This window comes from Platalea leucorodia, assembly GCF_965183815.1.
Source record: "Platalea leucorodia genome assembly, chromosome: 7".
Lineage (NCBI taxonomy): Eukaryota > Metazoa > Chordata > Aves > Pelecaniformes > Threskiornithidae > Platalea > Platalea leucorodia.
The window spans coordinates 60,624,281-60,695,411 of record NC_138829.1 but is presented as its reverse complement, the minus strand read 5'-3'; the positions used below and the strand labels follow the sequence as shown (position 1 = coordinate 60,695,411).

Here is a 71,131-nt window from a genome sequence, read left to right as displayed (position 1 = left end):
TATATTCACTTAATTGATATTGCCACATTCAAATGGCCATTACCAGGAAGTTACTCAGAGTAAAATAACAATGCTAATACCACCTAGGAATTATAGCTCATCCTGTTAGCATAGTATTGTTGCCATGTAATTAGGGATGCAACTGCTGGCTTGATGAGAAAGAGCAATTACAGAATTATTAATGGGTTATAGGCTTCTCTGCAGTGGCTTGGCAGAAGCACAGAAACAGGATTTGGGAGGGCTCCTGGGGTGATCTCCCGCAGCCCTCAGCTCACCGTGGGGCTGGCGCTGGCACAGGGGCAGCCCATCGTGGCGCTGCCTCGCTGGGGCTTGAAACCCCCCAAAGAGGGATCCTCCGGGCAGGTCTCGGCTGCATTCCTAGTGGGAGTAGTCAGGAAAATTAATCATTGTATTGAGCCAAAAAGCAACAAACAAGCACAAAAGTATGTTGCCTGGAAAGCAGCAGATACAGAGCCTCGTTGGTATATCAGGAACCAAATGGCCCCAACGTGCCTGCGGTTCTCCCCTGACACCAGGACTGGTGCCTCCACCTGCCTGCCCAGCACCCGGCCTGAAGCACCAGCAGCACCCAGGCTATGCGCTGGTGTGGGTTGTCAACTCCAGCTGGACTTTAGTGTTGCTGCCAGAAACACCATATTTTTATATCTATTTACAAATTGCCTGGGATCTTAAGTACAACACTAACCTTGACCACCCTCAGGGCAGGTCGGAGTTTTTGCCAGGACAAACATTTCATTCAGTGTTACTGTCCTGTAGCAGCAGGGTTGCTACTTCATGTGCTGCTTGCTTGCAGACCAGAACAAATGTACGGTGTTGCTTGGGGGAGCCTGGCCTTGTACAAAAGCAGCTTTCTAGATTTTTAATAGCTAATGGGAATTAATTTCTGTCATCTGCTGAAGAGGCATCTTTAAAATTCAAAATAATACCCTTGTGATGATGTGCACCTGATGGCCAGTCCCGCTGCAGCCGGACCCGCGAGGGCCAGCTGTGCGCCGCAGGAGCGGGAGTGCTGCTCCGGCAGCTCTTACTTAGCAAAAGCCCTTTGGCCCCGGGCAGGCACAGGCTGCAGCGTGGCTCAGCTGGGCTGCGGGGTCTCCAACGGGATCCAAGCGGCCACTCATGTGCTTAAGCCTCCCTGCAGACATTAATGCACCGCTCGCCCAGGCATCCCGTGGAGTGTAGCGTCAGCCGCAAGCACCGACATCGGCACTGGCATTTCCACTTAGGAAATGTCTTGACAGTCCTGGATGAGGACCAGTAACTCTTGTCATCTCGCGGCCACCAGCTCAGGTCTGGAGCCTGTCCCGCGAGCCAGGCTCCTGCCAGCTTTAGGCAGTCCGTGCCCAGTAATGCCATCTCATGCCTGCCATGGCATCTAAGCTGGAGCTTTATATCCTGCACTGGGTTTGAACCTCTTTTCAATATTGGGTATGAGTAGCAAATCTGAACTATCTGTATTTTGAGCTATTTTCTATTTTGGTGATAAGTTTCAGTGCTTTCTCTACATACAGTATTTTATATAACACAGCTATATATATATAATTTACAGGGTTGGGCTGCCCAGGGCAGTCCCACTGATGTGTTGTAGAAATATTTCACTAAGTATGAAATATATTTGATTACTTTATACGCTATGAGTTTGGTATTTTGGTACTTCTTTCTTTCTGTGCTTATTACTGTGCTAAATGTCCAATTAAATCTAAATAAAGTTACATTGTTATTGCTGTTTATTGGCTTGTACCCTGGATATGTTGGTTATTTGTTTTCGGAGCACTTCTCTGTTGCAAACTGGAGTTCATTTCACTCTTCACCCTGGTGGGGCTCCACAGTGCTTTTGTGATTCTGTTGGGAATTGCTATCGGAGCAGAAGTACAGAGAGCGGCAGTGGAGATGCGTTAACCGGGCAGGCTAAATGGCATGTGGCAGTTGTGGTAAAATGTGAGCATTTGAAATCCCAGCCTTTTGTTGCCACGCATCTCCCTCCCAAAGCAGGCGTGAGATCCTGCTTGTGCTGCTTCAAGTCTTACCCTTTGGAAAGCTGAGTTCGTTTCTGCTGTGTTTGGCTAGCTCGCTGGGGCAATGACAGCCAGTGTAGGGGAATACGAAGGCAACTTTGTAAACTTTACGAAGCTAGGAAAAGAAAGTGGTCAGAGCAAAAGACAGGTGAGGCATGCATGCAATAGCTATGTGACCACAAACAGAAGAGCAGAAGCCTGAGATCAGGGTCTTCCCCAAAGTTTGAATGTGGATTTAGGGGCTTGCTATCTCTGCCCAGGTAGGCTTTAGGCTGCTTCAGCAGTAGTTGATCTCTCTCTTACTGATGAGAAATTATCCTTTTATCCACGCAGAGTCCCACAGCAAAAACCTTTGGTGGAGCAGCAATACTGCAAGCCCAGTAAAAGTGGCTCTCCTCAGCACTGGGCTGCCTTTCTCCAAGCACAGAAAGAAGCCAGACTTTAGCAATAAAGTGGAGAAAATATAAGAAGGATAAATGTACAGGCAAAAATAGCTTTTTGTGCTTCCTGGAGCTGCCACAGGTTTCTAGACTTACTCAGACTATTCCTGACGCTAAAGAGCAGAGTCCTAGCACATGCAAATGAGAAATCAGTGGGCAAAATTTCACCCCTTCCACGCAGAGCGGGACTAGTCCTGGTGCCGGTGGCCTTTCAGAGGTAGCTCCTATGAGCAAGGTGCTCTATAAGACAGGACAGCTGCTATAGGAGGCAGGCGCTCGCCTCAGTCCAGAGGAATTATAGACTATGAGAAGTAACATCAGATCTCTGTATCTACACAAGCACTTGCATGGCCACAGAAGTAAATGGTAAAGCAGCTGAGTGTTGCAGACCAGCTCAGCATGTCCTGGATGCTTGATCCTGCTTATCTCCAGCACAGGCGTGTGCCTATGCACCTTTGGCAACCTCTCCCCAGCGTGGGTTTGCAGGAAGCTGGGGCATGGCCCTGCAACCGAGGGACTTACTGCCTCTTGGCAGGTGGCTGGGGGCAGAGAAGAGGGCAATGCCTGAAATGATCTGGGACGAGAAGGACTCGGGAGATAAAAAGACAGCTGCAAGCAGATGTTATGAGAAGCCCCTGGGGTGGCAGAGGGTTTTGTTGCATGATTTATGTCCCAGCTGGTGAACGCTGTCATGCTGCAAACAAACATCTCGCAGGTGAGGACAAGCACAACTGCCCCCAAGCAGCCTAAGGGAAAGCGAGCCAGCTGCTCCTTGGCAAAAGGGCTCCCCAGCACTATCGCTTGTGCTCATGTAGTCAGCAAAGTGCGGTGGACAAAACACCTTTGCTCCCTCCAATGTCTTGTCTTCATTTTGCTCATGCCTAAAGTGGAGATGAAGCACTCAAAGAGGAAGACATTGACAGAAGCCTTAGCGGGTCCATCGCAGCGCTTCAAAAGCTGGTGGAATGTGCAGGATCTTGAATGGCTCCTGCAATTAAGATGGCCCATGTGATTAAGACGTCCACGTTCACTGAAAACTTCAGACATCTGGACCCCGGATGGAGAGTGGCTGTCATGCTCTCAATTCATGTCTATATTTCATTGTAAGTGATGCACCCGAGGCCACGTGGGCAGGCAGTAGCAGAGGAGAAGCACCCTGGGGCTGCAGAGTGGCGCTCTCCCGGTGACACCACCACCTTCTTCTCCACATCAGTCCAAGCAGCTATGGAGCTGACCATCCAGTTTAACTCTTTCTGGGCTGGCCACTCTGCAGCAGCACTTGCTGCTGATCTGAGTGGAAAGTCAGAGGACATTGCCAGGAGTAGCCTTGCAGCAACATTATTCACATGCATTTTGTACCCTGCTGAGATCCACTGTTTTTTCATTGCCTCTGTCAGCAGAGCAGCTGATTAGACAAGACCCGTTGGGGCGTCTCTCCACAGCTATCTACAGGGTAATCTGTTATCTAATAGTTCTCCAGGGAGGTCCTTTTTATGGGCTTTTCTATTACTGTTTTTCTGATGATAATGTGATGCTCAACATGTTGTGAAAACAAATCTGATTCGTATGTCTCAGAAGCAAATAACTAGATGACTTATTTCGATATAAACATACATTTTAGGGCCGTACATTGTTTGGTTTATTTTATGGGGCAAACATCAGTTGAGGTCTGTATTGCTTTATCACCTGCTTGCTTAATAGATGGAGGTGAGGTATTGGGTTTCCATCAATTGAAAGTCTGCTCCTTTTCATAAGATAAGGTTTCTCTTTTTTCCCTTTTTCATGGGCTGTGCACCACTGGGGCTAGCTCAGCCATGTGCTGGTCTCCTCCTCCTCCACCTCCTTGTTAACAACCACATCGCTGATGAAAGGCTACAGACTCCGGAGATGACACTGTAGGTATCAGTGACATTTCACTAGAGATGGCATTGCTGAAAAGGCAATTGATTTAATGATTTTGTTACTAGAGTGGCGCTGCCACCACTTCCCCGGGATGAGACTTCATCACTCTAGAAGTGGGTGTGAAGACAGTCAACAACCTAAAAATACCGGGAGTTCAGGAATAACAGGAAGCCACAACAGCGGGAGAACTAGCCGGGGGGACGCTGCAGGGACTTTCTCTGTTTCTTTTTTTGAATGCGGCAGGATCGATGCCTGGGGCTCGTGAGAGAGCGATCGGCACAGTGGCTGCCCCCGCCGTGAGAGACGGTTGGACTTCCCAGAAAAGCATCTCGGCTTGCACAAGGGGAAGAGGTGCAAAGCTACGTGCTCATTAAACGTAAAACCACCCAGTATCCTAGGAACAGGTGGTGTATCTGCAGAAGGTGGGGAGCTCTTAATGCCGCTTCAGCTCTGCGTGTCTCGCCTCTGCTGTCCACGTGTCCCCCCTGGGCAGTGGCAGGGCCAGCACTGATTTACTGCTTACCTCCTTTCACCTCTCTTTCTCAAAGACCAGGAAAAACAACCTCCTCCCTGCAGTGGATGTGGAGACACTGCTACTGCAGGTGAGGAAACCGCTACCACCCCGAGGTGCCTTCGGAGGGTTCACTGCCTGCAGGGCTGGCACAGCCTGCACTGGCCCCATACCCTGCACCGTGATGTCCGGCAGCACCGCACTGTTGTTTGTGGCCAGCTCGGCTGGGCTGGCCCGTGCTGCAGCCGCAGATGCCATGCTGGGGCACAGTGGGCTGCAGTGTCCCCGTGCTCTTGCTGGGCAGCAGGTGACATGGCAGGTGTGGAAACATGGTGCCCTAGCTTGGTGGCAGAAGAAAGGCAGCAGTTGCTTCTCCCAAGGGATGAAGCACTAGGAGAGTGCTCCCAGGAAGACTGGGGTGAGAGACCAGGACCCAGCCAGCTAAAAACTCTCTCTGCTGTAGGGAAATGGTAGGCAGGGCTAAGTACCGCTGTTACCTGCAACCCCATGGTGCACAGCTGGCCACTGCTTTTTCCAGGCATTGCCAGCTGGGGAGCATCTCAATGGCAATGCCGGCAAAGGCAGCATTGAAAAATACTGCTTAAGGGAAAGAGCAATACTGAGACCTAGGTTCTCAATGAGAAAAACAATATATTTTAAAGTGTTGCTATAAACCCCAGTCCTCTGTTCCTCCACAAACAGATCAGATGGAGCAAGGCGAGTGATCAGGCACTTGATGGCTGCAAAACACACTGAGTCATGGAGAACAAGGGCAAACAAGCTCCATCTGAGAAACTCTGCAACACCAGAAGGCACTGGCTATTAATTTTAAAAGAAAAATGTAATTGGGGGTGAATCATTGGTCTTCCCTGGATCACAAATCCAAAAAACACTTCAAAATCCCTGGGTGGAAGACAAAGCCTAGCACGAGTGCATTGCAGCCCAGTGACCTGGTTTCATCCAGGCCAGTAGAGATCAGGACACACAAAAAATGATCAGGACTTTGCCACTACCTTTTCAGATACTGGCAGAGGAGGAGAAAACCCATAATTGGGCAAAATGTGACTTGGAGCTGGCATAACAAAGAAACTGGGTCTCCACAGTGAGATGCCTGAGAATCCAGTGAAGTGGGTCTGCTATGAGTGGTACCCTGGGAAAGGCTGTTTGGCCTCTGGCTCGGCAGGTTTAGAGAGGAAATCTGTGGGTTTTAAGCTCCTTCTACTCACAGAGAGCTCCTCTACTGAAAGCATCGTGATACTTCTTGGTTTAAGCTTCAATGACATTTTTTGGATTGACTTTTCAGGCTAACAGAAGGGGAGAATGGGCTCTTGTTCCTCCAGAAGGAGACGACAGTATATTTTTAAAAACAAATTATGTAGAAGGCTAATTAACTTGGCATTTACAGCTTAGCATTCTCCTAGATAAATTTGCTCCAACTGAGACCACATTTTGTTGCAAGGAAGCTTCTGCCTAGCATCTCTTTCCTCCTGCTGCTTCGTATGCTGTGATATTAAGGTCGCAAGCCATCTTCCAACGTCCTGTTCGGTGCCTTCCAATTAAGTAATGAGTAAAGCGAAGATCCCAGGTACAGTTTAGCTGTGAGGGCTGAGACATCTCTCAGTGGGGCTCCTTATGGTCCTGGTCAATGTTTTAACAGCTAGAAAGAGCATAGTGGGACAGGCTCCTAGATGGAGATGCTGTTGTTTCTGCTCACCGTAGAGAGGAGCTCTGAAAAGGGGGAAGGAGACTATGTAGGTGAGGAACTTACCTCCTCCTCCAGTGCTAAGGCCTTGCTAAATAATTTGCTCTCTGAGCATGTTGTGGTTATGGTTAGCAGGCTGGGGGGGACTGACAGCCCAGATGCATGGGCAGGATGGGGCAGGCAAAAAAAACCTCTTGTCCTTGCTGCTGCAGGCCCCTGCTGTGGTGTGCAGGACATGCTCATCAGCAACCTGTCCAGCCACAGGAGCTCCAAAATCCTGTTTGCTTGTGCTGTGCATGAGCTTCAGGGCTACGTGGCACAACAGGGCAGTGCTTGCTCCACTCAGCAGGGAGGCGCAGCTGAAGAGAGAAAGCCTAAGCTTGTTTCAACAAGGGATGGTAACTTTATGTTGACATTATTTGGGTGTTATTTAACTCCCAGCAAAGTCTTCCCTCTTCTGCCAAGATCATTTTCCACCCCTGGGAGCATCCCCTGCCCTCAGGAGACCATCCAACAGTGTGCTACTTGGAATTTACGCATTATCTAAGTAGTTATCGTAAAGAAGGGAAAATGGGTTCACCTGTATCTGTCCAGAGTGCAACTGAGCACAGTGGCAGCTGAAAAAAACCTACTTGGAGAAAGCACTAACGTAATGAATCACCATAAGTCTGTACGAAGGGGGAGTTAATAGGATGCTCTCATTCAAAAATTGTATTAGAAATGCTGATGGCAATGAGCCCACATCAGTTGCTCTCTCCACACTTCCGCTCTCTGCCATCCCAAATCGAGTTAAGGTGATCCAGATGCACCTCTTATTGCTTTAGGAGAAAAATATGGCTTACTTTTTTCCTGAGAGTCACAGGTAACTAATGCAATACAGGCCAGGCATAGCGAAGGTAAAGCCCCATCCTCAGCGGTGTGAACCGCCACGGTCGCAGTGAGATCAGTGAGCTATCCCCAGGGCCCAGCTTTGGGAGAGAAAGTCTCAGGACTCTGCTTGACAGGATGAAGGGATAAAATGCACCAACCATAAGACTGGTTTGTGGGAGGGCTGCAGATCTGCATGACTACGTGCTCATGTGGAAATGGAAACCTTGAACTTCTTTCACTCTTTTAGATTTTCTTCTCTTAATTTTTAAGCCTGAATGGACACATTTTCAACTAACAAGGTCAGTTATTCACTTTCCCCACTACTCGCACAATACCAAACTATAAACGTAAGTGGTGGTGGTGGTGGCTAAACAAATAAACGAACACAAAAGACACACAAACAAAACCCAAACAAAACATTGAGTTGTTATAAAGCCCAGAAGCTCTAATCAGGGCTCCAGTATATTAAACACAATACAAAGAGAATGGACTCAGTGTCCAGCTTTTGAGGTTGGTGAGTTAAAATTAGGGCAACTTGGCTAGTGAAGAAGATAGGCAGAATGGCAAAAGGAAGGGCTTGAGGTTTTAGTAGAAATAACTGTGTGCTAAAATAATCCATAAGAGACTGGTGTTAATAACCAACTCTCCCCACAGCTCTCCTGCATGGAATATGCTGCCTACTCACAAGCCCATCACAGCTGCATTTATGTGGGTGTAGAAGAAGCCTCCCAGGGAGCATTGCTCAGAGCGGACTGCCTCCAGGTAAGTCCCACTATATAGGAAGAAAAGAAAGGCTATGTATTTAGTAGAATCACCTGCATGTATTTATTGACCTCCCCAGAGATCATGGCTGCTTGGCACCACTGAACCGCAGGCTGGCCCAAACGGCTTTCCAAAAAAGCGCCCCCCTCTGTTTGAAAAAGGCTCCAAATTTTGATCTTTTTCTTGATGCAGCAAAGCTCCTTTCTGCCCTTGAGCCGAGAGAAGCGGATGCTCTCGTCAGGCAGAGGACAACCAGAAAGCACATCTCAGAAGCACATGATGTACTGGGCTCTCTGGAGACTGCTAATGATGTTTGATTAATTTTCATTATCAGTGTGAGCAATCTTTGGGCTCTCTCTGCATCTGTCTTATTTAGAGTTGTCTTTTCTTTCTTAGTTAAATGGCAGCTTCTACAGACAGCGATCTAATTGTTCCTCAGCACCTGCTTGAAGCTGTCCAAGTTAAGGATGGACATTGTGTAATTTGCAGTACACGTGATTTGGTCTTTAAGGCTCAGATCAAATAAAACGGAATAGCAGATTAGCCAGTAATTGAATGAAGTGGAAGGTAATGTGCAGGCTGATGCTGGAGTCACAGAAATGCTTGGGCTGGACAACACTGAATAATGGACCAAATCGAAATATGCATCTTGTGGTCACGAAGTGGCAGGACGAACAGCCTTTCAGCAGATACACTGAGCTCATAACACACAAACTGCTTCCTGTCTACCAGGGCAACAAACCTTTGCAGTGGATTTTATACCGAGTCTTTGCAGTGCTATAAAACTCAGATGCAGCAGCCAGGGCACAATGAGTTCAGATGCTGCTGGTAGGGCAAATACCCAGGACAGGTTATGCGCTGTCACCTATGGGCCTGTCAGCATCCTCCGATGCGATGCAGGGAGCACCTTGTGCTGAGCCCTGTGAGGGTGAACCCGGCTCCCGAGTCAGGGTCATGCAAGCCTTTCGAGTCACGCACAGAGGCACAAGGCGAGGGATGGTCAGAGGACTGTGGTCGGAGGAAGGGTGCATAGGGTCCGGCTTGCTGACGCAGCCACGATGCCCTTTTACAGGCACTCGCCGCTCCAGGACATCAGAGGTGGTAAGTCAGCCCATTGCTCGCACCTCAGAAAACCTGTCCTTGGTATGGCCATGGCCATGCCAGGACAGAGCACTTGCCAGCCCCCAGAGTTGTTCACGTGCTGGAAAGGGGATAACTTTGTCAGCGTTCAGCTGCAAGTTCCTCTCAGTCAGGCAGGCTTGGAGAAGCTCCCTTGTGGGCTCCAGCCCTTCAGTGAGTCCCAGTAAGGATCCCAGCCCTTTCTTGGTTATCAAGCCTAATTTTGATTCCCTCCTATCTGGATGACGACATGTACTCATTGAGGCAAATACTGAGCAACTGGGAGTGGTACAACCAAAAGCCACAAACTGAGCTCTCGGTCTACATATAAAAAGAAAAACAAACTTAGAATCTGTACTGGAAAAAATGTTTTAGAATATTTTTACCTTAAAAAAAAGAATACCATCCTCCAACTCACTATAGCACTGCACTGGACTGGCAGGCAGGAAAACTTAGCTCACTTTCCTTCACTGCCACCCAGCTTCAATGCCCTGAACTCATCTTTATGCGCCACATTTCTCATCTATAAGACAAAAGCATCAGCTCCAAAGACTTCTGCCTGGAGAGCTTCTGGCTTGAGCGATTTGTATTTGGCCCTCGTGGAGGCCTCACTCTTGGGGCACTCCCAGGAGGCATACAGCTTTTGGAGGACGGGCAGGACGAGAACAGCCCCCAACAAAAGCAGATCTTCCTCTCCACAATAATTAGTCCGAGCAACTCCTTGCCTTCTACTACACGAATCAGGAGTTACCTGAAGTGCTGTTATATGTTAATTCACTTCAGCACACATGGAGAATCAGGCGCACTGTACCTAGCACCAATGAAAATAAATACAGTCCCTGGAGCAAAACCAAAAGTCATTCCTGATTACATTACCGAGCAACACTGCGCAGTGTAAAATGGCAAACCAAACTCAGCCATCCTCCCAGTGTTTGGGTGGTGGAGAGGTTAATACTCTCTGCTCTGGCAATCAAAACATCGCTATTTCAAGTAGACCTTTTTTTCCTTGTAAAACACTTTTTATTAATTGAAGGAAGAGGCATTGTCTGGGGTTGAAAGTTGCAGCCTGAGCACGGCTGTCGGATGCGATGAGGCAGCCAGGGAGAAGCTCACAGGGAGCTGCTTTGCAGGGTGTTGTCATGGGAACAGAGCAAGTAGGGCATCCGCCATGCCACGTCTTCCACACGAACTCTGGCAACGCGGTGGCACAAAATCAATGCCGTTCAGCAGCACTAGGAGAGCCAGCTATTAGCTTGTCTCTAGTAGAGATTTAATCTGAATGAAACGCAAAGGCCAGAACCTCCCTTTGTGTGAAAGTGGCGTCACTCCCTCTGATCTGAATGGAGCAAGACTTTACGCCAACCAAGTGAGCACCTAGGCGCAGATGTCAGAGTGAAAAGACTGACATTAAAAACATCTGGTGGAACCACAGTTTCTTCTAAAGAACCCTCTGAAATAAGGTCATGTTAGAAAGCAGTTACTGAGGGCCTTGTTTACTTATATGACTTCACTTGATTTTCACTCTTTGTGCACATTTTAACAGCCTATGAATTTGGCATCCATAATGATTGATGGCAGAAGACAAAGGGTTCAGCCCAGTGTGTACATCACCACAGCGTACAAGCTAAGAATACAAAATACTGCCATAGTGTCAATATTTGTGGTCATCTGAAGTATCTGACTCCCTTTGCACAATGCTGTCTTTGAATGCAACTTAGCTCCTCTGTGCAGGTCTACATATGTGGAATTATTAGAATTTTCTTTGTTTATAAGAAATACCTTGTGTGATACTGTGGTTGCTAAGGATAAGCAATAGTTAAGAATGGTTTCCTGGGTAAAGAAGGATACGGAGATTCCTGCTCTTGCAGGGATGACGTACCTAAAAAAAAGATAATATTGTTAATGTCACACCGCAGAGACCACTGAAAGAAGAATCAAATGCAATAGGTAAGCCAAGATCTGAGAAAGGTTGAAAATGCTAACTGAAAAAAGGTTAAAAGAGCAAAACTCGATTCATTGCCTCCAAGCTTTCATTTTATCTTGCCCAGTTCTGCTGACAAGGTAAAGAGCTCCTAATTAAAGCAGGCATCTGCAGTGTAACCGCATTGCTGCTGCTGACCCAGGCCAGCAAGATGCTGAGTGCATGCTCCTCATTTCCTATCGACACCAAAGTGTGAATGAGGGGGCCCACGTCCATCCAGGGCTCGCTTGACGTGTGCTTTGGAAAAATGACCAAAATAGCAGGCAAGGGAAGAAAATGGAGCCAACGCATGGAGGGGTTCCCAGTTTACTTGTTGAGGTTATTGATTAAAACCCCTCTGCTTAGCAACAAGTTTGAGAAAAGTAACGATAAACTTTACCGCAAAAAGGCCTGTAGTGGTATCGTAATCATAGCCTTGCACGGCCTTTAGCGTATCTCTCACTGGCTATGGTGTTTCCATGCAGGTTGTAGCAAAGATTGGAATGAAATGGATGGCACTGGGTAGGGCATGTTCTGGATTCATAGTGACTTTACTTTTAGTGCTGATCCCTTTGAATACAAAACAGGGAGCGTGGAAATATTAGAGTAATCCCAGCGGATTACTCTGCATGGGGAAGAAACTGTGGGTCCTTTTTGGGCATACTTGCCTCCATGCAAACATGCCTCTGGCAGAAGGTCTCCTGGGGAGAAGAAGAGGGAGTACAAGACAAAGCGGGTGGAGCAGCACCAACCTCGTCTCTCCCACGGGCAGGGCATGCAGGGTGCCTGAAGTCTGCTGGGGTCAGGCCTGGCGGAGGCTGTTAATAAATTTTGGATTAAATAAACAAATGCAGAAGCTGTTCTTCATGCTGCAAGGGATGAAGTCAGAGTTGTGGACTTACTTACAGATTGTGGTTAACCAGCTGAAGCCCCCTTCTCACCTACAAGCTGCTGTTCCTTTTATTTGCAGCACGTCTCCGTTGCTGAAGGAAGGGACATGCACCAGGAATTGCATTGATAAAGCATGACATATGTCACTAATTGAAACCATATGCAGAACACTGCATGCTCCCCATGCATGCGATATGGGAAGCCAGCTGGTACTAACAAAATGCTCCAGTGTGCGAGAGTCCCGACTGACCTTGCATTAACAGAGAGGGACCTTGAACTCATAGCCCGCAGGAAAGTCAGGAGTGGGTTCACTGAGACAGAAAGATAAAATAGATGCAGAGCTTTTTCAGCACTTCCCTCCATTTGCTTCATATCATAAATATCAATACAAATATAGAAATACAGAGGTAAACAGTTTGTCTAGCTTGTCCTTTCCATATGCATATGTTTCTGTTGTGAAAGGCTTTACGTAACTTCTAACAGCAGATGCAAAATAATGCCTCGGTTACGGAAGGAAGCCAACAGCCATTACATTGCATTACTGTAATGTAATGGGTCTCTGAGATGAACTATATTTGGAAAGCTTGCTTTTATTGTAAACCTTGTACCCCATCCACCCCCTCGGCATCGATTTCCCTTTGCATTCTCCAGAGACCAAAGACCACGAGGCCAGAATACCAGCTAGACCTGAACAGAGACACTGGGGTTTTGGCCCAAAAGAGAACTCGAGACAAAACTGTGCTGTTTATTTTAAGGGATGCAGTACCAGTGACAGAACATATTCAAATGGATTCTGATGACTGATCTGCTGAAAGGTGAATTTCTCATTAGCCTAGAACAATTGACATTGTAATTAATTGCTTCCCACACTTGTTTGCTAAGAAAAGGCTGCTGTAATAACAAGTGTTGCCATCATTTTAATTTTTTAAGTGAACATAGGGAATAGACAAAAGACAGTCTGTACTTACTTTGTTTTTATTTTTGTGCAAATGTCACATTGCTGTCATGTTGGCAATGGCTGCAGAAGTGCTGATTCAATCACTTATTTACATAATCCCTTCAGATTTTTATTTTATATCATTGTTGATAATGAAAAGATTTTCTCAGCTGAGAAAAGGAAGGGAAGCAGGCAAGTTCTGAATGTGAATAGGCTGAACTGACATAAAAAGATGGTAATTTGCATTAGTAAGAAATAATCATAATGCAGATGATTAAAATTATGGTAAATACTGTCTACACTACCTGCCCTGAGGAACATCCACCCCGTGACAGTGAATGCCCGTTCAGCTGCAGAGTGCGAAGCAACCCTACACAAATTGTTTGACACAGCACAGTAGAGTCCAATGTTATTACCACTTAGTGCATAAAGTTATTTTACAGGGGAAAGGTTTTAAAATACTCTTATTCGCATGTGAATCAGTGCAGCACAGTAAGGAGGAGCAGAGACACGGCTTAGTGCACTGTTGGCTACAGGGATGATGTGACTTTGGGAAGGCTCCTATGACAGGAAAGGGAAAGCAGAAGCCTGCTCTGCACGTACAGGGCCTGGAAATATAAAGCTCTTTGTAAGCCATTTTTATAAGATGACTGAGCAGAAAAGATACACCCCTGGAGCGGCTCCCCTCCCAACACCTAAGGATGCACTGCCTGTGCTGTGTCCTTCGTTGCAGTCTTGCTTTTTGCTCCCGAAAGCCCAGCTCAGGCTGTGCCCCAATGGCCTGGGGGGTTTGCTGCGCCCCACAGCCCACCCCCTCTGTGGGATGGGACCAGGATTTTGCCCTCCCCAGAGCCTCAGAAGCAGAGCCTTTGAATGATCAAAGGGACTGCCAGCAGCTCTCGGGGGGGACTAGTTGTGTGAGTCTTGATGATGGAGACAAATATGACAGAAGCTACAAAACTGTAAAAAGCTCACTTCTGATTCAACACAGTGCACTGGTATCAAGGCACCAGGTTTAGCTTAGAGAGGCCAGCATGTGGCTGCAACTCTCAAAACAAATCTTGTTATTAAAGCACATTCTATATTATTTTAAAAAAGGAAATTGAATGTGAGAGCTCAGCTCCGTTAACTTGAAGAGGGTTGGTCCAGTAATGACTGAGCTGCATGCCACTAAAGCTCGGACTCCACAGATAAACCTTCCAGAGCTCTTTTGAAGATGAAACTCATCTTCAGCCCTTCTGGAAGATCAGATAGGTAAAGAGCAGCTGTAAATAGGGCTGTTATGGTCAGGGCAATCATTTAATAATTTTTTTCCTTAAAATCACCCTTCCTTTGCATTTTTAAACTTTTTTCCTTGTTGTTTGTTTTATAGCTTTTTTTTTTACTGTGGTTTAACAATATTGCTTCTGATACTAGTGTGCTGACAAATAATTAATTTAAAAAACCACTAAAAAAATCTAAATGTTAAGATAAAAACTTCCAGTACCTTATTTTAATAATTCATCCAGCAGTTTTGCTTACTAAATCACTGGTTACTGTTTTCTAGGGGAAGAATGGACTCATCTTCTAGAAGAAGTATTTTTTACCTCCTGCAGCACTGACAGTGTGTAGCTCACAAGCTTCCGTTTCTTTTTTTGGTGTCCCTGGATTTGAGGAAGCTCCAAGACTGGGTTTGAAGGTCCCAAAGGCTGTTCAGCCATCTAAAAAAAGTGCATTTATTACCTGTGTATAAAAACTCTTTGAGAGTGTTAGAAAATTAGTCTATTAGACTATCTATTAGAAATCTTCTCCTACACTGAGCTCTTCCAAATGCAGTGATGCCTCCGAAACTGCAAGTTATTTACTTCAGGTCAAAACTTGAGTCGTGTTTTTCTAAAGATTCAGCATGTTTTTCAACTCAGCAGTCGATTTGCCCATCGTAGACTATGAGCGTGGGTGGTGAGGAAGACACAGAGCCACCTTCACGCTTCAAAACACTTTCATTGCAGATACAGTCATTAAACAGACAAATTGTTTGGCTAAGGCTGAAACCTGATGTATGCTCATTATACTCTGCTGGCAATTTTCCCTGAATTTTAAATAAAGGTGTTTCGTGTTTCCATAGTAACTCAAGCTTCTTTACTGAGATGCCTGGTGCACTGTTAGTATTACACAACTCACTGTATTAAAACGAAGCGTAATAGCACTATTGAAAAGTATACTGTATCTAAAGGATTATTTTAGTTCCTATGAAATTACAGCCACTTACTGGGGGCTGGGGAAGGCGAGAGGGAATAGAGCAGTTTTTGACGATGTACAGTGTTGCTACTTAGCAGTTTAGGACAGAAAATGGATATAAGAAAGACACAAGGTATAAAAAAGAGGAGAGGGGATAAATGGGCTGAGTCACGCAGGCTGCTGATCCTCCGTGAAGCGTGGCAGAGAAGCTGCAGTGAGGCCGAGCGGTTTCCCCGGCTGGGCTCCAGCCCTCGCTCGGCCCCGGCTCCCACGCAAGGGACAGGCTGGGTCCAGCGCCGGCAGCATCGGCTGGGCGCGGGGGCTCCTACCCGAGTGGGAGAACTTGGAAACCGCCTGACCGGCCAGGTGTGGAGGGGCCGCGGCTGGACACGCTGTGCCTCACCAGCGTCGATCGCCCTCGGAAAGAAGGTGAACGCTGCTCCTGGGGGGCAATAATTCACAACCACGCTGCAAATAAGCAACATTGCTGGATTTTTAGTGACGTTTTCTCAGGGAGACACGTCTGTCCATCTATCTGCCTATAAAATGTATTAAGCTTTATATAAATTGCCCTCCTATGTTCAGGTATGGAAAAAGTGGGCTATCTGCAACTCCAATGTCCCCCTCAGGGTGCGACTTATCGTCGCGGAGCGGGCACTGTGGAAGCGGTCACTGCGTCTCTGGCCTGTGCAAAACGGCCCCTTCGCTTACTGCCGCGCTAACGCAGTCACCGCAACTCCCCGTCGTGTCACCGCGGGGGCCCGCGCGGCTGGGGGTGCCGCGCGCTGCCCACAGCCGCGCGCAGGAGCCGTTGGGCTGCGGGGACAGGCGGTAACGGTCGCCCCGGCCCCGCCGCCGCCGGGCGCTCGCAGCCCCGCGGGCAGCAGGCCCCGCACGGCGGGCGTCTGGCGGAGACGCCGGCGGGGCGGGGAAGCGGATCCCGCCGGGGGCCGGCCGGCGCGCACGGACACGCCCTCTCGCACCGGAACCATCCGGCGGCGGCGCCGCCGTTCCCGGGGGGCCGCCATCGCGGCCGGACGCCGCCTCACGTGAGCCCGGCGGAAGGCGGAAGTGATGGCGGCGGGCGCTGGGGGGCCGGTGAGGCGGCGGTGAGCGGTCGGGGCCCGACATGGCGGCCCGCTGCGGGGCCTGGGCGCGCTTCTGCTCGCTGCTGGCGCTGGCCGCTCTGGCGGGGCTGGGCGCTGAGGCCAAGGTGAGCGGGGCGCGGTGGGGGGGACACGGATCACGGTGGTACTCCCCACCCCCCCTTCCCTGTACCGGGGCCCTCCCCTCCTCCGCCCCGCAGGTCGCTCGGTGCCCCCCGGTCGTTCCACCCCCCCCGCGGCCGCCTCGGCCTGCTTTAGGTGGAGGCCGGAGCCGGTGGTTTCAGCCGGGTGCTGCCCTGCGCCGCTGCGGCCCCCCGGGCTCCCGGAGCGGGCGTTCCCGTGGGGCAGCCGGGAGGAGCAGGGCCCGTCCGCCTGGCGTCGCCAGCTTCTCCGCCAGCCTTAAGCGTGTAGCAATTTATGTAGTTTTGATGTGGTGGTCACGCAAAACGTATTGGCTGAGAAGGCCTTGCTGGGGATGGAGCTGCTGTTTTTGTGGGTGCCGGGGCTGCGGTCGGGGTCTGCCCCGCGTCTCGCCTCATCTTCAGCCCGGCGCTCTGCTTTCCGAGTGAGCTCTTCTCACTGGCCCGCGGTGGCTCCGCCGGCTCCTGCTGCCCTACCTGGGCTGCGTCCGCAGAGACTCTGCGGTTGGCCCTTCTGGGATAGTATTTGGGACTATAATCTTAGCGTCTCTGTGACTGACTGAGAACATTGTGTCTCCTAATAGTAAAAGTCTTTCCCATTGTCAAAGTGCTGGCATGTCTGAATTTTCTTTTTTTTTTATGATAATCAGCTATTTGACTTTTCTATGGTGAGACCAGAAGTGACTTGGTGTATAGTGCAGTCAAGGTTTTCCAACTGACCTATACCCACTTAGTGTTGCTCTGACTGAATTGTTCAGTGTAGAAGTTTATTACCAATACTTCTTAAGACATTCCTTTGTAATGCTGTTAGAAATTGCCTTGAATTTAGAGAAGCCATGTTTATCCTCTGTCACTTCTAATTCGCTTGAATAAATTACTCTGATTTGGATTTGAGAATGCTTTAGTCTGTAACCCTTTGCTGACTGTGTCTGTTCTCTCTATAGGGTTTTTTGTTCTTAGAATCATAGAATCATTTAGGTTGGAAAAAAACCTTTAAGATCGTCAAGCCCACCGCCAAACCATGACCCTAAGCACCACATCTACACGTCTTTTAAATACCTCCAGGGATGGGGACTCAACCACTTGCCTTGTGCGATTTGGGAAAGGAATGAATTATCCTATTTTAATATACCACACAAAGTGATCTCTTCCTGAAATTCCCTTTTGCCAGTAGTGATCTAAATGTTAATTTTGGGTGCTACTTCTTTCTCACTGTCCATAACAGTTAATTCTCCTCAGTTCTTTCTGCAGTGTCTATTGTTGCTTAGGCAAGTGTTAATTTGTTTCTCTAAAACTTGCTTTTACAAGTTTCCAGAATTTTTCACATTTACTTTGCCTTCGTTTGGGATTCCAGTTTTGTACTTTTTTCTCTACCTCACAATATCCTGCTGCTGTTTAAGACAAGAGGACTGTAGGTTGTACTAGTCCCTGTAGTAGTTTTTGCTTACAGAGTTGTTTTTCTTGTGGCCAGGGAGGACAGAATTATCCACAGAGGTTTCTTTGCCAACCTCCATTTGGGGTTAATATTCTTTCATCCGTTTTAAGCTTGTCACTGTGTTATGCAGCTGTCCTCATAAGTTGAATAGTTGCGTATACCAACATCGGTAACTTCTGAATGTGTGTTTTTTCTTTAAAAGAAGAGTGAGCTTAAACTTCAGATTTTTCTCATGAAGAATGTGTTTGCGATCTAAAATAACAGTGTTACTTGACAAATTGCTCTGCTTGGTTAGTAATTTTGAAGGGTTGTTCTTAAACTTGAAGGAAACCCTGAGTAAGACTATTCAAAGATACTTGCAAGTAGTTTGTGTTAAATATTTCATGTATTATGTGAAGAGTGCTTTCTGTATCCTGTTATGCTTACTGATGAGAATTTGTTCTAAGCATGTTGTTTATTTTACAGAATTCTGAGGATGTCCGATGTAAATGTATCTGCCCTCCTTACAAAGACCATTCGGGCAATATTTACAACAAAAATGTTTCACAAAAAGACTGGTGAGTGTGTGTGGCATAAAAAATTATATAATGAGTCTTACTGGTTAAAGACTTGTTCCATAGTGATTATATTGCGTCTCCTATGGTGGTGCCAGGAGAAATTACATCTCTTGCATAACTTACTGAACTTTTCTTTTAAAAGTACTCCAGAATTCAGCTCTAGCAAGGGACCAGGCTTGAAATCCATAGTCTTTGCCCTGTCTTCTGTTTTGGTTTGCTTGCCTGCATGTTTAGTTATTTATTTAGGCTTGGAAGTAGTAGAAGGGAAGAGGGTGTTGTAATTTGAATACAGTGATTTGAAATGGCATAAAGGCAAGGGAGCACGGCCATGGAACTAGGGCTCGGGAGTATTGTCTCCTCTTTCTCTACTCTTGAAATCCATCCTATCATTTAGAGACTATTGTTTCTGGAGATTTCTGTTCCTCAGAATTGCAGCCAGAGAGTGCAGTTACATGACACAACCCGAGCCATCTAACAACACATTTTTTCAGAGCGAGAGAGGGAGGTCTTGCATCTCTGTGCCCCAGCAGCGCGCTCTTTTGTATTGTTTAGGCCAGCTATGGCACTTGTCAGACTCCTCTCCGAGCTGTGGACTGATGTGCATGGCCAGGGATGAGGGGCTGGGGAAGAAAGGGAGATGACAGTGATTTCTTACATTGGCATAGCTCCCTTGTGTAATTTCACCTTGAGTATCCTTGCCTATGTGAATCATACAAATAAAACACCATGTTTTAGAGTTGTGTTGATGTTGGAAGTGCTCAGAGATTCTTGGGTCGACCTATAAAAATGTGACATACTACTTGATGTACTGACTCTTCTTCAGTTACATTAAGAATTTATAAAAGACTTTTCAGTCTGATGAGTAGCAGCGGGTTGGCATCTTGATTATGAAAATTTCATGCCCTTGAGTAGGCCCACAAAAATAATTATAGGAGTAAAATTAGTGATACAGATATGTATAGGGCTGTGCCTTGACTTATTAAATTACTTACAGGAGAACTGTGAGAAACAACACTGTAAATTTCAGTCTAAGCTAATAACAGAAAATGTACTGTCCAATCAAAATTACTATTTTTGTTCCACATGATTAACTTAACAACATTAGTCCTATTATGACAAATTAAGTTGCAGCAATGAAACATACTGGGAGAATTCCAGCTGCAGCAGACATTTCAGAGTGGCAGTGTTACTGGTTTTATTGTTCATTACTGCTCTGCAAATGAAAATGGATTTTTGCAGTGCGTACTGCTTAGTGAGTGCCTTACTAGCAGAAAAGACTCTGTTTCCCTTTAAATCAATATTGGTACTGATTGAAGAAAAAATTATCTTTGAAGGCTTGACTAATTTTATGGTGACAGATACTGATGTATACAGAATCTCAAAAATTATTTTCCTATCTTAAATCTCGTTTTGTTGAGATCATTTCTTAAATGACCATCTGGGAACATTTTATGGCTTTGATCTTCTGTTTGCGATGTCTTCTTGCCACTTCTAAAAGGCTTGATTGCTACCTTATGTGCAATAAAATCCACAAATTTAGTGCCATACTTTAGCTTCCTCATCCGTGCAAGTGACTTGTTATTGAACAGAACTGGCTGATGTGCACCATCCTTTAGGCATTTAGATCAGTTACTCATGAGACAAAGGCCAAATCAATTTTTAGTGTCTTTATGAATTATGTACAGTATAATGACCACTTACTGCTGGCTTGTCCAGACAAAAAATGAAAATTTAATTTTTAATGTTGAACCTGTAATGTGCATCATGATACTCTTATTTAGATGCTTCAGTTGTTTCACTTGGAGCGGTCTGTTCATTGGCTTCAGACTGGCAAACAACGCGTTATGCTAACATCAATATGGGCTGGGGTGCTTTGACACCAATAAAAGTGTTCACCCTTCTGCACACAGGTTTGGAACTATTGCAGGCAACCCCATCCTGATGGACAAGGCGCTCGACAAGCATAGTGGTCCCTAAGCACCTGCAGGGTTAAATAACCCCCTTGGAAAGCATTGGTGTTTGTATTTTGTACTTTGAAAGAATTGGTGTATGGGGGCTGACTGCAGCAGTAGTCATGGATGTGGAAGGAGGGAGGACACCCTGTCTACAAGCTGAATGAACTGGAAATCTGTGCAGAAGCTGCCCTTCTGACTAGCCTAGCTTGCCTTGGAGGAACTGCTTCCTTGGTGCTGTTACTGTGGGCGCAAGGGAGAGGGTGGTAATGTAGAGGCAGTTGAGTGGGAAAAAAAAATGCTGATATTAGTATTTGATATATTCACAGTAACAGACTTGCTACTGTACTTAAGCTGAATACAAGCTTTCTACTATACTTGTGCAGCATATTGATGCAAGCTTTCAATCATATGAACAAAAATTGTGTAGATGATAACTTGCATGTATTTTTGATTTTGTAGCTTGAATGCTGCACTCCTCCACAGAGCAGAATGTAATTTTACTTTCAAATAAATGAGAAAAATAAGCCTTCCACTCCTCTCCAGAGGATGTGACTTGACACTCAATAGTTTTACTTATGAAGAAGAAGCAAAAAGAAAACAGAAGAGATGAGTTGGTGTCTGGCCATGTGTTTGCAGCGTTGTAATCTAGCCCAGTAGGGTGCTGAATCCTAGGCTGCTGCTGTCACTTCAGGTGTTTTGTTTCATGACCTGCTTCTGACTGTGCTAACGTTGAGTTAACCAGGATAAAGGCGAAACATGATTTTTCTTCTGTCAGTGGTCTGCAGGGAGCCTGGGATGTGAACTCTGAACAGCGAACCTGAGTCAGCAAAGAGACCAAAATTACATAAGTTATCAGTGGAAGCAGTTGTCTCATGGCAGCTGGATTTTAGTGCTGTGATATAGAGTGCCCATAAGATCGTCAACCGTGCTTTTTAGCGTGGGACTGACTTGTATTTTGTAATCTTTTAAGTCAAGTTATGCTTTCGCATCCAGGTCCAGTGCAGAAAACCGAATGCTATTTATTCACTATCTTGTTGCTTAGAGAAACAACCCATCTGACTTCTTTTTTTTCTTCAATGCCTGTAACTTGTGATGGCAAGAAAAAAGAACTTCTGTTCATGAACACCAAAGAGAGGTTAATCTTCCTTCAGCTACTGGAAGGATAGAATAAGGCTCTTTTGAGTATGATGAAGAGAGAAGTGTATAGCTGGAATTTACTTTCATCCATGATGTCAGTGTCAAGTGATGCATTCGTGCTGGAATTCAAATCCTTGGACTTGTTATGCTAACAGCTTTAATGCTTTCACTGAGAAATGAAAACATCGTATTGAGTTCTAACAGTCTTAAAACTTGTTTAGCAGCTTGTCAATAGCTGAATTTCTTGTTTAAGTAAAATAACTGTGGAGTAGTGATTTTATTTATTTATTTATTGAATCTCGGATACCTATAATTTAGAATGGCTGAACTTAAGCAAAGGTGGCTTCTCAGCTCATGCAGCTGGGGTCTGCATGCATAGTGGAACAGGTAAGCTAAAACCAGCTCAAAACTGACTGAGCAGTTTCTGTCTGTCTCCAGTGATTGTCTTCATGTGGTTGAGCCTATGCCTGTCCCTGGACCTGATGTAGAAGCATACTGTTTACGTTGTGAATGCAAATATGAAGAGAGAAGCTCTGTCACAATTAAGGTAAACAATGTAATTCTGTTGGCATATATTAAATGCTTCAACTGATTGGTAAATATGTCTGTTGTCTTTTAGAGAAATACTCTTTTTAAAGGGAAAACTTTTCTAAAACAGCTTAAGATTTAACTTTTTTCATTATAGTTGTTCACAATTTATCTTGAGTAGTAACAATAGCATCAAGATATAGCTGAAGGAGCAGGCTTGAGATCTTTTATTGAAGATCTCCACTTTAGAGATCAAGTTTTATACTTTGGTGAAATTCTGAGTGTTCTAGGGCATTTTGTCAAGCTTTGGACTTTGTTTTTGTTATTATTTTAGAGGGACTCTCATTATTCAGCTGTCTTACTTGCTTACTTTAAATTTTCCTTATACGTTGGCAAGCTAAAACGCAAAATTGTCCATGTTTGCTCTAATATTTCTGTGTTCTTTGCATTCTTATCCTATTGGAGCCATTGAGCCCTAGGCTGGGTTGAATAGATTGTGCAGTGCATCTTTTCTTCTTTTATAACACAGGCACCTTTTTTTGGTCTTTTAGAAGTTTGGTATTTCTTTTTGCCTTCCCATTTTTCTTAGTGACTGTTTGAATGCAGATCTATGCCAGAGAATGGAGACCATGCAGGAACCCCCAAATTTGTCACCTGTTTAACGGCCAAACTGAATAGTTGTCTTGGTTGAGGTGAGGTTTATAACACTGAGTAGGTTTAAGAGGCATAGCATAAGATTTTTAGCAAGGGCTCACTAAGAGAAACTGTTTCAAGCTAACAGCTGTCTGCCTCAAACCCTTGTTCATGGATTTTAAGTCATCTGGTGACACTACCGAAGATCGACAGGCTCATCACAAACTTTGCATGTGCTCTTCTTTTGGTCCTTGCTGCCTGCTGAGAGATTGTGGGGGGAATGTCACAATTCTGGCATAAACTGTGCTTGCATTGTGTAGGTTACAATCATCATATACCTGTCTATTTTGGGCCTACTTCTTCTGTACATGGTGTACCTTACACTGGTGGAACCTATCCTGAAGAGACGTCTCTTTGGACATTCACAGCTCATACAAAGTGATGAAGACATTGGGGTGAGTTCACCAGAGTGTCTGTGTACTTGGGTTAACATAAAGATTGGGATGGTTAGTTGTTATATAACTATTTGGGATGAGCAGCTATTTTTGCCAGTAAATGCTTTTCCTGAAGGGAAAGGAAAACCAAGCTGTGTGATGACTTCTGTGAAGCCACTCTTTCATTTTTCACTGGCTTAGAAAGTAGTAAGACGAGGACTGCTTCAGTTATCCCAGCTCTAGACACAGATTATTTTCTCAGAGAAGAAACAGAGTAGGAACAGAGGTAAGCATATATAGGAGGTACAACTTTGTAAGTGTTAATGATCCATACAGTGTTGCTAGTGATCATATTTATGCAAATTGCTTGCTGCTTAGATTTCTCTCTACAAAAAGAAAGTAGAGGGGTTGCATCTTCTATAGCTCCGGTTTGAATTTGTTGATGCTAAAAATTCAAGAAGAAATTATTATAATGAAGAAAAATAGTGATTGATGCTGAAATAATTTCTAGTATTACAGCTAGAAACCAGAGTGTGACAGTATATTCCAACAGATTAGAACAGCCTTTTTTGGGAGGAAAAGGGGAGTAGTCTATTAGTGACTCGGTTTCCTGTCATTACTGGCCTTCCCAATCTCCAGCATGGTGTTTTTGACTTCTAATAAAGATGGAACAAAATTGTCTTCATTACCATTACAAGAAGGGAAAGTAAGCCCTAATGAAACTTTGTATTGGAAAGAGTGAGATGCTTCAGTACCTGATTAGTGTGGATAAGGAATACTGGTTGGTGGGAGTAGGTCATCTGGGTATTGAAGGGGGACTTAGAATAGTATAAAAATATGGACTATGGCTTTGCATCTGATGAATTTGTGTGCATCTGAACCTGATGAATCTGCATGCCTGGGAGAAGTATTGCCATAAAGTACTGTGAGGAAAGTTTTCTAAAATGGCAGCTGGGTTGGTGGTAAGCTGTCAGGGTTGAACCACACAAACTGATAAAACAATTCTGAAGTGTCAGCACCAATGTACTTTCTATATTGAGCCCTCAAGCAGTACTGCTTTTACTGATGAAGTATGCTTCAGGTGTGGCATAGCCTTAGAAAGAATTTCTGAAACCAAACCCAGAGTATGAAATGGGAAGATTGCCGTCTGCTTAACCTGAGACTTTCACCAGACACAAATGCTTTATTACCGTTGAAGTAAACTGGAGCTAGCCAAAAAGACTTACAGTATTTATTAGTGTCTTACAATAGAATCATTAAGAATATTTTCGTCATTCCTTCAAATAAATAGGAAGTTAATAGCAGGAGATAAATAACTTTGTTCTTGGTGAAACAAAATTATGATGGCAACGCTTTTTAAAAATCTGTTTAAGAGCGCTGTAATTCTGACTGCCTGTTGCTTCGGTGGCTCCGTAGATCTGAAGGTATCAAAACCGGTAAATGCTATGCTCTGTTATGCTGTGTATCTGCAGATTTTAATGTGAGTTGCACTCAGTTTCTCCAGGTTGGTTTTTTTGTTTTGTTTTGGAGTGACAACTGTCATTGCTAGTAAACTGAGGAAAAGCATATTCTTTAGTTCTACCATTTTTTCATCAACAGTGGCCTCATCAGCCATCTTGACTTAAAAAGGTGATTTTTTTCTGCAGAGGCGGATATTAAGTATTCAAAATCAAGCATTTTCCTAGATAATAGCTTTTATCAGCTGTGCCTTTTTATTTACCTTGATTTCACAATAAAAATATGTGTTTGTTACCCAAGTTTGAGCTAACATTGTCTGGAGTAATGGTTCTTTGGACAGAGGTATACTATTGCTGTTATGTCCTACTGTTTCTGTGCTTCCTTGTGTATTACATGGAGACGTATTCCAAATGTCTTTGTATTGACATCTTAAGATTTTTCCCAGTCACTTCTAGGAGGTTTTTTTTTTTTTTTGGAAAGGAGGGATTTGAATGGCCCTTTTCCTATCTCCATTCTTATAGTAAATTGGGCAGATTCCTACTTGAATTAAATGAACTTGTGCTGTATGCTATACCTCAGACAAATCCTTTTTATTTTATGCTTCAGATAAATTATATTAATACCTCCAAATCTGGGTTAGAATCTTCTGATTGTAGGTGGAAGACGTGAAGTAAGTCCCATGGCAGAGCTCAGGTTAACTGCAGAATGAATTTACCTTAAAATCTGGATCCATCTTAACCAATGTCATGTTTTGCTGTAACTGGTACTGTGACCATTACCTGTGCTTGTGGAGTCACTAGTGCTTGTATCTGCAGTAGTGCTCGGAACAAAAAGCACTTCAGGTCCTTGCTTAGTTCATGTTGCTCCTTTCCTGTTTATCCTCCTTGTGTGACACTGAGTGTGAAATAATTTAAGGTCCCTCATCATTTATCGCCATCCTTGCCTTCCCTCTTGCAAGTTCTTGTGGTATTGATCCTTGTCATGCTTTGGCAATACCGCATGCATCGATTTTGTTGCTGAATTTAAAGCTAGTATGTTTGCTCTTTCTCGTTGCCCATTGATGGCAGTGGCAACTGATGAATGTAAGCCACTTGCATAGACCTCTTTCCTCTTAAATTCTTTTTTTCCCTTGTTGTCTACATAGAAATTGACAGTAACTAGCCTTTGAGCTGAGATTGTTGTTTATCAGGAAAGCCAGTACCATCTACCTTGTCCTGTGCTCTCCCTTCCACCATCTATTTTATGGTAGAAATGTGTTGCTGTTGTGATTTTGTTTCCTTGTGAATAAAGTGATTTGTCACCAGTTAACTGCCCGTTCTAGGTATATCCACCTGCATAATTTTTCGTGGTGAGAGTATAGCTCTTTGGGTCAGGGATTGTCTCTTGTTCTCTATGAGCATATTTCTTAGCCCGGTGAGGCTCGTGTGTGTGTGGCTTTGGGACTTGTAGGCATCACTTCAAGGGGTATCGTTAATGATAATCTCTGTGCTACTAAGAATTATCATTGAGCTACTCTACACAGTCATGTCACAAATAAAGTATCCATTAATGTAAATGTCTTCAAAAGTGTTCTGGGGGAAAAAAAAAGAATATGAAGTGTAGACATAAAAAAAAAAGACAGTTATTTAATACAGGACATAATTACGTTATTTTTTCATTATGCATTTTATATATGATGCTTTCTGACAGCTTTAGCAACATGACTTTGTCAAAAACAGTTTGATACCCAAATAAGAAGTTCAGTTCCAACTCTTATTGTTTATACCTTGATTATGTTTACTAGAAAAAAATAAACCTTTGCAGGTACTGTTAGAAAACAGACAGAGTAAATATTAAACAAGCACTCAGTTGTTGTTGAGCTGTCACTTAAACAGCTGTATTGACACTGTGCTTTTAGACAGCTCAGTACAATGGGGTTAGTTTGGTAAACATCAGAGTGTGTTGGTTTTATGTAGAAGCTGTGTGTGAACATCCTGAACTGCCTGACGGTAAATGGCCAAGAGCTGGCAGAGAATTGACTCTTTAATTCAGTTTTAAAATGAAGTGCAATACACGACAATAACAGGAGGCTCCCAGCGCCTGGGTCTGTTCTAGGCTTCTGTCCCACCAGCTGCTAATGGATGCAAGACTGTAGTTCTGATCTTGCAGCTCACCATGATGTCTCTGGGCAGCAGATGATTGTTTGACAGTACAATGAAGTTTGGTCTATTTGGGGAACCTGTGGAAGTTACTTTGAATGAGAAATTGAAGTACAGTTCTAACTATTCGAAAACTTGCTTAGTCATTATTACTGACCAGCTCGTTGAAACAGCTTGTTTACCTTAAAAACAAAACAAAACAAAAAACCAAAAAAAACCAAACAAAAAAACCCTCACATCCTTTGGAATGTAACAACAAAAAAGACTAATGTAATTGCTCAGTGGAGCTATTGAGATCTAACTAATGATTTTTGCCATTCCAGGATCACCAGCCTTTTGCAAACGCACACGATGTGCTGGCTCGTTCTCGGAGCCGCGCCAATGTATTGAACAAAGTGGAGTATGCCCAGCAGCGTTGGAAGTTACAGGTCCAAGAGCAACGCAAATCTGTCTTTGACCGTCATGTTGTGCTGAGTTAATTGTGTCTCAGTAAAATAACTCCAGGGAAGTAAAGTGGACTAATTGAAAGAGCTGACTTATGTCTTCCTGATCCTGCCAGTTCAGAAGGGTTTTCTTGAACGGTTCATTATTGATTTAAAAAAAATAAAGAAAAAAGTATTTGAACTTTGAAGGAATGTACTGGAGTGGAAGCAATTTAAAAAGATTAGTTAACCAAAAGCTAAAATCTTTACATTTTCAAATGGCTTTTACTAACAAAACTGAAAAGAAGAGAAACCCTAAGGTATCTTGGGTTGCCACTGTGGTACCTTATTTACAGTTGTGACTTTATGGTGGTTTTTAACTATACATTTCTCTCTACTATTTATGTGGTTAAAAAGTACCTGGAAACACAGTAATTACTTACAACTCACTAATCACTTTATGTAAAGACCTTTTGTAAATATACTTGGATTTTCTGCTGACTAATGCTAGGTACTGGAAATCTAAATCTTGCAGTGTAGTTTTCGTATCAGAGAATGAAATCCTAATTGGCTGTATTCATTGTTTGGTTTCTTGCACTCGTACTTTCAAGATGCTTTTATGTCAAGTGATGTTTGCAGATTTAAGGCAAAACTTAAACAGACACTGACTCTTTGAGCTGCATACTTAAAGTACTGTGATGTAGATAAACTCAGATGCAGTGCGTATCAAGACAGTGTTGGCATTTTGTTCTATTTTGCTTTAATAGCTTAATATATTGTATGTATGTGATATCTCTTAAAAAAATATTTTCCCTTTCTTTTCATGGGTAAAGTCTCAGGAGTTAGTATATGATGAAATATTTATTATAAAAATCTTTCTGCATTTGTCTGGATTGATGGTGTAAGGCACATACTTTCTCTAGCACCTGTCATCTTGGGAGTTAGGTGTATTTTTTTATCTGTGATTCTGTACTCATCTCTCTTAAGAGGTACACAGTTGCTAGATGACTGATTTTCATATATCCCCTTTGGAATGTAACAATTAAAGATAAAACTGATTTTTGAAAAATGGATGTGCTTTATCTGTATGTCATCATTTTTCTCCCTCATTACCCTGCATGTAAATTCCATCTATAAAAGCACTTCTCTGAAAATGCTTTTGAGTAGCAATATGCACTTGTTCAGTGCTTAGATAAAGGAAAGAAAGGCTCACCAAATTGCTAATTGAAAAAAGTTTTTAATCCCTGACTCAAATTTAGCTATGCATATGTAGTTACATTATTGTCTCATACAGTTTTGAGTTCCAGTGTGGAAGGAAGTGGTCCATGGAACAGGACTCTATGTTGCCGGGTGCAGTTTTGGCTTGCTTAGCCCACAGCCTGGGGAACAGAGTAGCATGGGAAATAAACTGTACCTGTACACATAGCTCTGCCGCATCAGGGGTGGAAACATGGTTGCCCCATAACAACATTTGCACTGGCTGCAGCTCTTTTGCAGATACAGAGCTTCATTCTCTTGTCAGTCCTGTAGTCTTCCAAAACCTGAGTTAATCTGGAAGGAATTATAATGGGTGGCTAATTGGTGGAGGCACAGGATTTTTTCTTCAAATTAAAAAAAAAAAGCACAAGGTGGATTGACAGAACAACAACAACAAAAAAAATCCAGAATTGGGTTCAGTTACTGTGTTCAACATCCCTCCCTGATGAGTCAATAACCGGTTATGACAGTGATGTACCTCAGGTATGCTAAAGAAAAAATAATGTAACTTGTCTGTTGAATAGATGCCTTTCTACCAGTTCTAGTAGATGCTCTACCTCTTGGCTGCCTTTCTGATGAGGCCTGAAGCTGGTGTGGGGAGGAGGATGCAGAATACAGCATTGTTGTGGCCCCACACAAGGACAGCAGAAGCAGAATGCTTTCTTTGATGGCTGACAGTCCCAAGAAGACAAGACTGGATGTATGTAGCTCTGCTGGTAGTAGATCAAGTGTTGCTAATCTTACAGTGTCTTCTGAAAGTTTTTAGCTAAACTGGTTTGGTTTGGGATTTTTTGTGTGGTTTTACCTTGATCGATAGAAGGGCCAAATAGTGAGATAATCTAAAGTGTCAAGGTAATCCTGTAAAATGTGGGGGTTTTGAAGTTAGGTGTCCTCTTTCCTTGCACCTGTACAATTGGACAGCTATGTACTGATATACGTAACACATATATACCTATATATATTTGACTATACAGACTGATTGCTCCATACTGTGTTTCTAAGTTTAAGCAAAACTTTGAAGTGTTTGTCTTGCTACTCATTGCTCACTGTTTTCAAATCTTGTCTACCTTCATAAATGCTTTATTAGAGAGTTTTATATGGTGCTGTACTTCTTAACACTAAGGGAATTTCCCAAAATTACAGGTGTAATGAAGATTAAATTTGAGGGTATTAAGCTAATGTGTGTCCTCACCTCTAATCTGGAGACAAATTAATCACAAGTTTCTTCTAAATAAATACTGATTTTCTGTGTTTAAAATGAAGTTATGAAAATTAGTTTGCTTATGCCTTGATGGCAAATATTTAACTAAATTCTAGCTGATTGTTATATTTAGACATTAAAGTACGAAATACCAATAAATGAAAATACTGCTTTAGTAAACTGTAACAGAATACGTACAGGAAGTAAACAAAGTACCTTCCTGATTACTTTTTCAGGTAATCTGGTTGTGTTCAATACAGTTTTAAAATTTCTGGCCCTTAATGCCAAGTTTTGTTGCCATCATAGCTGTGGTGTGGGTGGAAAAGCCAAACCAGAAATGAGCAGATCTAACTGTAAGCTACTTTGCATGTTGTCAATTGACTATAAATTGCAGCAGTCATTGACTCAGCGGAACAAGCTACATAATTCAGGTAAGAGACTTGCGTATTGCTGTATCTAGCAACAGATCTTCACTGAATATCAGTGTTTTTGTAAATCACTTCTGCCAGCTATTCAGTAACAGTGCTTCCGTAGCTTTTTAATGAATTGTGTTTAATATGATATCTTATTAAATAAGGTGTAAGAAAAATGGAACATTAACTTCTTTTTTTAATATCATTTGGATATTTTCAGGTATTATTCATCAGTCTTAAAATAGCACGTCTTGTTTCCTTGGATTTTACTTTCATCTGAAGATTGGTGAGTCTCTAGTCTGAAAGGAAAACGATCCTAATACTTGCATTTTGCACTTTGTGCAGGTACTAAGGCTGCAGATAACTGGTTTAGGTAATGCTAATATGCAGCAGAAGTGTCAGTACTAAGCAACAAATACTGCAAGTATCTCTTCTTGCGGAGTTGTGTTGGTTTTGGTTTCTTGCTCTATAGCGATGTTTTGCTATAAAGTTTTTTTTGCTGTGTAACAGACTTTTTTCCTCAGACAATGTTTTTACGTTGTTAGGAGTAGAAAGTTTTTAGACAATAACCGAACCTGTGTAAGCAGAAAAGGGAAAGATGACTCTACTATTTTCATTTTATAACAAGTATATATATTCACCTCTGATTTTCTACATGTATATTAATGTAAAATGGATGTGCATTCATGCTTTCAGCCTACCTACAGAAGTACCTGTTTAAGATGTGTGTGACTTTCTCTCTTGTATAACAGCATGCTATAAATGAATTCTAAGATTTCTGTTGTGAGATCTGTGTGCATTAGAAAAAGGAACAACACTGAATACAGAGGCATCTTGATAGAATATGTTGTGAGGATAGGTTCATATTGAGTAAAAAGTCTTTCTGTGTTAAACGTGGCAGGTATGAAGTCATTAGAAAATGTTAAAATATCCCCATATCCTTGTGAAGGAATAAGGGGATCCCATTTATGTTATGGAACAATGGTCGGAACATATAAAGCTTTGGAAGGTTTTTGTGAGTATGGAATCTAGATGTTTCTAGTAACCTAGTTTAATGTTCAGGTTTGGTTTCCATTTTAGAGGGTGTAATATAACCTAAGTGTTTTAGACAGCAATGTATAGATGTGGAAGTGGATGGTGAGTAAGTGCATTTTGGATAGATTCTATGTAGGCAAGAATTGCTTGCCATCCATGAGGATGGATCACAGTAATTCTTTAAAAATTAGCTAGTTATTGAAAATTTATTTTTAAGTAGCTATTCGGTAACAATCGTTACAGTTATGCTGATATGTAGCTGTTTGAATAATGATATTGGGAAGGCACTATAATGTAGCTTCCTATAAAACTGCAAGATTATCTTTCTAATAAATATATAAGGGTGATTTGTGTAGTTACGCCTGCTGTAATGCTGCTCTGAAGAGAGGGTATGTGATTTTAGTAGGCCAGTCTGAGTTACAGGTTTCTAGCAGTGCCCCAACAACTGTGTGCAGTCCCTTCATAGTAAAATAATTTATAATTGGAACAATATTATGAGGACACGCATTTTTTCTTTAATAAATTGATTATTTCATAATCCTCTATCAGTAGGATTGTATTTATTGTTTTGTATCTGTGTTTAATCTGTAGGTGAGTGCAGAAGGAGCATGAGGACGCAAGGAGATGGGAGGTTTAGCAGAAATTCATCCTCTAAACTTTTTGTAAAACTTTTTATGTAGAATGGATGTAAGACCTGACAGACATAAAACTAAGATTGACTTCCATTCCCTGCACAAGTTTTCCATCTAATTAAGACAGTATTGTGAATGAGACATCAAATGAATAGAGAGAAAAAATAATTTGTCTTTGAAGGCTTTTTGGTATGGATAGGGAGTGTGTTACTGGAATTGTAGGTTTAATTTTTTTGAGGGAGGAGAAGGGGGTGGAGACAATGCCTCAGATGTTGCCCTGCTTTGTTTATTGCCTGTGGAGACGTTAAGTTCTGGTGGATTTGGAGCAAGCTGGACCTACGTGGAGTACATAAAGGTAGATTATCTTCATTTCTAAAGCTGAGGTAAAAGGAGACTGCTGTTTGCTTTAGGAAGCTTTAGTGGCTTTATTTTCTTAAAATCTGTTGTGAATTATTTTAATTAGTGTTGCTGACTTGCACTTTCTTGTATTTTCAAATGGGACATTGTCTGCTCTATGTAACGATCTTCCAACACCATTCTGAAATGTCACAAATGCATTAAAAGTCTCTTCTGGAAAATGCCAGTAATGCCAAGTGTTGGTAAGTCCAGGTGAGTTTTTTCTACTGTGCAGTATGAGTTGTTTAAACTATTATGTAATTATGCATTTCCAGGTTAAATGCAGAACCTGATGGATGGCAAAAGCTACCGTAACCTCATGGACAAGTTGTCCATCTGTACTGAGTCTCAGCGCATACAGCTGGCCAGGCCTTTCTGTGCTGACCCAGTGGTCACGTTTCACCTGTACCCAGAAACACCAAACCAGGTCACTTGCTCTGAAGATTTGTCGTTCCTTCCTTTCATGTCTGAGCATCTCATCACGGAGAACTTCTGCAGTGAGCCCTGCACCTTTCCCTACCAAGTGCCCCATTCCAATTACCGCAGAAGTGAGTACTCCTATGGGCCAGCTTTCATCAGAAAGAGGAATGAAAGGGAAAGACAGAGGGTTAAATGTGTCAATGAAGGCTATGCTAAACTGAGGCATCACCTACCTAAGGAATACTTGGAGAAACGGCTCAGCAAAGTAGAGACGCTCCGTGCTGCAATAAAATACATTAGCTACCTACAGTCTGTTCTGTACAGTGATTCTGTGGTGGCAGAAAAAAATGTCGTGGAGCCAAGCCAAGCACCAAAAGCAATTAACAAACAAAACCAGTTTTTGAAGACGATCTAAACCGTTCCAAACCAAGCAAAAGTTATCCTGTCTGGGAACCTAGTAGCCACTATATTGTTAATGACATTCACGTTCCTGGCATATCTTAGGAGCAGATCATAGTGCGCGTCAGTATCAGCCCACAGAAAAGAGTTTTGATTTTGCAGATTGTAACTACTCTTAGATACGAAAAAGACAACTGGGGAAATCTCATCTGAATGGCCTAAGTTAGTTAATTCACGGAAATTGGAAAACATTTCTAAAATTGTCACCAAACCAAAAATGTAATACCTATACGTGTGAAGTAACTGTATGTATCATCACAACCTGCATGCTTTAAAATAAAATCTTTCCACTGATGGGACTGAGATTCCTCTCATTTTCTGTAATGTTACTGGTTTATTCTCACGTGCACTTTCTTAAAAGATTTTTGATCTAATTACCAGTGTTTCTCTTAGAAGGCCTTTTTAAAGGTTCTCAGGAATGGTGTTAGATGCCAACAGAAAGGATAACTTAGTTTAAAAAGAGGAAAATAAAAAGAGGAGGGTAGCAGCTCTCTGAAGCACGGTTACTGAACATAGGAAGAGCATAAAGTCTTGCAAGTGCTGTTCCATCCTTTTCTTATTAATGAATATTTTAATCCCATTAAAAACTGTTGACTTAGCCTAATTTCTGTCAAAAATTGGATTCTTCTTCAGCTGTCACTGCCCTTAAAAATGACTAGAACTGCTCACACAATACACAGTATAAAGAGGGTTGGCAAGGTCTTGCCCTTGGGGGGGGGGGGGGGGGGAGGAAATCCTGCAACAGAAATTTTTTGGGACTTTCACTAATAATGGTTGACGTCTGGGATGGTCTTCCCCAACCTCCCAGTCTGTTCCTCTGTACTATTGATGGTTTCAGCTAAGTGGTATAGAATAGATTTATGTGAAGATGGTGAAGAGAGTTTAGCTCATAACTGGCAAAGTGTTCTTAACATTTGCTGTATGTAAGAGAATTGTATTATTTATATTAAACGACAAGTATGTTGACAGCATGAGAGCAGGTAGCCTGTGGGTGCAACAGAATGTACAGAAAATGGTTACAGACTTCCGAAGTGCTGTGTCCTTGTCCCTAATCACAATCATCTCCTCTGTTACCTTATTTTTATAGCAGTGAATTGAAAAATGCCTACAAAATGCAATTTAGTATTCCTCCCACCCCCCCCCAAAAAGAGTTAACAATTGTTAAGGAGAAAAGGAAGATTAGGGATCACAGCAGAGATTAACAGGTAGATTTCTGCATTGTATTCTGGCATGTTTTTGATATGCACTTCGCAGGGTAGAATTCATTAATCCTTCCCCTTTGTTATGAAAAAGGAAGGTTTGTAAAGTGATTTGACCTCAGTTTTTCTCAACTTCAACCTTTCTGTCCGCATTCAAACCAACTTATTTGTTACACCCTGTGGTGGTGGGCTTTTTTTTTCTAAACCTGACCTGTAGCTTCGTAGGATGCTATTTTTTGCCCTGCAATAGCAGGCAGAAAGCCTAGAGGACACTGCGCCCTCTTATCCCTCCTCTACCCCTGCAGTCTTTCAGTGCAATATCTAGATCAACACGGAGCTGAAAATTGAGTGGATACACGGCAGACAAACGGTACTCTCTGTAGTCATGTTCCACTGGTTTTTAACTGGTAAGGTCAGAGTGTCTGATCCTGGTAGTAACGACTGTGGCAACCTCCGTAGCAACTAGGAAACACTGGCAGCAAATGGCTTCCTGCGTCAAACAGGCAAAAGGGAAAGATTTCTGCATCGGGGCTAAATCCAAATCAACTAGATGTAGTGTTATCAATAGCTGGTAAGTAAAACTCTGCTGTGTCAAAGTACTTGGAGTTATCCAGAAATAAAAATCTCATGAAGTGTTGCACACTTGCCTTTGTCAGTGCCCTGTTTTATACAGAAATAGGGGACCTGGCTCCCAGCAGTAACAGCACTGAATGGGTTTAAAATGTCCTTTAATGTAGAATTGATAGTTGCATTTCTTTGCAAAGTATTAACCAATTCCATCTTGTTTTGGTTTATAATAGGGGAGTTTGTATAGTTGTGAAACAAGTGAATATATTGTGTTGATTTGCTGACTTAAAGACACATTTTGCAGCAGTTAATCCACTCTTGCTAGCTTTGGTGTGCTAGTTTTCTGAAATTATGTATATCTGGGAGTCCTCATGCAAAGCACTCCCAGATCATCTCTCTTAGATGAGAGACAAAATACCATCTAAACATAATATGAATGCTTAAACTGTATTTTGTAAAGTAAATTAGGCACTTAAAATTTCTATGTTGTTGAATTTCCATGCAAATTTTAGCCTAAGCATGCTAGACATTTCTAAGCAATATAAAAAAAAGAAAAAGGAATGGAAACTTGTCTACTACATCTTGTCAGATTACCAGAGATAGCATCACATCATCAATCTTACCGTGACAGCCTCTGAATAGTTATCACTTGTCAAATCTGAGCATCTCATTCTTTCTCATGGCAAGCCATAATCCTACTGTTATAAAACATGACAGGGCAGCTGAAAGATCAAAATATTTCCTCTTAATACATCACTACAAATAAAACAAGTAACAGGCAACTGTAATCTAACATCACGTTCAAAAACTGTCACGTTTACTCAGCTTGTCAACTTCAGCTGTAGTTTCTGTCTCAGCTTGTAAAACAGGGAAGGTTTGGCTGGGACTGTGTACAAGAAAGCTTTAAAGGAGAGTGTAGGTATAAGAAAAGAGCTGAATGTTACAGGAGGAAACAAAAGTTGGAGGGAGGTGAAAGCTACTGCTTTCCTGGGACTTTCATGGCATTTCTGGTTTCCTTGGGTGTTTCTGTCCCTCCACCAGGTCGGGATTTGGGTGACTGAAGATCACTGAAGTCACTGATAGGGGTTCATCTGACTAAATGCCAGTCTGGATATTTTGAATTCATTCTTTTTAAATAAAAATAAACAATTAATAAAAGCTACTGAGTTCTCAAGGTACACTGGAAAGCATTTGCTTGTGTTGGAAAATGCCAATACATTGTCTCTTTTTCTACCAACAAACAGATCACGACCGAGTCCTGCAGGTAGCTGCTTTTGCAAGAATGGCTCGTTCGGAAGGGTTCCTGCCTACGGGCCACAGGTATTGCAGTGCAATGCCAGCTCTGGACAAGTTCTCGTGCTCCAGTGTCATACCTACTGTCAGCCCCTGCTGTAGGAGCTCTGTTGTAGTGCATCCCGCCTGGATCGCCGAGCCCCTCACCCCCCAGAGGTAAAATCAAGTTCTTGTTTGAGTCTGTGATTTGTTCTTTTTCGTGATACCTAATAGGATAAAACAGGCTGGTCTGTCAGATTAATAAATTAGCAGCTTGAACATCATTTGAGCTTTTCCCTCCCCTGCACTGGCAGTTTTTTAGATGGTATTAACTAAAGTGATTTGCTACCCTGGAGATTATGAAAACCAAAGCCTGAGTAAACCTCCTATCAAAGAAACATTCCTTTAATATTATTTGGATAAATAAAAGCATCTTGCGTTAGCAGCCATCTTCTGTGAAGTGTTTCTAATGCTTTGTGACAGGGGATTATTTTTCCTGTTTTGAACTTGAACCTGTCATCAAACAGCAGCTTTGCTGTTTACTTTTCTACTTTTCTGTTGTTCCCTGAATGCCCCAGTGTAAACCATCAGCTACGGCGCTCTCGAGTGCACCTACGCTGCGCTGTGTGCTGGAGATGGATCCTTTCTCCTGATCTTAAGGGTTGCGTTGGCTTGCCGTGTAAACAGCAAAGGGGCTAGTGCAGGTAGTGCTGGGCCAGGATTCCAGGGCATTCCTGGCTTACTTCCTCTAAACCCAAAACCAAAGAAATCTGGGTAAAACCAGGCACTGATGTTTTTTTCCTGAGAGCAAAGAATTGTCCCAGCACAAGCAAGTTTTCTGTTTCTTCCCACAGACTTTGGCCTGTGGGAGTGCTACAAAATGAGGTGGAGTGATCCAGTTCTTAAATCTTACGAGATTTGTTTTTTTTCATGACCTACAGAAGCTGTTTCTCCCAGTGCTGACCCATTTTCTTTTCTTCAAGGTGCCAATGGATTAGCCACTGCCTCCCCTCCCCTGGCCCAGCATGGAAGAGGCTGAGCGCTTTGGGGAGATCAGTGGGCTTAGACAGCAATGTCCCTGTGCTGGTGAGAGGGGAACAAGATGGATTTTATTACCGCGGTACAGTAAAAGAGGAGATAGAGGTGAGTGACGGTTGCTGTGCGGTAGTCGTGGGTATGTGTAACAGGGTGTCCAGTCTTCCAGCAGTCCTCGCACACCACCTGAGTTCACTGTTGCAGTTTTGATTTCAGCTGGTGCATGAATTAGAGAACAGATCACCAGGACAGCAGATGCTCATGGTTATGTCGATTCATAAAGCTCCCGATGTGCCTGATTCCAGGCTGCCCACACCTCCTGCGGCCTGGCATGCCGGGTGAGCCTCTTGCATGCAGCACAGCCTCAGGCACCAATAAGCTAATAATGATCAGATCCTTGCTCTGCTCAGCCTCCTTTACTGAGTCCATTTCTAGGAGTGAGCAGGTGTGTTTCGGGGGTCGTCCTCTTGTGCAGAAGATGGGTGCCCCCCAAGCTCCCAGTTCCTGGTGAGAGCAGTGGTGTTGTGCACCTTGCAAGAGCAGGCCCTCTGCTTCTGCTGGCGCTGGGCACTGAGCCAGGCTCAGGCAGCGTGAGTGCTGTTGTGAGCAGCGTACCGGCTGCTGTTGTGTGTAGACACATAACCATCAATAGCACAGGAAAAGCGTTAGTGTTTTATGTACACACTTCCAGCTTGAGTCAGCTACAGACCAATGGCTCGGTGTCTTTTCAGAAATGTTAGTGAAAGCTTTAATTCATTAGTTTGTTAGCACTTCAAACTTAACAGAAAAAAGAACCTATTATTTCTCAAGAACAGGGAAGTACCTTGCTTCATTGTTGATGGAAAGCCTCTTGACAGGCCTTGATTTAAAAGAAAATACAAATTCCCAACAATCCCCCCAAGAAGCAGAGTTAGTGTTGTCTGTAAGGAGGAAGGACTTGGACGTGGCTGAAGAACAGGTCTGAACAGCTTCAGTGTCCCTTGTTATCTGGTGCAGGTGGCGTGGTTTGTGAAATCCACTTGCACTGTATCTATAGCTTTTTTTCTTGGGGAAGAAAATACGGGTCCTAGCAGCAGTGAATCTGTACATGTGCTTCACTCAGCCTGCTTTCTGGTGAGCCTCACGAAGGTTTTTCTGGCTGTCTCAATGCTGGACTAACACCGCACACTATTTAGTGACTGTTCAGGCTTGCTTGGTGTTTTGACCTAGCCACATAGCCACAGAATGGCCTCCTGGCAAAGGTTACGTGACCTGACACATTAGGGACTTTTTTTCAGAGGAACTATTATTTTGGTCCTGGTAACAGAGTGAAAGAGGCATGTTCCTGGTAGAGTTTGCCAAACCACTTGTGTCACATGGAAGGCATCCAGTGCGTGTGCAAAAAACAGCAAAGGATGACATCCTGGAATATGTGAACAGGATGAAGCACTCCTTACTCCCTGGAGACAAAGTCCTGGCACCCTGGGAGCCAGATATGGCCAGGTACGGCCCAGGAACCGTCCTCACAGGCATCGAGACAAGGGACCCCTTACGAGGTAAGAAAGATGCTGGCCTCTTCTTCCTTGCCCTGTTCCAGGACATAAGTGAGACTGTCAGGGTAAACTCTTGTCGTGATGCTACTGCCAGAGAACTACCAGTGCGCAGACTACAGTTTAGTGTTGCTTAAAACTTGCAGTAGCTGATGGGACTTGCTGATTGATACCTGTGTGTAACCTCACCAGGAAGTTGTGACCCATAAAAATATTATCTTCCATGTCCGCAGATGTGCTCTTTCCCATCTGCTTGGGCAAGGCTGTGTCTGCCATGTTGAAGGACGGTGGCCTGTTCATGAGGGATACAAGTGAGACAGCCCTCAGGAAGCACCCATCCATGCTTGAGTGTTCACGTTTGTACCGAATGGTACATCTGGGGGTGATCTTATCACCCAAATGCAGGAGATTTCAACAGACCATTCATTTTTCCCATGTCTGACAGTCAAGCTCCACTGACTTATCAAAATGCTATTCTTAGAGCATTCCTGCTAACTTTGGCAGTAACAACAAAAGTTACTCAGTCAATGTTTTCTTGTTCATCTGATGACAAATTGGGAGGAATGATGCTGACAGGCCTGTTGTCACACCGTCGGTGCCCTAGCTGCCCACTCCGCCCTCCATGACGTTATGCTGAGGTGTTACAGAGAGCGGTGATAGCTGATCCTACCGCTTGACAGGAGCAGAAAGTGCATAAAGCTGCGAAGCCCGAGATCTGTATGTGTGCGCTGCCTGGGCAGGCCAGCTGCTTATAGCTGCTTACCTTTTCTCTCAACAGCCTCAGAAGACGAAGAAATTATGGTCCAGTTCTGGAATGACAAGAAAGTGAAACTCCCGCAAGGTGTGGCTCTGTGGATCCCTCCTAGCCTGTGGGAGAGGATTGTAGAGATGATTCACATGCCCTTCACCAGCAGGGTGAAGCCCAGAGAAAGTCCGGACACTAACTCTTGTATTTTTTCCTGTAGTCCTAAAACAGCCCTGATTCCTGTTTGTGCTGTACATAGCCTTGCCAAGCACTGCTTGCCCTGCTTGCCCTGCTGGCCACATTTCCACTATCACTGTGATGGTATATGCTGTTCGTCAGCATGTGTAAGGTGCATCTGCTGCTCCTGTCCCCATGTTGATGCCTGGTGGCCTCTTCCATCCAGGTCTCTGGTCTTTCTTTCTGAAGAGTCAGAGTCCAGCAGCGAGCCCGCTCCATGCCTTCTACAACTGAAAGGCCCAAAACAAGAAGCAGCAGCAGCTGTGGGAGCGTCTTCCCCTTCTTCTGATTCCGAGTGGGACCTGGAGCCATTTCCCACTAAGAGTACTGTGGTGGACAGTGCTGTTAACACAGGTCCCAGCTGTCTTGAGAAGCCCAGGCTAAAGGATTCTGCAAGACCCGAGTGGAAATACTGGAAAAGAAGCCACCACAAGTCCCGCCCCAGTAATTCAGGTACCTTTTAACACACCCACAGGGAACCAGCAGCCAGAGGGGAAAAAAACCAAAAGTGTTATGGGCCCCCTTCGTCTGGGCACTCACTTTGCCTGTAGTTTATATACTTTAAATTTGCATATCAGTCTCTGATACAATACTTCCCCCTCCCCAATGTTTCTGCTGCCTCATCTTGCATGCTAGCTCTTCTTGTGGCAATTCATCCAATGAAAAACTACCAGAAAAATGGATTTCATTTGGAAGCATAGATATCCCTCTCTGAATTTTGTTCCCCATCATTTTCCTGTGCTTTTTATGATGCTAACATCTTTATTAACCTTCGTAGCTAGTTCATGCAGAATAACCGCAAAGAATTCCTTTCAGGCTTAAAGTACATTTTCCTCTCTTCTGAAATGAATATTTCTCCATTTTAGTTCTGCTTTCACTCTTAAATACAATTTTGCTCCTTCCCAGGACTCGGCAGTTGCAGCAGCACATGTACAAAGGGCAAGCCGGAATCCAAAGCCATCTCCGCTGGGGACATGTCCCGTGTTGCCCCGACTAACAGGAGTGCAATGTTTGAAACCATTGAGCAGTCTCCCAGGGGGCAACTCACAATGAAAGAAATCTTAAGAGACCAAGATTTCAAGCTGTCATTGGGGGTAAGGTAATCTGTATTAATACTATATTTATGTAAGCATGCGATTTGCTTGAATGGAAGAAATATTCCTGTTAATGGTCTGGAAGTTGGCTAGAAAAATACATTGTTTCTAAGTTAACTGCTTGCTAAGGCCATCCACCATTCTTGTGATAGGTAGGAAACTTCTCCACTAATTAAAATAAAACAAAAATCCCCAAACCCTAAGGAAGGGCTGAAGCTACTTCATAAAATGGAAAAGATTATGCCAGTAACTGTGTGAGCATTCAGTAATGCAGATTTCAATTCAGAAACCTGCCCATTGACATCACCCCAATGATGTCCTATGGAAATACGGACCTACAGGAGTGGCCCCGGAAATGTACAGATGTGACTGTCAGCAGCAATAAAACACAAGAAAAGATTCAATCTGGAAAGGTGCTGGGCTCTGCCAGTCAAACTCTGATAGTCACGATCTCTATCTCTGAAAGATAAAAGCACATTTTTTTAGTCAACAGTCTTTACGGAGTATCTTCTCTTGCTCCCTCACAAGAAGCAAGCAGTTTAAACAGCAGATCCCTACCCTGAAGCTAGGGGATACAGAGTAAGCAAACTGTGTCACAGCTAAGAACAAGGACAACACCCTGATTTTTAGGCCTGGTTTCTGTTGGCCATGGTGCCCTCCTGCTTTAGAAAAACTTGGAAAAAGCATCAGAAAAACATGAATGCCAAAAAAAGCAAGCATGGAAAAGAGGAAGAAAAAGCTTGCAGAAAGAAGGGGAAGATGAAAGAGAATGGCAGGATGAACAGAGACACCGCTCTGCACAAGAGCATCAGGGATACAATTAATAAATTGTATTATAAAAATCAGAAATCAAATATTAGCTCCTCTGTATCTTCCTGCTCTTGCTACTGTGAGCTGACTGCAGAGTAAAACTTTGAATGTGCTAAACTTGCGTGATTTTCTTTAGGAGAAAATTAATCTGTTAATGACATGTCTTAGTGAACAAAGAAGATACTGGAATATATCTTGTATTCTCACAATCATATGCATTCATTTGAAGAAGATGCCTACCAACTTACTAACTGTATGGTTCCTACTTTTTTATTTAAATAATCATAATTACACACCTTTGTAACTGATTTCCTAGGAATTTGTAGGCCAGTATGGAGTTCCAGGCAGACATGCTCTATGTTAGCAAGTCTCACAGCTGTGCGCTGAAGTGACATGCTTTGCCTGTTGGTAAAACTAAGAAGAAACCAGAGTGGTTTCATTCTAGCCCCAAACCGGCAGCATGAATCACAGTAGTGGATGCAATGTGGTAATGCAGAGTATAATGACATACTTTTATTCATGTAAGATAGCCCTTAGTGTTTTTAAACCCGGAAAATACATTGCTACTCCTTGAGACAGCTGAAGCAGTTTCATCATGTAATACAGACTGCATCAGAAGTAACTTGCAACAAACAAGCGAAGCTGGAGAGCAGGCTTCCCAGGGGTGCTCTCTGTGGGGCTAATGCCCTCCCACCGTAGTCACCAAAAATCCTCCGAACTTCTAAAGGAGCAAAGTTTTTGGTCAAAGCCTAACAGCTTCTGAAAATCCTTTGGTCTTATTGTACACTTATGTGTTTCAGCAGTAAAAGCACAGAAATGATACCATTATTAAAGCTACATGAGGCAGAGGTACCCATCTTAGAGCCAGGAAAGCAGCAGTTACAAAGACACTGATGCTTTTTTTAGACTAGACTTCCAAGGGATTTGTTTTCTGTCCTCCAGGAAGAAGGTTTTGCAGCATCAGAAAAACAAAGATATAAAACAGGAAGAAAGAAAAGAGAGTCAGATGATGAACGTAAAGCGACTTGCATAGGAGATGACAAACTTGACGATACAGACCATGTCAGAAGAGGAGCTCACTTGCAACAAAGCAGAGAGAACCATGATCAACCGGAATTCAATAAATGTACAATCGATGAAGGTCAGGAGCTGAAATTTCAGGTAAACTGCTTATACTATATCAGTGTTACATTTATTAAGCAAATCAAGTTCTGATTTAGGTACTGTCTCTGTAGAATATCTTTATGGATAACTATAATTTTAGTAACTGAAAATCTCTATTTCCACCCACATCGAATTTCAGTATCCTTATTCTTTACTCCAAGGTGTTATATTAAATTCCTAATTCTTTGGCCTTGACTTTACAATTCTGGAGAGATCAGGTAAACTAGTATGAGCACTAAAAGCCTGAACAGATGCACAGCAAGGGTCTAATAAACCTCCAATTTGTCTACAGTTCTCTGGAGTCAGCCAGAGGAATTCAGCATAGCTATTTCTTTTTTGTAGAAAGCCAGAAGGAATGGAGAAACAATACAAGCTGACAGCTGAAAATATTTTTTTCAGGATTAAAGCAGAAGAGAAAGTAGCTAGAGGGTAAAGGACCTGCTACGGTACATACAAACAACAAAATGCTTAGAGATCCAGCATTCAAGTCACTGAATTTTATATTCCCATGAAAATTAGCTGAAACCTTAATACCATCAGCTATGTAAAGATTACAGATATATATAGGTCACGTCACTAATTCTAACTGTGGAATCTGATCCTTCAGGAGAGTTAAGCATCCAGGGAGTCTCGTTAGTGGGACTGCTCATGTTTAAAGCGCATGAACTTGGCCATAAGCTGCAGTGTGCAGTTGCTCAGCAATACATTTCCCCCTCCAGGAAAGAGGAGACAATTCAGGGTACCCTACTGCCTACTGAAAAAGGCAGCTAACTGGTCTTTAGCCTAGGTAAGAGCCTGCAAAAGACAGGACTTGAAGTGTCAATAGTTTATGTGCCTATACTGAACATCTGACACATATTCAAGCACCTTCCTGAGTTGGGGTCCTAGATAGTGAAATTCATTTGCAGTTTACTTCTTTCTCAGAATAATAAAAGTACAGATAGGAGAGATGCGGTGTGAGCCAGCTGCTCTAAAATCAGTGCCAGCCCATAGAAGCTAATGTACATCCATATTCATACCACATGGATCACGCTTTCTGTGGTCAAGAATGTGACATGGACATTCTGTCTGAGGATAATATAAAAGAAGCTGTCATCACAAAGATTAAATTATGTATTTTATTCCACTGATTGTATCTTCAATTGTTTAAAGCATAAGAACTTGGAATTACACAGTCACATAATTGGATTTAAGGCACACAATGTACAAATATTTATCAAATCAGTGTACAAAGTGGGCTTCATATAATTGCATTAAGTAGAAAACAAATATACAGGCCGTAAAAATGGAGTCCCAAAGAGGAGGATACTATTAAAGTGCTAACAAGAGAAAGATATACATAGTTCATTACATGCATTAAAACAGCCTCGTATTTTATTCCTGTGATTGCCAAGAAACAACAAACATCATAGAACAAAAGTTAAATCAACACTTTGTCCTGCGTTGACATCCACCACGTGGGTTTGTTGCACCATGTCCTCTGAGGTTGCTGTGACAGAATAGGTGCCAGGAGAAACTTCAATGTAGATGTCTTTGGAAGCTTGTCTGGTCTTTAGGGAGGGAAAAAATAAGTTTCATTACTCTTTAGTCATCTTAGATCTCCCACAAAAATAAGCATTTTGAATTTGGGTAAAAAAAAATTACCTTTCAGCTGCTATATAAACGTACTAAGATTTTTCAAAATATACAGGCAGCATGGACAAAACTGTAAAATGTTTCTGTCGATACAAAAATTAGCAAGTACCATACTCAAAGTATTTCATCTAATGTTTCAATCAAGGGAAATAATCAACATGCTGTAATCTCTGCCTCACATAACTGAAAGTTACCAACCTAAACGGTTTTGAACGTAAACCTGGAAAACATCCATACAACAAGGGTGCTCCTACCAATTTGTACTGTGGTACAGATTCCATGTTTCTCATCTTTTGTGGCTTAGAAGTCCCTGAAACTGATTTGGTGAGGTGTTAAGCTTTGAAAAATAAAAAAAAAAAGTTTTCTCCTTAAGGAACAGGAGTCTTCAGAAAGACTGTATGAGGGCCAAGCGTAACTGGCTAAGCAACTGCCGTGTGCTTTGCTGCATGCTTTTCCTCTGCACAGGGAATGGGTCAGGAGCACAAATAAGGTGAGACTGGAGAACTGGTGGGTTATTGTTGCTGATGCAATTCACAAGAGCCCAAAGTTAATAACAGTGTCTGATGTTCTGTACCAGTCCAAAATATAAAGTAGACTCTTAACTGGTTATGTGCCAGAATGCCACAATCTGGTTTATAATTCATTTATAATTAATTGTGCAAATCTCTGTATGCCCATTCTACTGCCCACCTATACATACAATAGGATTGTTAATGCACCACTGGTTAATCTTCTGTGCCATCACAAAGTCTCCACACCTGATCACAAATTTTAACCAGCTTAATGCAAAATGATAAAGAAATGATACACCTCAACCTAAAAGTATTCTATAAACTTACAGGTTGCTGGCAAGTTTGAGCTTGACTGGGTGCTACAGAGTCTTCAGTCCTCTGGAAAGAAAAAGATACTGTTTTCTAATGGTACAACACACAAGGCAAATTCAACCCCTGAGAAAGGGGATGCTTTATGTCCATGAAATTTTCCCCTCCACAAAAGGATGGATATGACACTGACTGGTGCCACCAGAAGTTACTCTGCCTCCCCCAGAAGGCTCAGATCAGTCCAGGTGTTCATATGCCCATAATGTCAAACCATATACATTAGTGTAAGCAAGTGTCACAGACACTAGATGGATAACAATTGTCCCATGGTGAAGGAAGGAATAACCTTTAATCAAAACCAAAACCACCTACTTACCTCTTCTTCAGAGGACTCCAGCTCTCTTTCCCCTGCTTGCCTGCCATGGTATCTGCAGATGTGTTTTATTTCATGCTCTTTGTGTCTACAGGCTGCCATGAAGCTATAGTACTTCTGGACAACAACAGAAACAGAGAATATTACGTGGAGAAGCATCAAAGTCACGCTCACAACTACTGCAGATTTACAATTAGAAGTGGAACTGCACAGCTACTGACCTTCTGTATTAATTGGCTGGTTTGTTCTTGTGTGAGGATGAAAACAATGCTTGGATATCCACAGGACATCTGCCTTCTGGTACAAAACTCTCAGCCCTGATTTTAGATGCCTGTCTCCCGACACAATCCATAGGGACTCTCTGACACCTCAGAACTGAATTCATGGAAATATCAGAAGGAATGTTCTGGAAATATCTACCTGATCAGGCTCTTCAAGAAAAGCTCTGGTGGAAAAAGGCGTAGCTTATGGGATATATATGCAAGCTAGGAGCTTTGCAACCTAGCCAGTTGTCCTGGTTTCAGCTGGGATAGAGTTCATTTTCTTCCTAGTAGCTGGTTTAGTGCTGTTTTGGATTTAGTATAAGAATAATGTTGATAACACACTGATGTTTTAGTTGTTGCTAAGTAGTGTTTATGCCAAGTCAAGGACTTTTCTGCTTCCCACCCTCTGCCAGGTGCACAAGAAGCTGGGAGGGAGCACAGCCAGGACAGCTGACCCAGACTGGCCAAAGGGCTGTTCCATACCATATGATGTCATGCTCAGGATATAAGCTGTGGGGAATTGGCTGGGGGGCAGCAATTGCTGCTCAGGGACTGGCTGGGCATCGGTTGGTGGGTGGTGAGCAATTGCATCGTGCACCACTTGCTTTGTATATTTTTTTAATTATTATTTTACTTTATTTCAATTATTAAACTGTTCTTATCTCAACCCACAAGTTTTCTTACTCTTCCGATTCTCTCTCCCGTCCCACCGGGGTTGGGGGGGCGTGAGAAAGTGGCTGTGTGGTGCTTAGTTGCTGGCTAGGGTTAAACCACGACACCAGTGAAGACTGGTTCTGCAGGGCATGTGCAGGAGCAGTGCTCTAAAAGCAGAACACGTTAATACTGAAAAATGAGTTGGTGAAGAAGCTGAAGTGTCCTCAAGGCTGGTACCAGTAGCATAGCGGTTTTGAAAATTGTATTTAAATCTACAGCAGCCCTTTTCTGGCTCCACAGTAAAGGAACTTCAGTCTTCCCCACTGCAAATTAAATAGTTGAGTACAGCTCTGCTGCCATCTGTTGTCACCAGAGAACTCCTCCCAGGGTTACCTTTTTGATCACAGGGACCAAAAAGTTCCAAAATATCTATTTTATTTCACTTGTATTTTCCTTGTCTCTGACTGTCAAGACTAAACAAAAATAAGGCCAATAGCAATTCTTATTTCCAAATCTACTGCTGTGCTTTATTCCTTGAGGTTATGCACACATCAACAGATTTGGTTGCTTGTATTGTGGTTTACTGTGGAGCTATGTCCCAAAATACATCAAATACTCTGGCCTATTGCATAGTGTTTCACAGAGCATCTCTGTGTCACAGGAGGTGAGCTGGATTCTTTTACATGACATCACAAGAGCAAAGAAATGAAATCAAACTTTTGGTAAGAAATGTAGGTAAACTTTGGTCCCTTAGTAACTCTAAACAACGCATCTTAAATCACAATTTTAATCGTTTGCATTCAGGTGCCTAAACGGTTCTCTGTGGCTGTGGATTTTCCACTTTGTAAACTACAGCCGTGAACTCGTGGGTCTGAGAATTACACCTCCCCCCCCCCCCCCTTAATGACTCTTCTTCTCTACAGAAGATGACTGAAGTAGTACTATCTTGGCTGGTGCATAAATATGGAAGTCATCCACTGTTTGTTCCAACTCTAATACTCCTAACAGGACATAGGATAAGTCTCTATACACTGTTATATTTTTGTTTCATCTTCTGCAAAACTCTATTCTGCCTGTGCTGTTTTAGGATTAACTGGTTACTGTGTATGTAGTGCTTTGACATGATAAAGATGTTGCTTAAGAGCTAATCATCTGGTGCGTGTTGAACTACTGTTTTCTCTAATTTAATTGAAGACTTAGCCTCTGTTATTAACTCTGCAGACAATGAGCTCCCTGCTGCATTATGATAACAGATCCTGAAGGGCACAGACGATGTAAACTGTGATGGAGTTTTCAGAGACTTTATGCAGTAGTCGGGCTGCAGGGCTGCATTCACAAGGATGAGCTGGCTGGGCATACCCAGAAGAGTAATGACAGCCCGCAGCCAGAGCCAACATGAAAGCAGTGGAGCTGTGCATCTGTACGCCATACCTCTCAATTTCTACATATCACAAATAAAGACACGGTGCTGCTCAGAACTGAGCCCACACTCCTTATCCCGTAGCCACGTTCCAAATCCAGTTTGCTTAAACAATACTGGGGAGGTTAACTCCAAATTTGGAGCGAACGCATGACACAAAGCAATCTCTTTGCTCGAGATTCAAACTCTCCCTTATTTCCGCACACACCGACTCCATCAGCCAGCATGAGCGGTTCACGTTGGTGTGATGCAAACAAAGGGTTACTCTGTTGTAAAGCCGCTCCACAGCAGAGGCGCAGGGGTACCTGGCAGCACTGGAATCAACTCTGTACATTGTGACACAGGACAAGCCTGTGCAGTGGCTAACGCAATGTAATTTGTGACGTCATCTGACATTTCTGTCTCTAACCCTATTGCCTTTCCACCACGAAGTGGAGAAACCCTCTGCTAAAATCTGTACTGGTCTACTGGTACTGTCTATGGAAAATGCCGATAGTGGTGCTTATCGACTAAGGTGCTACCGGTTGTCAGGATAACACTGGTGAAACCTACTATGAAACGTACCACATGATGGCAAATGCCCCAAATTTCTTAATCTAGGCCGGCATCACAGGCTCACCGGCTAAGCTCCTACCATGCAGTGAGCAAAACTGAAGTCTAATTTTTGCAGTTTTAGCAAAAGTAGTGCAAACAGGCCTCTGCCAGGCACGTCATAAACACTCCCCTTTGCACGGGCCTGGGGGTAAAACCTCACCTCACATTCCTTTGTGGCTTGATTCATCAAGTTCACAATTGAAGCGAATGCTGCACTGAGACGTTCTGAATCTTCTTCCTGCAATTAAAGACATCTTTTGTAACTCATAATGGGGTGCTCGCTGCTTAGAGGTAGAAAGTGTCAGGTGATTAAGTAGCAAAACACTGGCTAGCACTGGAGACCGTCTCTGGGGTGAAACGGTCCTGCGCAGCCCACCGCTGTGGCGCTTACTTTTGATGCAGCGTGCGCCCCGGCCTTCCAACGCCCCCCCCACGCACCCCGCAACGCCCGGGCGCTTGCGACACCCAAGGGGTCACCGGACGGAGCGCCGGCCTCGCCCCGCGCCCCGCAAAGCGCCGGCCACCTGTCTGCAAGGGCCCTCCACCGTTTCACGCCGGCTTCGGCTGGGTCAAACGCAGTGGGAAGTAACCAAGCGTGACGCCGTGCTACGTACTTGAAAACGCCTCTAGCTCATTACAGCACGTACGTGGCTCGGTCCCACGCATACATACACACGCGCTAGGCCCCTACGGGGCACGAGCTTTGCTGCCACCATTTAAGGACGCAGCTCCTCGGCGCTTATTTATCGCGCTGCGCTGCACTCCGGCCGGCGCGCCCGCCCCGCCCGCCCGCCCGCGGCACTGACCGGGGCCGAGGCCGGGGCCGGGGCCGGGGCCCCTCCCGCCGGCCGCCGCCGCCGCCGCCCCGCCCGCTCCAGCACGGCGCGCGCCAGCCCCGCCGTCCGCCCCGCGCGCGCCCCCTCCATCCCGCCGCTGCCGCCGCGCGCCGCTCCCCTGCGCACGCGCCGCCCCGCCCCGCCCCGCCCCGCCCCGCCCCCACCCCTCCCCCGCTGCCGTTAGGGGGCGCCACCGCCCCGCCGGTGATGCGCTGCCCCGCCCCGCCCCGCCCCGCCCCGCCCCGCGCCGCCCGGCGGCAGCGAGGCAGAGCCCGCCCGGTCCCGCGGAGCGGCCGGGGGTCCCTGCTCTCCCCTCGCGCCGCCAGCGCTGGGGCCCGCGCCCTGCCCTGAGGTAAAGCCGCCGCCCCCTGGCGCCCAGACAGGCTCTCCGTCGGCTTCCCTCAGCGACGCCGCTCCTGGCGGCGGCGGCCGGTCTGTGAGGCGCCCGGGCGCTGCCCCGCGGCCGGCCCCGCCGAGCGCCAGCGGGGGAGAGCCCAGAGAGGCTGGAGGGTGCCGAGCCCTGGCTCGGCGGGCTTCGCCCCGCGGTCTCTGTAAAGCGGTACTCCCGGGGGTTTTGTTTCAAACTTCTGAGGTAAAAAATAATAATTGCACTAGGGAGTGATGGTTGGCTGAGTGAACAGGTATTTGTAAGAGGGCAGAGCGCCAGGTGAGCAGCCAGGTCGGACTGCCTGCAAACCATCGCTGCATCTGCTCTCCAAAAGAAAGCCCTTTCACTTTGGTTAGTGAAAAGAAAGCACAAAGTGTTTTGGCCTACTGCAAGCAAGATTTGCAAATTTGCTCCCTGGAAGCTGCTGCTGGCCCAGGAGGGTTTTCCAGCGGGGCAGGGCGTACGCTGAGGCCTTCGTCAGCCCCGCCATCACCGCTCGGAGCTACCAAACAGGCTTGGAAAGCGACGGTGGCTACGCGTAAATTAGAGCCACTCTGTGGCTTTGCTAACCTCGCGTGTGCTGAGGTGACGGTAGGAAGGGCAAAATAAGCACAGAAACTTCCTTTAAAGTGCAGTATGGCCAAGGTTAACAAGTAGGCTCTGATTTTTCAAGTCCTTCATTCTTGTTTGTGGAGCTTTGCTAGCTGTAATCTGTTTGGCAAACAAGAAAAATAATTCTCTCCTAGTTTACATTTTATTATCATCTTCCAGTTGCTTAACCAGAGCAGCAGCCAGCTCCTGTAATAAACAAGCCCTTCACAGGCTGCTTGTTCATTAAAACACATTGAAGGCCCCAATTTGCTGTTCAAATACAACTTAGTTTTAGGCTGGGTCTCCTGTAGTCAAAGGAAAATTTAGGCAGTTGCTCAGTTGCTTTGAGGTCTGGGGAACTGAATGCAACATAAACGGGGGAGAAAAATAATACTTGATAAAAGCAATATTGGTATGTTCAAGATGTTTGTTTGATGTGCTGGAGAAGCAGCCAGAATAGACTGCTGCCTGCTTAATTGGAAGTTGAGCGTCTTTCTTTGAACATCATGTCTTGTTATCATCGGTCTCCTGGAGAGGCGGATGGGTTTGCTATCTTGCTGCACTTGTGAAATATACTTGAAAAGGCCCTCCTATGTCGTTTTTGTAACGGGGAAAGAAAATTGTATTCATTTGATATTCCTGCCAGGTACTTGTAGCAGTAGCTTGTTGTTCAGGAGGTAAATTATTCTTTGTGTGTTGAAATTTAAACTCCCACCATTTTTTGATGTTCGGAGACACAGTACTCCTTTTGCAGCTGAGTAAATACATCTGTCCCAAGAAGGCTGACAGCTGAAACAGCTTTTGCTTTGAAACACACATTCACATCGGAATCCAGATGAGAGTTACCCTTACTTCCTGTGCATTCACTCTTTTGAAATATAATGGAGGTTTGTGAAATGCTGGACACTTGCACCAGATTTCCTTGTCGTGTGGGATGATGGATCAGAATATCTCAAGACAGTATCTCTTATTTTGGTGATGAGGTGGAGAAAGCCAAGAATAGTTTATCGTGAGTGCTCTGGGTTCAGAGAAGTATCCTTGTGCAGGACAGCTCATAAGCATTTGCCTAACGCTGAGCACCATTTTGGTTCCATTTCTGTCAATGGAAGGAAAGTAAGCTTAAAGTTCAAGAAATGTGCAATGTTGGAATTTGTATTTCCAGTTACAGAACATGTGTCGCTCTTCTCTTTATTTTTCTTCTGTTTCTATTATCATTTGGTTAATATATTGTGACTTGTTTTATCAATCCTTGCATAATACTTTGAGATTTAGGTGCAGTCTTTGTATTTTGCTGTACTTGTGGTTCTGCTAACAGAACTGCCTCTTTTGTATCGTTCTTAGATCAGGCGTCCTGTGTGGGTTTCTCCTCTCTCACACCGGCAGAAGCACGCGGACAGGCGTGCCAGGGAGATGGCCCGTACGATGCCGTTTGTGGCCTGCGTGGAGTACGTGTGTTTTATCGCTCGTGCCACGCGCAGACCTCCGTCGCCCTCCGGTCCGCGCGTTGCCCAGCGCCCGGGCCTGCGGGGGGGCCCTGGCCTGCGGGGGGGCCCTGGCCGCGGCCTGCCCCGGCGAGGGCACCCGGGGCTCCGCTCCCCAGGCAGCACAGCGTTGCAAAACTGCTGTCGGGAGCTGGTCTGAGCAGGCTGGGTTTGAAGCGAGGTACCCGCGATGAAGTTCAGAGGCATGCCGCTGCCTCCCTCTGCCCCCGCCGTTCTCCACAGGCACTGTTACTCCGGAGCTGCCCCGGGGAGCTGGGGAAGCGCGGCCGCCCGCCGCCCGGGGGCTCGCCCGCCGCCCGGGGGCTCGCCCGTCCCCGGCGCCCTGATGGAAGCCATCTGCTCGGCGGCCGAGCGCAGGAAGCGCGCCGCTCGCTCCCCTCCTTCCTTCCTTTCTTCCCCGCAAGCGGCGAGGAGCCCAGCACTCGTAGTTTTTTAAATAAAAAATAAGCGGTATCGCTCCTCCGGGGTGGAGGGAGGAAGATTGTCAGGCGGGAGGGTCGGTTCTCCCCTCCTCCTCCTCCTCCTCCTCTGCCCATCGCATCTCCCCGCGGACCGGCCCGTCCTGCCCGGCCCCGGCGGGCTGCTCTCCTCCCTCCCGCCTGGCCGGGACCCGGGTTTGGGGCCGGGGAGGGGGGGCGGCGCCCACCCCTCCGTCGGGCCGGGGCCGAGCGCTGCCGGCGGGAGCAGCGGCTCGGCCGCCCGGGGCTGCAGCCCGCGCCGGGCTGCGCTGGGGGAGCAGGTTTCTTTGTTGGCTGCCGGGTGACTGGTTCCCATTAATCTCCCGCACTGGCCGTGGCCGTCTCCACTTCCTGCCTTTGCATACTTCTCTCTCCCTCGATCTCAGTCCCTTCCCTCCCCCTTCCCTCCCCCCTTCCTTTCTCTCCCTCTTCCCAGCTTCTCCAAAAAAGCTACAACCGCCCGGGCTGCGGGACGGGGGCTGCAGGCGTCCGGCGGAGGGAGCGCACCCCTGCGCGCCTCGGTAAGGGCCGGGGAGCCTCGCTGCCGGGTCGGTGGTCCCCTCTGGGGACCCGGGCAGGGGAGCGGGGCTGGGGGGAGAAACGGTAGATCGTGCTCCGGCTCGCCGTCCCTGCGCCCGGAGAGCCGGCCGCCTCCCGGGAGCGGAGCGGGGCGGGCCGGGGATGCGCCGCGGCGGGGGCTCCCCGGGCCCCGCGGCTCCCCGCCCCGCTCCGCGGAGCCCCCGCGGCAACGGAGCCGCCGGCGGCCGTGCCGGTGCGGGCCGCCCCGCGACCCTGGCGGGGGTCCCTGCCCTGCCCGGGGGGAGCGCAGATGGGCGCCGGGTGCTTGCGCACGGGCGGAGCGGCGGGTCGGGGCTCCCGCGCTGGTGCGTCCTGTGCCACCGCCGTGCCTCGCGGGACGTTTCTTCTCGCGTGGGTGGCGAGGGCAGAGGCACCCCGGAGGGACAGAGCCCGGGAGACCACCTCGGCGGGACGGGGTTAACTCTAACCGGGCTGGGGAGCCAGCCCGCCGAGTGCGGGGCTCTGATCTGGAGACGGACGGGGAGCCGTGGCACTTCTTTTCCCTTCCAGCGCCCACTCGCATCGTCGGTCCAGCCGGCTGTAATGCTTGCGTGCGTGTTGAAAAGAGTAGAGGAGCCACCTGGACTCCAGCGGAAGGCTTTAGGATCCCAAGACAGATTTAGCTGAAGAGCTAAGGGAGCTGCTTCAGCAGTTCACTTGGTGGGAAAATCAGATGTACTGCTCTTGGCGTGGTACCAAGCGTTTGCTTTGCTAAGGAGCAGCGGGTCATCGCAATCAAAGAGCAGCAGCTACATATGAGGGAGCCTTCTTATGTTTACTTCAGTTTTATCACTCAGATGTACTTTGAATTTTAGTAATCAAGCTAAATACAGCCGGATGCATAGTATTATTGCATGGAGTATGTCAATAGTAGTGTTTTCTACACTCTTGTTTTACTGTTGCACTGACTTTGGGGAATAGGTTTTCCTTCATTTTTGTTCTGAGTAGTCAGTCTTTAACTTCAGCCAGAGATTGAATAATCCAGTAAAAAGCACCTAAGCACCTAAAGTGATCAAAACTTGTGGAAGATAAAGGATGAAACTGTTAGTTGTAGTCTGATTTCTGATGATGCAGAGTAGGATGAATTGAAGTGAGGTTAATTTGCCTTTGAGACTTGATAATGTTTTGATTATTCATGATTAATATATAGTCAGTAGATGAAAATATTCCATACAGTGGAAGGGTAAGTTAACAGAGTAAAAGTATTTTATGTTTAAGGTGAGATTTGAGAAAATCATGTATGTTTAGGAATGTCAAAATTTAACTTTCATTTTGATGATCAGGTTATGCAGGTGGCACAGTGGACATCTGTTACCAGGTTGAAGGGTGAGAGTACTATTTATGGCTTTGACCATTCATTTTCCTCTTGCTTTAAGATTAGCTATTTAAAGGAAAACTGCAACACATTTAAGCAATTATGATTAATTTATATGATTAATTTATCAAGTTACCTAATACAGTCGAGCACCTTTTAAAGCCAGCTACGGTCTATACACTATTAAGTGCGACTAGACTGGCAGGAAACTGCCATCTTACTTCTAGGGTGGAACCGGTTACCTCTGAGAGCGTGGAAGAGTGGGGAGCAGGGCTCCTTGGGAAGGGGTGATCAGGTGGGTGGTGCTGGGCCTCACTGGGGCATGGAGACTGTCCTGCTCCTTAAGGTACACAGCATGTGTTCTCCTCTCATATGCAGAAATAAGGGAGTCCTGCCTGCCCTGGCTTTCTTCTGCTCCCTCCAGGGTGCTAAACTCCCCCAGCCAGCTTGCTCAGTGTAGTCACTGCCGTTCCTGGTGCTGGGGAGGAGAGGCGCCTTCGGTCCTCTTCTACCCTTACAGCACGTTTGTGCTGTGGCTGCCAGAATTTGCTCCAAGGAACTCGGGACCAAGCATTGCCATTTCCCTTCAAGCAAGTGACTTTTAACATATACTGTAGCTCTTTAAGGAGCGTGTGACCCCTTATTATCGGTGACCCTGTAAACCATTGTGTAATCTGTTGACTGTAACGTACCATGCCAATTTATTCTTGGTTGGGAAGTCTTGCCAAGGACTTGATGGAATAGCATGATTTTATCCACTTTATTGTTTTCATTGTGTTTCATAAACATCTAAGACCCTCTGGGAAGAATCACTGGGGCGGCTGGGCCTCCTTTTTTAATTGCTGGTTAAATAAATGTTGCCAGTTTAAAAAAAATAAAGTGGTATGCAGGATCTCAGAATGCCTGGAACTGCTAAGCACTCATGTTTAGGAAGCAGGACTATTTTTAGTGTAGGGGCATTTAAAGAAATGATACTAGCCCCTTGTGAAGAGGTCACTGTGAAGTGTGCTGAAGAGCCTACTTTTAACTGGAGAGCAAAACCAAGTTTCCCACAGTTGAGTAAAGCTAAAAAACCAGATTTGTACTTTTCCCACTTAACTGAAGAGGGAGAGAATGGAGTATTTGTTAGTTTACGGTAGTGGGAGTGAGGAGGCCCAGATTCTTATCATACAAAAAAATATAAAATCCTGGTCTTGGTGAGACACTTAGCTTTCTGATTCCCTCCAGTGAGTGTCTGCAATGGAGATGTAGGACTGAAAGGCATTTAACAATTTCTGAGAAGGTCTGGGAACTGGCAGTTGGGAATACGATGTATACCTCGGGATCTGTGGTCATGGGAGGTCACAACTCTCTTGAATGGATCCCTGGTTGCTATCCTTATCTACAGCTAAAAGAACTGGGGTAAAACTTTGGGGAAAAAAAAAAAAAAGTGTGGATGTTGAGAACTCAAGGCGATTTGGGATCCTAGATCAATTCTGAATATGGGACTGAAGTTGTTAAATAAATTACTTTGGCTCCAGAGAAGAGTGTCCTCAACTCATCTGAGAAAGATGGGGTCAGACTTTTTAGAAAGGCCTGTAGCAATAGGACAAGGCGTAATGGTTTTAAACTAAAAGAGGGTAGATATAAGGAAGAATTTTTGTACGATGAGGGTGGTGAAACACTGGACCAGGTTGCCCAGAGAGGTTGTAGATGTTTCCACCCCTGGAAACAGTCAAGGCCAGGTTGGACGGGGCTCTGAGCAACCTGCTCTAGTTGAAGATGTCCTTGCTCATTGCAGGGGGGTTGGACTAGATGACCTTTAAAGGTCCCTTCCCACCCAAACTATTCTATGATTCTGTGATCTGCTTGGAAAATAGAAGTTCTTGCTTTTGATGGCTTAAGAGAATATGGTTTAGGTCAAAGTTACCACTGTGTGCTAGACCCATCATGTCATCTATGGGGTCTTGAGTGATCTAGATCTGGTTAGTGTAACCCAGTGTCTTTCAGGGCAGAGGACCAAAGTCTGGACTGATCGGACTTTGAAAACGTACCAAGTGATAGCTCAGTCAAGTCGAGTTTCAGTGCAAACTTCATTGATATCTTGTTTAACATAAGTTCAGTTTAGATTACAAATTACTTTTCTTCCCCCCCCAATGCTGAATGCCATGTGTGTTAGTTTTGTCTCTATGCTGTAAAGCGTGTGCAACTGTTGCAGATTTTTTGGTCTGCAGTTGGGATTTAGTTGGCAGTGCAGATAGAGGCAAGTTTGGGGAACTGAATCCAAATATTTACATTCTGAATTTGGCCTAGTCCTTGTGCTTGTAAACAGTCATAGTCATATTGAACTTTGGTGAGGTTATAAGTCGCTTTGCCAACCCTTGGAGAGTCACACCCTACAAGACCTGAATTTCCCCCTTTTGGGAAGAGTTTTGGATATGTTTTTTGGGTATGTATACATCAGCTGAGAGTTAGTGCTTGTCACTCTTATGCCAAATCTGACTGCAAGATCTTTTCCTGTATCTTGCTTCTTTTTCATGTAGAAATGCCTTACGCTGGTGAGATGAGTCAAGTTAAATGGCATGGAAGAGAAGTCCTGCGCACCTACGAGGTGCCGTGCAGACTCCGGAAATCCTGGTCTCCTGTGCTGCTCTAGAGGTCTGCCCTGGTAGAGAGGGGCTGCGGTGAAGATCCTCCTCCCTCTGTAGCTACTGCTTTCCCAGTCCTTGCTGTTTGGGTGTGCAGAAATAAAGTTCGAGGACTGATTCGAACAATGGGAATGTTTGCTCATGGAGAATCAGATTTAAGTCCCCTTTTCATTCATATAGGCTTTGATCAGCTGTCAGATTTTGTTAGAAGCTTTTTATTCACTAGGGACTGAGCCTGAAAGGTTTGTTTTCTGCATTAGCAGTTGAACTTTCTGAAGTCCACCTTACCACAAACTGCAGAGATAGGGATCAGCTGGTACGCTAACACTTCATGGCCAAACCACCCTCTTGTTTGGGTATGCCTTTCTATTTGGGTCTCGTGCTGTTAACCAGAGTTTGAAATTAGATATGGTAGTTCAGTTGCAGAGAGCTTGAGACTATAGATAGAGGTGATTGAGTTGCAATGAGTTACAGTAAGAGTGCCTACTCATCAGTTGAGGTCTGTAACTTTGTATTCTTAGCCAACCTGGTTTGAAAGAAGACTGCATTAGCTTAATCCACAGTGAACATGTTTAGAGTAACCTAACTTTGTTCTCTGGAGTGTATACCCAGAGAGTTAGTACTGTTCTGGTAAATGAATTCTATAATTCATATAGCCAGTGCTTCTGATATGCTCCTCTGTAAGCTTCTGACCTTGGAGATGTGTTTGTTAGGTTGAGGAACATAGGAAAAGAGTAGGCATTAATTTTTAATGCCACCTTTCACCATTCTTTGAAGATATGCTTGTTTGAGCTGTATCTGTCTGCTGAAAACCTGTCGGCTGCTGCAGTGTAGCTGAGACTTCAGTGAATTTGTGCCAATGGAGAACTCCTTAAGGACACACTGAAAGCACAGTGAATTTTTGTCAGAAATGCACCCTGTGTGTGTTCGCACACACAGGAACGGGATGTTATTTCAGTTTATCTGTCTCCTAATCTGTCTTTAAAATGAAGATGTAAAAATGCCTGATGTATGAACATTTAGTGTTAGCCCTGGTGCCAACACAGGAAACCAGGTCTTTGAGTTGAAACATTTAACATTATTCCCCAACTCCCACATTATTAAAAACACTTGTTGTGTAAAGTTTTAATACTATTATTCATTTCATCATTTTGATGGGGTCATCACACTGAATTAATGGTTTGCATTTTTTCCCCTTAAGAAAAAGATTAGTCGTCTTCATGGGACATCCAGTCACAGGGGACAGATGCTAACCAGCTAGCATTGTGAGAAGTGCTCTGCTTGGCCTGCTGTTCCAAGTATTAGGGCAGAGACCAAAGTACTTTAGGAGAGCTGCCCCGGAAGATCTCGCAACCCTTCTTCAGCGAGGAGCAGATGTTCCAGACGCGGACTCTCTTCATTGTTCTGAGAAGTCCTTCAAGTCAGGAGATGGATCTGCCTCTTGACATTTTTGCTTTCAACATTGTTACGTCTCTGAGGGAGTGCAAATACTTTTTGCAAGACAGGGTGGAATGAATGAGGAGCTCTAATGATTTTGATCCTTTGTCCTGGTGGAAACTCTTATCACTCAAGGTCACTGGAAAGCAAAATATATTTGGCCTGAAGTCATGTTTCCTTCTGTGTGAGCACAGCGTGCTAAAGAAAAATGGGGCATATTGACTCGCTGTGTGTGAAAGTGCTTCTCATTTGTGCTACAGGATTGTAATGATTGGAGTTTCCAGTGTGCCTTGTCTCTTAATCCTGGCTCTAGGCTCACAAGATCCATTAGCCAGTGTTGTTCAAATGAGCTTCATTAACCAGGAATATTGTTTTGAAGATATGGCAGATCAGCAAAGTGCAAAAGCTTACCAAATCTCCTGTGTGATGGCAAGCTCTGATTATTTCCACTGTTAAGTTGCAAATTGGGCAGCAGTTCCACACCACAGCTTGTGTTTTACTGCCTGCTATATCCCTGCTATATCCCTGCTATATTGTTAACTTTAGTCTTTGAGCAGTACATCCCCCTTGCCACTCAAACTGTGTAAGAAATGGCTGACTTCAGAGAGGAGAGATCAGAGTAGGAAAGAAGAGGCCTAAAATAATCTGAACCTCCCTATAGGCCTTTTGTAAATATTACTTAACAATCTCCAAAATTGTTAAAACAGCATTCAGTACTCGTCAATACAATTCATGCACCTTTAGATTTGTATGCGTATTTCCCTGTTGGTGTTTTATGGATGCATCCATCACCATTTCCCCTGTGGAAATGAGTAAATATCCTGAATTATTTAATTGTAAAGTTTAAAAAACTCTTCCATGCAAGGAAAGCCAAGGACAAGCACTAGGAGCTCACGCTGTCTCCTACTCAGCACCTGCCTTTCAGAAAGCCCATGTGACACTCATGGGTACTCCTGAGCTTTAATGGCACAACCTTGATTGTCTGGTTTTGGTATTAACAGACCTCAGGATATCTTCTAAGCCTCCCTCCCCGCTTTCACAGGTGTTGTGCTTAAGCTCTGCCCTCCCCAGTGCCAGGGATTGGTGCTGAGGGGTTTCTTGTTGATTGGCTCAGTGCTTTATTAGCCTCTGAACCAACACCTTGAGTAGGACCCTCTGAGGCTTTTGTTGCAGCCAGCAGAGGAACTGGTCTTTCTCTGCAGAGATGTTGTCAGGCCTGGGAAGTGAAGGGGGATATTGCCAGGTGGCACAGCTACCTTCTCATGCAGTGCCAAGGTGAGTTGAGGATAATCTTCATTGGCCTGCCCTGCTTTTCCTGTGGCTACATAACTTGGACAACACAGGTAACTCCCTAGAAAAAATAAATTCAAGAGAGGCAAGGGCCTTCAGACTCCTGCCATTTTACATGTTAGGTAAAGCTTTATCTAAACCCCTGTGCTTTGAGGAGACTTGCCTGTTGGCTTCCAGGAAAACATTTGTCATTCTTTTCTCTTTGGCTTTTCTTAATATGTTTCTTTTCTTCTTTCTCCTTTTAGCCCTTGAGCCTCCCTCTTGAAGCACTCCAAACCCAGCAGCTGGGCTTTAGTAAACTGTATGTGTCATACCCTCTAGTTGTGCTGCTGCTGTGTCCAAGGCTGTATATGGATGCGAGATCTAGATTTTGTGGGTACCACTTCACCTGTGGCTTGGGGTTCATTAGACCCTACAAAGGGGATAAATGGTGACAGAGAGATTCTTCATTCGCCTGTGAACATCGGGGCTTCTTGTCTGTCATAGACGTTCCCTGATAGCAGCTGCTTGAGCTGCAAGAAGTCATCTGGTGACATATTCCTCTGCTTGGCCATTTTTTCTGATGTCCAAGTTTTTATTTAGTGGAACACCGAGGGAGATGTCAGATTGTACTTTGCACCCTAAAACCAGCATCACATAAGATTTGATTGAGCTTCAGCTTTAATTCTGGCTTTGTTTGCTGTTCGGTTCTCTCTCTGCAAGACAGTTAGCTCTGAGTTGGAGAAACTAACAGAGAAGTTGATGAATGTGCAGCTAAGATGATGCCTCCCAAATGAAACAGTAAGAGAGCCATGAAGTTTTCGGTGGCAAGCACATACTTCAGAGAGAGAATAACAGTGGAGGGTAAAAAGTTATGAGAAAAATACGTTGTTTATTTATCCATCCACCTCTATGAGATTGTGCCTGGTGGGGGGACACTCCAGGATATATGGCTGAAGGGAAATGATTGTCTTATCTTTTCAATTGGGTGGATCGTTGTATACTGTGATATTTCTGGCAACAGAAAAACCAAAGAGGTTAATACCTAGCATAAAAGCACAGTCTGTAAGAAAGATGAGAGAATTTACTTTCCGCACTGGGTGAAACCAACTTCTCTTTTTGAAGATTAATGGTTCAATTAATTCTCATTATTTTTAGCAGAGAGCATAATTATGCAAGGAGAGTATGAGATGAACCAGACTGTAGTTTTTGGCATACTAGTGTTGACCCAGAACTACTGTGGATAGACTGATGTGATAGAAGAAAGAATCTGGCCTGTTCTTAAGTTTGGAGAGATAGTAGAGCTTTTTGCCCTGTAGACGTGTATCTGAGCTACTGGGCTGAAGGTATGCTCTGGAAGCAGAATAATTAAATTCAGTGGCATATTCATGTGCAAAATTAAAATAGGTAATGAATTTTGCCCTAGGAACATGCATATTCACGAGCCCATGGATAACGGCTAAACCAGCAGAAATCCAGCTCTGGATAGCGTAGTGCTTTGTCTTGGACCAAAACTTCCTTTTCCCTTTCCCCTATGCTTTCTAGCAGAACAGGCTGGCAACCACATACGCTTGTGCAGCCCAGACAAACATGTAGTCAGAAGGTTAGCTGGGGTGGAGACCACACAGAGCAGCGTGATTGGACCAGGTGAATTATCCCAGCATACAGGCAGTGTCTACTCAACTCTCCCTCACCTGGCACTTTATTTCTGGCTGTGACTTTTGAAATTGTTTCTGAATCCAGCTCTTTTTTTTTCTCCTTCCCCTCTTATGTAAAGAATAGAATAAAAGGCAAGTACATGTCAGCTGTTTTGAAAACAAGTATTTCGTGGAGGCTTAGCATGACCCTAAATATTGGATAGTCAGTGAGAGACTTCTTGATCCAAGACTCATTGACATAAATGAGATACTTTTTTTTTTTTTTCCCCTCAATACGCAACAAAGGGACTTACCTCCATAACTTCTAAAACTTGGATGCAGGAATCCTACACCTGGGGCTAATGGAGATAAGTTACTTTCATCTCTAGGCTTTATCGTGTGGATTTTAAGAATCTGAAGGATGAGGGCTTCTGAAGCAAATTAGGATTAGTGGTCTCTGGAGTAGGGCAAATGACAAAACAAGAGGTGAATTCAGACAATGGCAGAAAGATGATGAGATTTGCAGCAGTGTAGCATCTTTCGTTTGTAAATCTAAAAAGCACTTAAAATGTGAATGAATGAAAGACTGCATATAACTTTGGTAGATGAGGGAGGCATCAATACAGATGAGAAGATTCAGTAATTCTGGGATCAGATAAAACCTTTTCTTTCCATTTTCAGTTTAAGTCTTAGGAAAATCAGAAATGTTTTGGGGCAAAATATTTTCTTTCATCTTGAACTGTAAATAAATACCCAGAGTAGTGCTTTTGAGACGATGACACTGCTGCTGCCCTTCAGTGCTTCAAAAGGCTTTTTTTTTTTTTTTTTTTTTTCAACTAGAAGGTGACTTCCAGTGAAGTTACTTAATTCCAAAATTTGTATGATTAGGTGGTGAGACTAGCAGGATAGTTTAGGCTTTTAATATCATGTTTCTTAACTACTTAATCTCAAATATTTGTTAATGGACTAATGTATGTATAGAGATATGATGTTAATCCATTTTTTTTTCTTGCAAAGCATGAGTTCTTCTGTATCTACTTACGTTTCGTTTTTGAGACTTAGTCATAGCCATTATTTCTGGTTACAAAGTGGCAGTTCTCTGTATCTACTGTCCTGTGTGTCCCTCCCCCCCCGTCCCCCCTTGTTATAAATCTATGCCAAGAGACAAAGATACGCTCTTGTACATCAATGTGCAGCCCAGGTTTACGTCTTATGTAGAGTATATTTATCATAACTATTCAAAAGATCATAATTTATCCATATAATTTCACAAATATCCCAGTCAGCATTTGTGGTGGGTTTGGCTGGGATAGAGTTAATTTTCTTCACAGTAGCTAGTATGGGGCTGTGTTTTGGATTTGGGCTGAATACAGGGATGTTTTCATGATTGCTGAGCTGTGCTTGCACAGAGTCAAGGCCTTTTCTGCTTCTCACCCCACCCTGCCAGCAAGCAGGCTGGGGGTGCCCAAGAAGTTGGGAGGGGACACGGCTGGGACAGCTGACCCCAACTGGCCGAAGGGACATCCCATACTATATGATGTCATGCTCAGCATATAAAGCTGGGGGAAGAAGAAGGCAGGGGGGATGTTTGGAGTGATGGCGTTTGTCTTCCCAAGTAACCATTACGCATGATGGAGCCCTGCTTTCCGGGAGATGGCTGAACACCTGCCTGCCAATGGGAAGCAGTGAATGAATTCCTTGCTTTGCTTGCGCGCGCAGCTTTTGCTTTACCTATTGAACTGTCTTTATCTCAACCCATGAGTTTTCTCACTTTTACCCTTCTGATTCTCTCCCCCATCCCACTGGGGGGGGGCGTGGTGCTTAGTTGCTGGCTGGGGTTAAACCATGACAGTATGCTGATTAAATTAGCTGTAAAACCCTTTTTATTGATGTAAACAGAGGTTAGCTTTGATACACAAGTTAGCACAACAGATGTTTCAGTTATTCCTAAACTTAATTTTGACCAGGGAGTGGAGGAGACAAAGACCCTTTCTGCCTTGACGGTTTCCTATCTTTATTTATGGGTTCTCAGCTCTCTACAAAGCCTTAAGCAGGCTAGATTCAAATAGAATAAAACATCCTCTGGGTTTTTGTTCAACCCTGCTGAGATTTTCTAAGTCATTTACGAGAGTTAGATGCTCATTTTCCATTAAAGTCAGTTTGAACCAGATACAAAAATCCTCAGTGTGGCTTTGGCCTAATTGCTTAACAATAAAACATCCACATGCTCTTCTTAGGGGGAACTCGGGATCTTAACATTAGGAATGTGATCAAGTATTGCAAGCAAAAGTCGGCAACTTACTGTTTCAATGTTTTCCTTGTATTAAAGATACTTGCACATGTCTGTATATATCTCTACTGAAACAGAGAAGTACCTCTTAAAGCAGATATTTTGGCGTAAAATTGTTTTACTTTTGTTCTCAAGCTCAGAAGCAAACAGCTTTGCTCTGTAATGTCAGTGTTTTGGTACTCTTATCCCTTCAATTTTTATCCACCTGGGAATAATCGCCCATAAAGAAGAGCGTGTTCATCTTTCTCCAAAAGAGAATAATTTTTCTTTTGGAAGCAACTATTATTAAGTACAATATCTGTAGAAAGATCTAAATCCAGGTAAAGAGATACTAGCTTGCAAATCTCTTGTCCTGTTCCCTGCTTCGTTGTTCACTTGCTCAGAGATCCTGTAAGTCATTCCATTACCTGCAACCTCAGTTTCCCTGCGCATCTGTAAAGGGGTAACTGATATCTCTCCACATGTTGCTGAGATCTGCACATTAAAGAAGCAAAAGTTACTAGATGTTTGTATTAAACTATTTGTTATGACATGTACCTTTGCAGTTTGTTGCATTTCTTTCCTAACCTGGAAAAGACGTGATGGGCTGAAACTGCACTCTGAAGGCTGACGGCAGTTTTACTGTAAAGTTTGAGGCTGAAAAGTGCATGTGACTTGGGGAGCTCTGAACTTAGGAAGGCAGTACCTCGTGTTTGTTCTGCACCGGCACCTCTAGCCAAGCAAAGAAAAGGTGTTGACATTGGAAGGAGCTGCAGCTATTCTCCTTTGCCAAATATGAGGTGAAGCCCTGAAGGGAAGGAATAGCAACGATGTATAACCCAGCAAAGAGTAAAGACTACTGCCTTGAAGTAGACCCTCCAAGACACCTGAAAATTCACTGACTGCCAGCTGGGCACTCTTGTTAGAGGCTCAAAGCATATAGGTTTTATAGGCCTATTAAAGCAGGACTGTGCAAGGGCACTGTTATGTTATTTTTTTGTGATGCAGCAGTTCTGACTTTCCTTTTTCTCATCACATTTCCCATTGTCCAGTAATTTTAACATCTATCAGGTTATGCTTTCATTTGAACAAAATAGTACAAATATGTTTACAATTAAACATGCTACATAAATACCTTATTTTATTGCTTCATTAAATGTGTAACAAATCTGTTTGGCAGCCACCTAATAGGAAATGGTGTATAGGTCTCTCTTGCACATTTACTGGGCTCTAAAGTTTTCAGGTTAAATTGGGTTTTAGATAACACTTTATCTGAAAAACCTTTCAAATAACCTAATTTCTTTTGCAGTCCATTGGATTCTGTAGGAACTCTGTTAGTTTTTTACGTATGCTGCCTTGGATTGCTAGTGTGACTTCAGTCTTGCTGCAACTTTTCCAAAATATGTTTTTGCATAGTGTAAGTGGATTGCACTTGGGTCAGTTTTTTAGCTATGTGGATAAAATACAGAAGGAGGAGAATAAGCAGGTAACAGGAGCCTTATTTACATCCTCAACTGTGCTTTGGTTCCCACAATGTCTTCTTACTCATGCTCGGTACCACAGCTCTAAGTTTTTCTCCTGTCCTCTCTGTTGTGTAAGGGATGCAGGCTGGCTAAGTGAGCTGCTCTCTTTTCCTTCCCCAGTAATTTTTCTGGTTCTTTTCTACATTCATGTAGACATTACCACAGAGCTTGGATCATGAGCTGAGTTGGCTGATCTTTCATGACAGCACTTTGTGTTTACCAAAAGTTTCTTTCAGTACCATACTAGATTTGTTGCTACTCTGGAAAATCCTTTCCTTGTAAGCTGATGGTGGGAGATGGTTTAGACAAAAGGCCAGGCTGGGTGGCAATTTCTGACTTAGATGGGGAAAGAAGGAACACTAAAGGGACAAAAAGTGGTTTCAACTTGTGTACCATGAGACCGAATGGAGGTGATTTTAGTATACTTGCCGATTGTTTTCCTCAGAGCTGTTCTCTGGCCTGAGGGAATCACTTCTGAAAAGTCTCCTTGGTTTAGGCAGTTTGTGACCTGCCCCCTGGCCCCGCAGCTGCTCCATCCTCAGGCGGTTTGGGCATGTCTTTACACCAGGCCAAATGCCAATTGCATATTTGGGACTGAAACCCCATCTGGTTTTTTTTTGAGACAGAAAAAAAAAAAAAAATCCTGAAAATGTCTCTGCCTTTTATATTTTGCAAAGGATGTTGTTCAAAATAGGGGAAATAGAAGTTTAAACCTTGAACTATGTGAATACTTGAGTTATCTCAGCAAAATGCAAGTGCATTAAACTGCATACAAACAGCATGATACTGTATTTCTTACAAGAGGATAGTGAAGTAAGGGAAAAAACCTCCCAACAAGGTGAAAATGATGTTAGGTCTTTCCAGTGGTTTTGTTTCCCATTTGGAAACCTGATCCATTGATTATTTTCTGTACTATGCTTAGTAGCAACAGCAAGTGAATTGAAAAGCAGGAACAAACATACGTTTTTCCACGGCTGATACTTACCAAGATCAGGGTTATGTATCCTTCTCTAAGGCTGAGTGATACCCCGTTGTTGTCCACCTGGGAGTGCAGTTGTAAGAAAACCAGCGCCTTTTAATACATTGGTTTTTCTGCTCCATTTGTGTAGAAGGCAGCTGGGGGATTGCTGCACTGTGAGGAGCATGCTGCTGGTTGGAATTTGTGATGGTCACCTACAGTGCTCTTCCTTACTGTCAGGCTGAATCTCAATTCTTTTCTGCAATGACGTCTGAAAGACTGATTAAGAAAAGTAGCCTGCATCCCACTCCCCTGCTACTCAGAGTATTTCTTAATTCACTGACTGTAAAAGGGTGGAAAAAAATGCCAGTATGATAGCGTTTTACCCTTGCTTAAAGAAGAATGTACATTTTTCAGCAGGATTGGAAGCAGTGTGGAATCTGCCTTTGAATTAGGACTAGTGGGTTTGGCAAAGCAAAGCGTGTGATGCGAAACTAGTTTTTGCAAGGTCGTCTAAGACTTTCTGGCTAAACAGTTTCTCATGAGCTAAATAGTACTGGGAAAGGCTCACCATGTGGGTAGGAGACCTCCCAAGAGCACGTTTGGTTCTGTGAGTCAGCGTATGGCATCTGTCCCCTGAACAGAGAAGACATGTATCAGTGGTCCGGCAAGGAGCTGAGGACACAGCCCTCTTGGAGACTGTGTTTTTCAAATGAGATGTGGATCAGGTGCTAGAATTGAAGTGACTTTATGCTTGTGCCTGTCTGCCTGAGGAGTTATTACATCTCTTAGATTTAAACAATTGTTCTAGGCACTCTGAGCTCACAAGAATGTAATAATGATTGCCCTGCAACATTAAAGTGTCATCTAAAGATAACACAAGCTCAGCCCACCAACAGTATTAAACAATCATAAACAGTACAGATTAAGTTAGCCAGTAAATCAAACCAGGAAAACCCCTCCCTTCTACCCTTACCAACCCCTACAGAGACTTGTTGCTTTTGACTCCTCCTTGGAAGATTACCAAATTTGGAAACATGGGATATTTCTGACCAATTTGGCATCAAGCACAGGGTGCTATTTAAATTCTGGTTTGGTTAACTGCACTTTTGCTTCCACAAACTTCCCCCCCTTGCTCTAAATGGATACAATAATATTTTTTCCTTCGTGCCCTCTATACTTCTGTGGCTTTGTACTGTTAAATGAGTATTATGCTTTGCTCCAGAGACTGCTGTATTTCAGCAGTAGATGAAGCAATTTGTGCGAGTGCCCACTTTTCACTATTTATTTTTCAAAGGTGTTGCAAGGTTATTAATTGTTAAATGCTTTGAAATTCTTCCTTGAGGAATATCATAGGAGTTGGAGCAGCATTTGAGTCAACGAAGGCACAAAGATGTTTCTTGTATGTATCAGGTCATGTTTGTGCAAATGATAACACCAATCTCCAATACAGTGCTTTTCATTGCAGTTTTATAAATGTGCTTTGCAAAGCTGATCAGAGCCATTACTAGAGCTTATTGAAAGTTTTTGATTAAATGAAGCATGATTAAAATATGTTATTTTGATGGTGCTGAACACTTTGTGGAATTAAGTTGACGCTAGGAGAGCTTCCTAAGGAGCCAGAGTGGGCTAGAGGCCTAACTGAAATAGAAACAAATGCAGAAACTGCTTTTTATGGGAAAATGGATGTATCAGCATAACTGTCTTATTGTGCAACACAAGATTTTTTGGTTTCATTCAAACATTAAATAAAAGCAAAGAATGAAATTGTGAATATTGTAATGTCCTTGAATGACTTTAGCCAGTATCTCCATTTTGTAGATTAAGAAATCAAAGTGGAGGGAAATAAAATTACTTGCATGACTGTATCAGTATCTCTAACAACGTTCCTGTTATGACACTACAGAATAGATGGCAGGAAAATACTGTGGCAGGATGGATTTCATGTTGGAGTTTTTGAAAGAAACTGATCCAGCCAAGTAATGCTGTGCTGCCCCACTCTGTCTTCTTTTAGGTCATTCTAAGAGGCAACGCTTACTCTGCATTGCTTTGCTGTTTATGAAGTGAAAACAAGGTACTGCTTTCAAGTCAGAAAAGGCCTTCCTCTAACAAACGGCAGGGTTTCAATGCCCCATTTATTGTCTTGACATTTTGGTTTAGTGTTCCAGTTTGCAGAGCGGTCTCCAGAGACTTCTAATGTATGCATGAATAACAGAGAGAAACACACTCCTATTTCCTTTTGGGAACATTGGGGATTTTAGCTTGGAGACAGGCCTGGCTGGCTATCTAGACCCATCTCTCTCATTCCTATTGGCATTGGCAGGAATCTGGGTGGCATAGCACCCTTCTGCCTCATCTACTTTTCCTTGCATTTTGTCTCTATACCTACTTTCATTGTCCGTGCTGTGCTGTTCGCTAACAAGTCCATGGCCTGCTCGGATGTCTCTTCCATTGGCTGACTTTTATTACCTTTATTCATATTCCAGTGTTGTCTACAAGCACCAGTTAGCGATTGAAGCCAGATTTCTTGGTCTTTCTGCATGCGTAAAGTGTGCGTGTGTAAGCAATAACAAAGGTCCCTTTTCAATTGGAAAAAGGCAGATACAAGAAGTGGACAGGAGGAAGAGAAATACATGTTAACCTTCATCCATTTATTGGTAGTATACTAAAAAGTGGTCAAATATGTCACCCTCTAATAATTCTCAAAGGCTGTGGGGTGACGGGGCTCTAAGCAGGTTTATGCAGTGTTGGTCTTGAAAAATTATGTATGGGCATCTTCATTGCATATGGGAGAGAAGTTATGTTTATATCCCAGAATATAAATTAGATGCTAACTTGAATAGCTTTGTAGCGTGGAATGTCTCTCTTTCCTTCATAGCTTTACATAGTTCAGTGCTTCCCCTTCTTCATGTCCTCATGCACAAAGAATGCAGACAAATAGCTGAAAAAGGTTTCTCTCTAGTGCTGTTAGGTCATTAAGGTTCTTGGCCAAAAATATATCCCTGACCTCCCTGGTCAGAGGAAACTGCATCAACAGCAATAGTTTTAAGGAGATTATAGCTAGTGTGTCTCAGCTGTTGTGTATGAGGCCTAACGGTGCCTAAGGGGATAGAGCAAAACCTGCTGTAACTCTTGTTCTCATCCCTAAGCATGTGTCCAGTGAAAACCTTTATGCTTCATTTCATGCAAGGATAATGCCTGCAGAAGATACAGAGAGGCATTCTTCCTGTGTCTGTGTTTTCGTAAAACTTCAGGACGCTGTCCATCAAAATTGTGAGAACGGAGGGTCTGTTGGACTCTCCAGCTGAAGAAATTCAGCTCTTTGATAGCGCTGGGCATCAGTTATGGAAGTGCGTAATTGATGCTGAACTGATTGTACCACAAGTTTTTGCCTTTCAAATTTCAAGGCAAACTACTTGAACAAATTAATGCATGCAGACATGAAGCATTTTCTTTTTTTTTTTTTTTTTTTTTTTTTTTATATCAGGGAGCAGTTAGCACAGCTTTTTTGCTGGAGGTATTAGCCACATAGCAATTTTCTCTGAACTGGAACCTCCCTGTGGCCTTGCAATGCAAATGAACCTTTGACAGGTGTGATTGGAGAGAGCCTGTTTATGACAGACACTGGAAACATTGTCAAGCTGGCATCAGGGGAGCACCTGAAAAGCTAATACCTGATCAAGGAGAGGCATTAGGAGTCAAATTCCAGGATCTTGAGTTCCAGCCAGCACATTGGAATTCTGCAGGAAGCAATAGAAAAGTCTTGTGGAATATTCTGTATTCTGCCTGCATTACAGCAGGCTGGTTTTGTATTTCTGAATGTAATCAAATACCCTAAATCATGTAAGTTGTTTGCGAAGAGGTTGATAAGAAAACAGTGGTGGCATATGCCTTATCTCTGTCTTCCTCATAGTGCATGCTCCTGGCCCTTCACTGTTCTCACTGATCTTTGGGAGTTGGCTCTCATTTGTAGCTCACTGGGGTCTGTGCCCAAGTCATGTTTTAACCTTTGGGACCCAAAGCTTCTAATGTTGGATTTGATGGCAAGAGGGCTCTGGGGGAACATCTTTTGGGTTCTTAACAATTCTTCTGTTTCTCTGTTTTCTTGTTTGTGGCACTCCCCTTTGTATACAGACCTCTTCCAAACTGCTCCAGTTTGACACACCCCACACTGCCCCTCCCTTGTGTTTTCTGTCATCTTTCTTTTTGCCTTTGGCTTAACACTCCTCTGAAGAATATTTTTATTCTGTCTCCACATCCTCCAATTTCAGTTGCCTCATGCACCTGCCCTAGTTTTTCTTGTGTTATTTGTACTGTGAGTTGTTGGATTTATTTTTTTTTTTTTTTAAATTATCAAGGAAGTACTTGAATCTTATTGCTTCGCTAGAAAAGCTCACAGTAAAGCACTTGATCCTGTTTCCATATGGAAGGTGGAATACACTGACTATGTATAAACTGAGCCCTTGGTAGAGATTCCTCTGACGATGGGAATCCTTATCCATTGTCTCTCTGAGGAACCTGAGAAGAGTAATTGAAGAACATGTATCTTAAATCCAAATCAATGTGCAACTCGCATCTGTTATTTGACGGTATAGTGCTTCACCCTTTCTGATTAAAAAAAAAGCCATATATGGGGAGTTGACATAATCTTCCTCAAATGGTTTATACCTGATTAGTTTCAGATAAACTTTATTTTTTTGCACTTCTTGTTGTTCCTTGTCCAACCTTTCCTGTGTTGTGAACCTTGTGGGAAGGTTCACTCCCGTGATAGGGCTGGGCTAATTTCACCACATCCAGAACCCAATGATTTAAACGTCTGGATTCAGTTCCAAGTGGCCTATGTTGCCATAAGGCTTGTGCTCATTGATGAGCATTGTTTTATGTATTTTCTTTATTATGTTAAAGACCTTTTGAATGCGGTCACCATTATGTACAAGTGTCTGCGGAACTGAGTATCCTTTGGTGAAACTGAATTTCGGTTCTTTGAGCAAGCATGTAGTGTTGAAATGGAGCGATGCAGACAGATGTTAGAGCCCCAAAGGTGTCCTTGTGGAGAGAACATACAAGATCTCTTGTCTTCTTCCAGGTTTCCCTCTTGGAAACCTGGGCCACCTGTGGGACTCCCAGGGCATCCATGCCAGCCCACTTTTGCTCTTTATTATTATCTCTCATATTGTCTTCACACAGAACATGAGTGTGTCTTTTGTAGGCATGTGGACCAGAATGA

General features: G+C 44.0%; 2 protein-coding genes across 21 annotated transcripts; one reads left to right on the top strand and one right to left on the bottom strand.

The window, feature by feature from the left end:
- Positions 1 to 16,409: 16,409 nt before the first annotated feature.
- LOC309593469 (transmembrane protein 9B-like) lies at positions 16,410 to 46,414 on the top strand. Of its 20 annotated transcripts, none has more exons than XM_082318086.1 (11): positions 27,357 to 29,247; positions 30,055 to 30,179; positions 30,382 to 30,447; positions 32,500 to 32,772; positions 36,114 to 36,318; positions 37,125 to 37,284; positions 38,483 to 38,711; positions 39,484 to 40,140; positions 40,594 to 40,781; positions 42,534 to 42,752; positions 45,679 to 46,414. In XM_082318086.1, exons 4-11 carry the CDS (start codon positions 32,505 to 32,507, stop codon positions 45,694 to 45,696), a joined length of 1,944 nt encoding a protein of 647 aa, XP_082174212.1. In that variant the 5' UTR covers positions 27,357 to 29,247; positions 30,055 to 30,179; positions 30,382 to 30,447; positions 32,500 to 32,504; the 3' UTR covers positions 45,697 to 46,414. The 20 variants fall into 20 exon arrangements, 17 of the variants coding, with proteins under 17 accessions (XP_082174210.1, XP_082174212.1, XP_082174211.1 ...); XM_082318085.1 differs by having other exon boundaries at positions 29,985 to 30,179; XM_082318087.1 differs by lacking the exon at positions 30,055 to 30,179.
- On the bottom strand, positions 43,885 to 49,441 carry AKIP1 (A-kinase interacting protein 1; the record flags this gene model as incomplete). The annotated part of the gene is made up of 5 exons (XM_082318093.1): positions 43,885 to 44,305; positions 45,230 to 45,280; positions 45,588 to 45,701; positions 48,676 to 48,753; positions 49,322 to 49,441. The coding sequence occupies 5 exons, from the start codon at positions 49,439 to 49,441 to the stop codon at positions 44,162 to 44,164; spliced, it is 507 nt and encodes a 168-aa protein (XP_082174219.1). The 3' UTR covers positions 43,885 to 44,161.
- Positions 49,442 to 71,131: the final 21,690 nt, after the last annotated feature.

Coding starts and splice junctions, on each gene's coding strand:
- LOC309593469 (XM_082318087.1), top strand. CDS start 32,505: ATGCAGAACCTGATGGATGGCAAAAGCTACCGTAACCTCATGGACAAG. Junction 40,141..40,593: donor GTCCCGCCCCAGTAATTCAG/GTACCTTTTAAC, acceptor GCTCCTTCCCAG/GACTCGGCAGTTGCAGCAGC. Junction 40,782..42,533: donor ATTTCAAGCTGTCATTGGGG/GTAAGGTAATCT, acceptor TCTGTCCTCCAG/GAAGAAGGTTTTGCAGCATC.